General features: G+C 41.9%; 1 protein-coding gene across 1 annotated transcript; it reads right to left on the minus strand.

Annotated features, from left to right (window-relative positions):
- Nucleotides 1-3,445: 3,445 nt before the first annotated feature.
- On the minus strand, nucleotides 3,446-55,306 carry LOC126278270 (juvenile hormone esterase-like). Its single transcript, XM_049978273.1, has 11 exons — nucleotides 55,215-55,306; nucleotides 52,296-52,439; nucleotides 46,576-46,713; nucleotides 37,463-37,613; nucleotides 34,295-34,480; nucleotides 28,377-28,552; nucleotides 24,617-24,782; nucleotides 16,249-16,439; nucleotides 16,029-16,158; nucleotides 7,682-7,808; nucleotides 3,446-3,922 (listed from the first exon to the last, which is right to left on the minus strand). Exons 1-11 carry the CDS (start codon nucleotides 55,269-55,271, stop codon nucleotides 3,760-3,762), a joined length of 1,629 nt encoding a protein of 542 aa, XP_049834230.1. The 5' UTR covers nucleotides 55,272-55,306; the 3' UTR covers nucleotides 3,446-3,759.
- Nucleotides 55,307-72,089: the final 16,783 nt, after the last annotated feature.

Raw genomic sequence — 72,089 nt, forward strand, 5'->3', positions numbered from 1 at the left:
TTCCACCCAAGTTCTTGACTGTTTACTGGTATGGTATTGCCATACCGTCGATCATAATAGAAAACAGCCGCTCGCGGAAATCTGAACTTATTAATTTCTGATGAGCTATTAAGTTTACTTGTGTCTTTCTTGCATTTAGATTAAGCCCCAGACTGATGAGCGACCGAACCTTCTCCGCAACTGTGTCGACGTGAATGATCTTGAAGCTGCCATCTACATAAAGACCAGGCGAGGCATGTCCACGCAGCCTCCTAGACTCCTGGCCTACTCGTTAGCATCTGCTGCAGGGTTGGTTGATGCATAGAGGATGACCAGAACGTAGTCTTCAGCACAACCAACATCCTGGACAACAGTCAACAGTCTTCAACTGAGTCTCTTCGAGAGCGCTGAGGTGTGATTTGCACAAGATCAGTGTGAATATCAGTGCCTTCCTCACAACAACACCGTTGCAAGAACTGACGTGCAGCGGTGACATCACAATTTTCTGACGAGGCATCTGCATTCCCCCATGGCGTGTGCCCTTATGCCCAGTTGCCGACGCTTATTTTCCTGTACACTTTGCACGATAAATATATGTTATGATCGATACCACTGCATCACTGAAGCCTCCGCGCGTTCACTGAACCTCTCTGCTTGACCTCCAGATCACAAAGTTCCCCGAGCCCAAGTGTCGCAACAGTAGAATGGATGCTCTGTCTAAGCAAGTGTAGGTTTGTTTCAGAATAGTAAATCAGTCTGTGAGAAATCTTGATGTCTTTGCTAGTTCGTGTCTTCTGTAAGCTTTACTTTTTCTTTAGTTAGTACTGCCAAAAACTGGATTTACGCTGGAGGATGCAGCTGAAGTGTTCATCGCATCTCACTGTACATACATACATGCGTGTCACTGTTCTTTATTTCATCTTGCAGTGGCTGGTACGAATGTTGCAGTATGAGTAAATGCAGATGAGTCTAATAGTGACAGCAGGTTAAAATGAGCGTGAAAGACTTTCGAGTAGTCAAGTTCCGTTTCCGTAAAGTGCTACGTTCATGAATAGATGCATGAGCCTTTGTGGGACTCAGTAACTTGTTCATTATCTTATGCAGGCGGGTTCTTTCATTTTTACTGGATTAATAACGGCAGATGTCCTCTTCTTTAATTCTGTGGATTCGTCAGGTAGCAGTAGAATTGATTTCTTTTGTGCGCAATAATTTTATGTGTGTGTGTTTCTTGCTGTTCAATGAACTTGTAGAAAAGTACACCTTAATAGTCATATTATTAATATTCCGCTGACTAACTTTCATGTAGAGACACGTGCAACGCCTACATTTAGATTTCATATGCGTGCTTGATATTGACACAGCATTACAACAAAAGTCTCTGAGGAGATCTGCGAAAAAAATTGGCTCAAAATTATAAAACACTTGTCTTAATCACCATAATAATTTTATTATCTCGTGTGTAATTCAGGAGAAATTCATATTCAGAAATATTAAAATCAATGCATTGTAAACCGTCACTTCCATCTTCATACCTTAACCCTACTAGGGCCCAACATGCTAGTTATAAACTGCAGATTAAAACTGAATAAATTAGGAAAGTGTAGGAAATTAAGAAATAGAGCCTCAATGATTTTAAAGTATCAGAGGCAGGTGAGAATTTCAAAGCGAGCATCAGGCAGATATATCAGAAACAGAGGAAATGAACACAATAGAAAATTAGCGTTTGCGGTTGACAGATGAATTAATGAAGGCATCAGAGCAAGCAAGAAGACAAAGCTCAGTAGATAACCCTGGATGTTCTCAATTTAAAAAACAAAACGAGAGAATACGTAAATACAAAAGTAAGACAAGCAAAAGGCACACTTATATCTACAAAATGAAACTTACTGGAGGTACAAAATGGCAAAGCAGGAATGGATAAGGAGAAATGCAATGCTGTAGAATCGTGCATGACTACAGGAAAGACAGACATCATACACAGAAAAAATTAAAACCTCTTTTGGGAAAAGTGAAGTTCTTGCATGGATAGTGACAGCTCAGATGGTAAGCTTGTACTGAACAAAGAAGAGAAAGCTGAAAGGCAAAAGGAACGTGTAGAGTCTTAACAACAGGATCAAACATGAAGGCAAAAGGGACGTGTAGAGTCTTAACAACGGAATCAAACATGAAGACAGTGTTACAGAAACGGAAGTCGGAGGAAGTGACACTGGGAGAAGGATTTGACCGAGCGCTGATAAACGTAAGCCAAAACAAACAACTTGGGTCGATGATTCCTAAGAATTAACAAAATTTTTCAGATAACGAAATATGATCAAATTATTCAAAACAGGACACAAGAAACACAAGAGAGGTGAGATACAATCAGACTTCAAGAAGAATTCCTATTCGAAACACAACTTAGGCTGAAAGCTGTGACTACAACCGAGCCATTAATTTAATATTTATTGTCACCAAATACTAACACAAAGTAGTTAACAAATTGACTGCTAGAAAGTCATTTTAGGAGATACAGTGAAAAAAGTAAATCCTACATTTACAGCACCTATGTATTCAGAGAAAGTTTGTTGACGAAACGAGTACATTGATATTGTGAAGGTAGCAAGGATATAGTGTAGGGAGCGAAACCTTATCCACGGCTGGTATAGGTGCCAAACTGCCGTTGTAAGGTTTGAAGAACGTGAAAACAAGCTATAGTTAAGACGTTTGTGAAACAAAGGCGCTGCAGATCTGTCCATTGAGCATCCAGTAAAGGAAACCAAAGAGAAATTATGAAAGGGAGCTAAAGTTAAGTGGTAATAAATGAAAACTTCAAGATATGACTAAGGACACAGAACTGCTGTCAGAGAGAGGAAAGGACTTGGATGATCAGATGAACAGAATGAATAGTCTCTCGAAAATAGGATCTAAGACGAACGTCATCAAAAGTAAAACAACTATAATGGAGCGCAGCTGAATTAAATTACATGATGCTAAGGGAATTACACTAAAACCTAAGGCATTAATGTTAATGTATGAGTTCTGCTATTTGGCTAACATCTAACATAGATTAAGTTGTCTTGTTTGAAAGTGTTTGATTAGTGTAGCCATGTAAGGAAGTGAAAAGATAAAAAAATTACAGACAAGAGAACAACAATGTATGAAATCAGGTGCTACTGAAGAATGCTGAAGGTTGGATTAGTCTTGTTGCTATGGAGAGGGTAGTGGATCGAAATTAAAGCAAAACTTTGTAAAAAACATGGGATCGGTTGATATGACACCCCCTGCGGCACTAAGGTACCATAAATTCAGTCAAGTTTGGAAGAGTGAGGAGTAAAATTTGTAGAGGAAGAACGATACTCGTCAAAGATAATGAGGTTAGAAGGAGGTATGTGGTTCTTGTTGCGGCTAGCGTGAAGAGTTCCGTCAAAACAATCTTCGGACTGAATACTACAGCATTTATGCCAATTGATAGGATTTCCACAAAAAGTTTTCCTTCTTTGATTTGTATTTATATCACTTATGCACAAGATACAAAAGGATATAGTACTCGGTAGCATTCAATTGAAAAGTTGTTCATATTTAGTATTTAAATCTGCCTCTTACAATACACAAAAAGTCTCAGCTATATATTTTGAAGACACTAGAGGCCATCCAGTGAGTGACGAGTTGTCGATAAGTAAATAGGCAAAAACGTATGTTATGTAAATAAAAAGTGTCCAGTCTTTCATTACTCTATTGTTTTACATATAATATTTAAATAATATGACCAGTGATCAACAGTTTTTATAATCACAGCGAGTTTCAGTAGTACGCAGGAATCACTGAGTGCACGAAGTCCATCCGCTCAGCGTTCCTGTTTTGCTGGACGGTAGAGTTGACGTCAATGTTGAGGAAGTACTTGGTTTCCAGGCTGTAGGCAGGCCAGCCGCCCTCAATCACAGGATCGTCCTCAGGGGTGGGATTCCTGCAAGCATCAGAACTTATAAGTCAGAGCATGCGGCTTAACAGTGTTGAAGCATCGAGGTACACGAAGTATCCACCATATGATTGGTAGCCTTGAAACCAATCTAAAAAGTAAATGAGGTAACAAAGGAAAGTGAGAGAGAGTAATAGATTGATAAATACAAAATGTAAGCAGAAAGACATGTACAGATGTAGGCATTTCCTGCTAAATACACTTTTGTTTTCGGATTTTTACTTTGTCAAGAAAATCTAAAACGTGTAAGTTAGCATACATTACATTTCTATAATACTGCTACTCCGCATAAACATTATATGCTTCACCTAACAGCATATTTCGTAGTAATTTATTTAATCTGTCGTTCAACTTTGGTAAATGTTACTCTAGATATCTTAACTGACGATATGCAAGAAGATTCTTGTTGACAACATGTCCATAGACATTCGCACAGGGTACCGGAACATTCACAAGAATTATGAGGGATTAGCTGTGGAAACTAGAGAAGCATTGTTGTCGTACTTCTTATTTCTCCCTTCTCTTTGACTGCTGCAAGAAATGACAAATTTGTGCTTAACAGTGCTTGCTGTTTATCTAATAAGATCATCAGTTCAGCGCATTTAACTACATATTGTGTTGAATGGCCATACGCAAATTCGAAATGATTAGTATTGGCTAAAAAGGAAATATTGAAGCTGAAGGACACGAAACTGCAGCCGTTTTCCTTGTACATGTCAGATTCGATGTCGATATTGCGTTTCATCAGCTGCATTAGTGAAACTTGAAGGCAGAGTTTTTGAGTTACAGCTTAGTAGATTAGAGTTTTTTTCGTCTACGTAAGACTAATCAGACCTTTTAAATGTCAGATTAGTGCTTTGCTAAGAAATATGGGGATATTAACTGTGAATCAAAAAGTTGCACTTCCAATGATTTGAAGACAAATGGATTTTGTGGAGCGATATTAGTTCTGTTCTCTTATGACAGTAGTAGTCTACGTAGGCGACTTCAAAACCAGCGCAGGATTTTCTGACTTTCGCTTTTGTTGCTTGACAACGGGGGGCCGGGTTTAGAATGCCAGTCTACCGCACCATCTTTGTCAGCCAGCGACACAACGTTTCGTAACTTATTTTTGCCCTTTGACGCCAAACGCTACACGATATACTTTTAATATCGTGCCTTGTTAACTCTGTAACAACCTGGAAATTTTTTAGTTTGTCTACAATTTCTGCCTCTCCTTATCACATGCCCCAACGTGTATAATTAGAAGCTTCTAGTTTGTTGGCTGGATACTCTCTTTGAAATTCTGAAGTTAGCGTAGGTAAAATACAGTGAGGTAAAGGCTGTTTACAACTTGTACAGAAACTAGACTGCATTTCCAAAAGTCGAGTGGCATGAAAGGGAGAGAGTGATTGAAGAGTGAGTGAGACAGGGTTGTTATTCATTGAGAAAGCCGTAAAAGAAACAAAATTAAAATGGATCCGAGAAATTAAAGTTCAAGGAGAAGAAACAATAACTTTGAGATTTGTCAATAGCATTGTATATTTCTCAGAAGCAACAACTGACTTGGAAGAGCACGTGAACAGACTGGACAAGGTCTTGAATCGACGATATAAAATAAACATCAACAAAAGCAAAACAAGAAAAACATTTATGAAGAAGAGGAATTTGGTAATATCGAATATAGATGTTAAGTTTTAGGGCCGGCCGCTGTGCCAGAGCGGTTCTAGGCGCTTCAGTCTAGAACCGCGCGACCGCTACGGTTGTAGGTTCGAATCCTACCTCTGGAATTCATGTGTGATGTCCTTAGGTTAGTTACGCTTAAGTAGTTACAAGTTCTAGGGGACTGTTGACCTCAGATGTTAAATCCCATAGTGCTCAGAGCCATTTGAAACATAAGTTTTAGGATGTGTTTTTCTCAATGTAGGGTACTTGTATGAGGTGTAGCCGTGAATGAATGTGAAATATGGGCGATAAATAGCTCAGACAAGATGGAGAATAGAAGCTTTTGAATTGCAGTGGTAGAGAAGAAGGGGAAGATAAGATATCACGTAACTAATGAGGAGCCTCTGAATAGAGTTCAGTATTGTGAAGAAAAGAAATGTGTGGTACAACCTGATTAGAAGTGAGGGTTGGTTGATAGTACAGATTCTGAGACATCAAGGGACCATAAATTTAGCCCTAGAATGCGGGTGTGGGGATTGCAAAAATTGTACGAGAAGGCTAAGAGATGCATACTGCAATCACATTCAGAAGGATATAAGTTGCAGTAGTTTTCCGGAGATGAAGAGGCTTGCACAGGATATCTATGAGGTCTCCATTGAACCAATCTTCGCACTGAAGACACTTAACAGCAACGCACAAAGTAAACTTGCGACAACTTGTAAAATCACAGTAAAATACTGCTTACAATTCCTGAATGTACTACCTGTATGTCGCGTGTTCTTTACTCTCGCATACTTGTGTTCTACGCATCCAATACAATTCGGAAACCATCATTATTCTCAAAAATTCTTTACTGTTGGCTTGACATGATCATCTTTGGGGACAGGTGTGTGGAAAGCGTGCATATTATCCCAAATCGCTTGACAAGTTTCCCTCACTTTTCTCCCAACTTTAACATAAGATGTTCTAAGTGAATATACCAGTGTCATGAACGAAGAACCGCCTGCCAGGAATCTGTAATGTTTTCCCCGCATCCTTCCTCGTTCTTTCAAACAATCTTGTCATCATTAATTCTGTAACTACTCCTGCCATTGTCAAAACTTATTCTCTGGTTAATTTCACAAACCTTGCCAGAATCACCAGTTTAGTTACCTCGCGTTTATTCTCTGGTTAGTCGTTTTTATGTGTTCGTACAAAACGTTTTCCGCGCTGTTCTGAGAACAGAACCTGAAAGAATGATTACCGGGGACTATGCAACTAGCCCTTAGTGGAGTAGCGATCCAGTAAAAACTTCCTGTCAAAATTTCAGTGGATACATAGAGAAGGTAAACAGGTAATCTTTCTTTCCTGTTATTCCTGTTAGTCTTTTATTTCCACTCTGGAAGTGCGAATGTATCGATATCGCTAGACAATTATAACAACACTGATCATTCGCACAACCAATCAACTACATAAACAAACAGCGATTTCCATTCTCCTGTTCGGGTTTATTCGGCTCAGATCGAGTACCCCCGTCTCTTTTACTTCGCGGGAAACTTATTTGGCGGTGCGACGGCGATTCCCCTGGCAGAAACATCACGTAAACTTTGTACGCATTTAAAAATCAACATTTAATTCGTTAAGAAATTAACTTAGAATGTGTACAAAAATGTTGAAAACCCAACAGGGATGCGTTTCAGTATTATATAAATAATCGATAGGCCAACGTGCGCCGGATGCTAGGAGTTTTACGAAACAAGATTTTTTTTCTTCAAGGACATGGGTTAGGCGCCCGCTGAAATTGCCGCCCGGGGCAGATACCACGGTTACCCACCTCCCTCCCCCTATCCCAGATCCCGGCCAGCCTAAATTAATCGCGCCTAAATAACCGTGCTGTCCGTGGGCCGAAGCGGGGCAAAGACACAAGGAAAGGAAGAAGCTGATTAGGAAGTTTTCCGGCTTAATATTAAGACCATGTTCTGCCGGACACGGACGAAAAATTTAATTGAATCAGATGGACATAGTGCCTATGTAGCTTATAGTTCAAAGCTTTTTAGTCATAGATTTATGATGCTCTTACTCTAAAGTGTCGAAAAGTTGTGCAGTATGTCAGCGAATACTCACAGGTACTTGGCGAAGTTTGTCCAGAGCTTGACGACCATGGTTCGCACCTTCTGCTCGTCAGAGTCTGGGTCCAGCTTTAGATCGGGCGTATACCAGATGGATTTCAAGTCATAATTGTGCCAGGCACCTGTGGAATAAGAATATTCCTTTTTTGGGTTTCATTGCTTATTATAGTCTGGAGGAGGTAGGACTCTGCTGTATGAATACAGTTTCTTCAAACAACATCTTCTCCTAAGTTTAGCAGGGTTAACTTTTCATATTAAATGTTATCCAAGTGAACTGTTCTACTAGGTGTGCCTCGCACACCGTCGGCTGAAACATGCATATAGACTCTTATTGACTCTTCGGCTGAAACTACTGTCTAGATTTAAATATCGCCTCCTGTTCCGGAACGTTAATATCCCACCGGCGACATACATTGAAAGGTAAACACATCTAATTCATTACAAACCTGATCACTCCTTGCGGCCTGTCAAACAGATTACTGCTCTTGATTTATATGTACTGTGGTTTCTCAAAATATTCCAAGGGGATGCAAATTGATTTACAGTGATAATGGCTCACACCTTCTCCTATTCTTGTGCACAGTTAAGCCTCTTAAAATATACACTACTGGCCAATAAAACTGCTACACCAAGAAGAAATGTAGATGATAAACGGGTATTCATTGGACAAATGTATTACACTAGAAATGACATGTGATTACATTTTCACGCACTTTGGGTGCATAGATCCTGGGAAATCAGTAGCCAGAACAACTACCTCTCGCCGCAATAACGGCCTTGATATGCCTAGGCATTGAATCAAACAGAGCTTGAATGGGGTGTACAGGTACAGCTGCCCATGCAGCTTCAACACGATACCACAGTTCATCAAGAGTAGTGACTGGCGTACTGTGACGAGCCAGTTGCTCGGCCACCATTGACCAGACGTTTTCAGTTGGTGAGAGATCTGCAGAATGTGCTGCCCAAGTCAGCAGTTGAACATATTCTACATCCAGAAAGGCCCGTACGGGACCTGCAACATGCGTTCGTGCATTATCCTGTTAAAATGTAGGGTTTCGCAGGGATCGAATGAAGGGTAGAGCCACGGGTCGTAACACATCTGAAATGTAACGTCAAGGTTCAAACTACCGTCAATGCGAACAAAAGGTGACCGAGACGTGTAACCAATGGCACCCATACCATCACGCCGGGTGATACACCAGTATGGCGACGACGAATACACGCGTTCAATGTACGTTCACCGCGATGACGCCGAACACGGATGCGACCATCATGATGCTGTAAACAGAACCTGTATTCATCCGAAAAAATTACGTTTTGCCATTCGTGCATCCAGGTACGTCGTTGAGTACACCATCGCAGGCGTTCCTGCCTATGATGCAGCGCGAAGGGTAACCACAGCCATGGTCTCCGAGCTGATAGTCCATGCTGATGCAAACGTCGTCGAACTGCTAGTGGAGATGGTTGTTGTCTTGCAAGCGTCCCTATCTGTTGACTCAGGGATCGAGACATGGCTGCACGTTCCGTTACAGCCATGCGGATAAGATGCCTGTCATCTCGATTGCTAGTGATACGAGGCCTTTGGGATCTAGCACGGCGTTCCGTTTTACTCTCCTGAACCCACCGATTAAATATTCTGCTAACAGTCATTGGAGCTCGACCAACGAGAGTAGTAATGTTGCGATACGATAAACCGCAATCGCGATAGGCTACAACCCGACCATTCTCAAAGTCGGAAACGTAATGGTACGCATTTTCCCTCCTTCCACGAGGCCTCACAACAGCGTTGCTCCAGGCTAAGCCGGTCAACTGCTGTTTGTGTATGAGAAATCGGTTGGAAACCTTCCTCATGTCAGCACTTTGTAGGTGTCGCCACCGGCACTAACCTTGTGTGAAAGCTCTGAAAAGCTTATAATTTGCATATCACAGCATCTTCTTCCTGCCGGTTACATTTGGCGTTTGTAGCACGTCGTCTTCGTGGTGTAGCAATTTTAATGGCCAGTAGTGTATGTTGTAATGTTCAACGGGGGCTTCACAATGTGAGTTACTGTTTATTGTATGAGGTGGAATAACGTTTGTTGAAACTATACTTCAAAGCGAGACTGATACATAACAGTCCTCTTTCAACAAAGTCACCCAATCCCTGTAAGCAACGGTCGGAACATTCTACCAATCGTTCAGTTCTACTATGATAGAAATTTGACGTTGGTCACGGGTCCATTCTAGAACCGCACTGTGAACGTTCTCATCGTGTTAAAATCTCTTTCACCCCCTACTTATAGCTTGCTGGAAAGGTGCAAATCTTATTATGCATCTGTTCTTCTCTATCAGCATCACCGAACATCTGAGCGGCCTTGGCCACGCTGCATGATTTCGCCACCGCTGGACGGGGAAATGCATTATCTATATACCGCAAGAATATGATCGTGAATAAGTATTCGATTCGGACGTTTCACCCACGAGAATGGTAATGCCGCGTGTACAGAAACTTCCAGCTGCCTCCCCATTTAACGCGTACCACTGTGAGACAACTTCTCCCGGAAAGCAATGTCATACGCTCATTCCATTTTTTTTATTCTGCCCTTCATCTATGTTCCGTCGCTCAGCATTGTGATGGATGTTGTAGACTGTGGTTCGTAGTCTATGCCTAGAGGTGCAACTGACGGCGTGAAAAGGCTGCGAACTTCGTTGGTCGACGGAGCTCTGTTAATTTCTCCTTTAAATGCGTACTAGTCGTAATTGGTACACTGTGGTCATCGGGTGGTGTCGTTGACCGCTGGCAACCCCTACGACATCGGTTCAAAGTTTTTTTCCTCATGAGAGAGTTAACTGTTAATTGTTTTAATGACGACGCTCAGGTTTATGCCAACTCGACGGACAGTTTCCCACGTTGAAATTCGTTTTGCCTTAAATTGAAAACGCGCGGGAAGCCTAAGCCTGATATTACATTTCGAGGTATGTTGAGACACTGAACTCTGTACACAAGTTGCATTGTTCTTTTCACGAATGGAGGCAGATGACTCAATGGTTACTCACAGAAAAAGCTACTTGCACTTTCATTACACAAATGGAAGTACGTGTCGATATCGTGTGTCGTGAGAAGGGTATTGAGCCAAATTTTTATGATAAAAAAGCATGAACAATGCAAGTCATGAAGAACACACCATTTCCTGGCTGCAACTGTGCACGCGTCCTATTCGCTGCTGTGGCCACAATCTTTCTAAGCGTGTGTGATTAACGCTTACAGTGCAGGCTTATGTGTTAGTGATTTTCGCAGGGCAGTAGGTGTTTCCCAGCAACGCTCGGAAAGAAGCTTCTGGAAGTCGTAGTGGGAGGCAATACTTTAACAAAAGTGTTTGATTACTGGGTGCAACAAATAACTAACTGAAAATTACGTTGCTTGTTTCTGAGACTGACTGGCGAAAACGGCTAAATCCATAAATATTACAAAAATGTGTGTGTTTGTGTGTGTGTGAGTCTTAGGAATCTCCTCCTAAACTACTGGACCGATTTCAATGAAACTTGGTACACACACCCCTTAGTGTCAGGCAACCCTCGCTGTCGGGATAAGAGTCACCTACTTATCATAGTTCACAAGAAGTCACGTTATAGTCACTCATATAAGAAAAAACGGCTGCATCGTGCATGAAATATAAATTTATTACTTCTTTGCTACTAACTCTATTCGCAGCATATTTGCAAACAGTACCCACGTATGCCGCTAAATCTACCCACACAAATATATCATTGCAGCAGAGATAGTTCCAGAGATATGACCTCATATGCACTGAGATGCGTGAATAAATGCCATATCATACATGAACTTTTAATACATAAAGTCGAGCCATCTTAAGAACCTACTTAAGTGATTAACAATGCAAGATCACAGGGTCATGTACGTGCGTGTTAAACTTCTGCAAATGTGAAATTCTGGCACATTAATAACACCGGGAAACGCTTGTAGCAGCTTCCAACAGCGAAGCACAAATGGCTTTAGGGGGGGAAACAATAGCCATCTATAGAACTGTCAAGAGGCGCGGCCGTGGAGACGTTTAACAACATCGCGTTGTAGACACGCGTTGCAGATGCACCCAGCGTACAAACCATTTGGTTTCTAATAGAAAATTGTCAAAATAGATACCCATGCTGTGTCGGGTTTATCACCAAGTATTAAACAGTTTAGGGAAGTGGACTGAATCTCGCGAAACATAGCCGTCTGAGGCGCTGATAACTTACTGGGGAAATGCGTGACCTTAAACGCTCAGAAAAATGTGCATATATCGTAAATCGCTCATCCGAGAAACAGTGGTAATAACCCTTCACATGCTAAACTGCACCTCTTGCCTAGAGAGACATATGAATGATCACCTATTCAAGATCGACGAGAAGAACTTTGGTAACCTGAAGAAACAAAACATCGAGAGGAAAGGACCAAAAGCACACCGAAGACAACATAATGTTGACAATAGCTTGATGTGAATTTTTTAAAGTAATATGAGCTCTATGTGATCAGTTTCGTTGATTTTGTAGGATTAAGATGTCCCTCTGAGCTATGCAATCAACTTCCAGCACCGAAATACAGTCATCTGTTACAACATGCTTGAAAAAAAGCAAATTAAGACATTCACATAACAACATCTTCGCTTGAAAATGCATGAAGCTAGTAACTGATCTGAAAGAACAGATACCAATGATGACCAAGCAGCTTCTCTAGAAAGAAATGATAGTTAATCGAAACCCTCAACTGCCAACTGGTGTAGTTGATATACCTCAATGAGGACAGCTGAAAACGTGTGCTCCGACCGGGCCTCGAACCCGGGCTCTCTCGCTTACATGGCAGACACTCTACCCATCTGAGCCACAGAGGGCACAAATGATAGCGCGACTGCAGGGACTTATCCCTTGCACGCTCCCCGTGAGACCAACATTCCCAACTGTCCACAACCTACATACGTGGTGTTGCTAATAGATATTTGCACATTTATTCATTACTGGCGGCAAATAAGGTGACAATTTCCGCAAGAGTTCGGGCAAAGTGTGCGCCTTCGCATTGAAGAAGGTCAATAGGTGGGTAGCCTTGAACTATATGAAGATAGTAACTGTTCTGGAAGAACATATACCAAGGATGACCGTGCAGCTTCTCTAGAAAGAAGTGATAATTAATCGAAACACTCAGCTGCCAATAGGTGTTGTTGGTATACCTCATTGGGGATAGTTGAAAGTGTATGAACCGACCGGGACTCGAACTCTTGATCTCCTGCTTACATGGCAGACGCTCAATCCATCTGAGCCACCGAGGGCACAGAGCATAGCGCGACTGCAGGGACTTATACCGTGCACGCTTCCCCCGAGACCCACATTCCCAACTGTCCACAACCTACATCCGTAATGTTCCTAATATATATTTGCCCATTCACTCATTACTCGCGCCAGCTAAGGTAACGACTCCCGTAGGATTCGGGCAAAGGGTGATCATTCGTTTACGGGAATCGTCACCTTAGTTGGCGCGAGTAATGAGTGAATGGGCAAATATCTATTAAGAACATTGCAAATGTAGTTGTGGACTGTTGGGAATGTGGGTCTCACGGTAAGCGTGCAAGGGATAAGTCCTTGCAGTCGCGGTCTCCTCTGTGCCCTCGGTAGCTCAGCTGGATAGAGCTTCTGCCATGTAAGCAGAATATCCTCGGCTCGAGTCCCAGTCGGAGCACACATTTTCAGCCATCCCCATTGAGGTATATCAACAACACCTGTTGGCAGCTGAGGGTTTCGATTAATTATCATTGCTTGAAAAAGTAATTAGTATGACGTTTGATTATGGACTTATTGAATGCAGATGTTGAATGTGAAAAAGTTGCCTTTTGTCAGATGTGGTCATCGATGTATTCCCATTTTTTGCCCTTTCATTGATATCCCACACCTGCAATTAGAAGATTTGTATATACATAGCATTATATGGTCAGGACAAAAAGTATGTAGTTCAGGTAGTTCAATTGTTTTAAGCTCAGAAAAATGCATCAGTAAGTTACTACACTGAAGTACACTATGTGATCAAAAGTATCCGGATACCTATCTGAAAATAACTTAAACGTTCGTTGCACACTATATCGATTATGCTGGAATTCAGTATGGTGTTAGCCCACCATTAGCCTTGATGACAGCTTCCACTCGCGTAGGCATGCGTTCGATGTGCTGGAAGGTTTCTTGGCAGCCCATTCTTCACAGAGTGTTGCACTGAGGAGGGGTATCGATGAGGTCAGGCAAGACGTCGGCCTCCCAAAACATCCCAAAGGTGTTCTACAGGATTCAGGTCAGGATTCTGTGCAGGCCAGACCATTACAGGGATGTTACTGTCATGTAACCACTCCGCCACAGGCCGTACATTATGAGCAGGTGCTCAATCGTGGTGAATGATTCAGTCGCCATCACTCAATTGCTCTTCTACAGTGGGAAGCAAGAATATGCTTAAAACATCAATGTAGGCCTGTGCTGTGATAGTGCCACGCAGATCAACCCTCCATGCAAAACACGATAACACCATAACACCACTACCTACGAATTTTTCTGTTGGCACTAGACACGCTTGCGGATAACGTTCACCGGGCATTCGCCATACCCAAACCCTGCCATCGAATCTCCTCATTGTGTACAGTGATTCGTCACTACACACAACGTTTTTCCACTGTTTAATTGTCCAACTTCATACTCCTTACACCGAGGCGTCGTTTGGCATTTCCCGGCCTGATTTGTGGCTTGCGAGCAACTGCTCGACGAAGTTTTCTCACCACCCGCCCAGCTGTCACGATACTTGCAGTTGGTCCAGATGCAGTTTGGAATTCCTGTGTGAAGATCCGGATAGATGTCTGCCTATTACACATTACGACCCACTTCAACTGTCGGCGATCTCTGTCAGTCAAAAGATGAGGTCGGCCTGTACGCTTTTTGCTGTACGTGTCCCTTCACGTTTCCATTTCACTATCACATCGGTAACAGTGGACCTTGGGGTGTTTCGGAGTGTGGAAATCTCGCGTACAGACGTATGACACAAAAGACATCCAATCCCCTAACCACGTCCGAAGTCCGTGAGTCCCACGGAGCGCCCCACTCTGCTATCTCACCATGTCTAATGATTACTGAGGTCGCTGATATCTAGTATCTGGCAGTAGATGGCAGCACACTGCATCTAATATGAAAAACGTTTGTTTTTAGGCGTGTCCGGATACTTTTGATAACATAGTGTTCGTATGTTTAATGTCCTATTATTTCGATATTTTGTTTGTGCGCTACAAATACTCCTCTCTTACACCTTGAGTAGGTGATCATTGTGGTACGACGTGAAGTTCCGCATGCGATTGGGTCCACCTACTGTTTCTGGGACGAGTTAATTATGTTCTACGAAAATTTTCGTACGGTTATGCGTGTTCGATGCGATGTACTTCCCTTGTTAGATACTGAGGAGGACAGAGTGCTTGGGTAGTCATAGAGCTTTTATTGTTGATTAGTGAGAATTTAACGCCGTTTTGGAGGTTACAAAATGGTTCAAATGGCTCTGAGCACTATGGGACTTAACATCTCAGGTCATCAGTCCCATAGAACTTAGAACTACTTATACCTAACTAACCTATGGACATCCCACACATCCATGCCCGAGTCAGGATTCGAACCTGCGACCGTAGCGGTCGCACGGTTCCAGACTGAAGCGCCTAGAACAGCTCGGCCACCAGCGGACGGCTTGGAGATTACATACAGAGGACTCTTATTTAGACTGACTTGGTAATTTAAGACGACAGAGGATTAATGAGGATCTGCCACTAAACGTTTCTAAGAAAATTGTGAAATTTGTCTCGTGCATTTCGCACCGCTGTGTTCCTCCTTAACTGAGCGGTCGGTTCGGTATGATTGCCATGCGGAGGCCTCGGCTTTGATTCCTGACACAGAGGGATTTGTTCTTAGTTGCAGAAGTGGTACAGAATGCAGTCAACCTCGTTATGTCAACAGAAGACTGATAAGTAGCGGTGCGAAGGTTAAGAAAAAGGACAACTAGCGAAACAGCGGTGAGCTAACCACATGCACCTCCATGCAGCATCCAATGACACCTTTGGCAGAGGATGACACTGCGATCGTCGGGCCAGACTGGTTTATTTAGAGGTTTACCGTGCTTCGTTTGGAGTCCAGTAGCTCCGTGGAAAGACGAAAGACGAAAGCTGAAAGCAACAGTTCCTTATAACCGGTGTCAAACAATTTTTTGGGCAGTTTAGTTGTTGCAGATGCCAGAGTTTTGTGTTGTCTCGTATGCAAGCGGGAAACGTCCCCCTCAGCTTGTTTCTGCCTTGCCCCACACTCACCAGGAAGGCCGATGTCCGGACTCGTTCCCGTGTAGTCGTACTGGTAGTAGAAGACGGACTGAGTCATGGTGGTACTTAGCAGTCGCACCGTCGTGTCTGCCGGCTCTCCATTATTCAGGTCCGTCATCATCTGGGACAAGGCGAAACGAAAGCATTAATCATCCGACCGAGTGTAAGTCCGAAATTGTTGTGTAGTTGGCTGCGGAAAGTATCTACTCACAGCTGCGTACTGGACGGCGTCGTCAGCCGTGATGTTGGTGATGTTGCCGAAGTAGAACTGCCTGAGGACGGTCGCCGCCTGCCGCTTGGACTCAATGTCACCCAGGCGCAGTACGAAGTCGATGGCTCCCTCGAAGTCCGTGTTCAGCTGCTCCAGTACAGAATCGGCGATGATGGCCTCGCCTCCAGAATCTGTAAGGAAAAGAGACGAACTGTGGAAATCGCAATATTAACATCCAGCATTCGTACTCCATATACTTCTACACCTACGCTTAGCAGTCAACTACAAGGTACTTTTCATTGTCACACCGCCTTCTGTCATCGCGTGTCTAACAGTTATGATTTTTCTGCATTTCATATGTTACACCCTCGTCCAGTCAAACAATACTTACATCATTTGCACCCTGCTCCACTGCATGTACTCATTGCCACCACTTAGACCTAGTGTGGGGTCCCATACTCTTGAGCAGTATTCGAGTATTCACAGTTAAGCTAAAACAATATGACCACTGCAGACTTTGGGCCCGTGTCGTGTAACAAAAGTATGCAAGCGGGGCACACACTGATGAGGGATCACCTTAGCGAAGATATGGGCTGCAAATGGATAAATCCATTGAGACAAGTACCTTTCAGAAAGGGCTGATTATTATTACGCAAATTCTGTGAACGTGTATTTCGAAAACGGCGAAACTGGTCGAAAGTTCACATGCTAATGTCACGAGCATCTACGGTAAGATGTAGAAGGACCGTGAAACAACCATTAGGCTCTAAATGGTTGGACGTCCACGACACAAGGCGGTGAATGACTGTCTTATAAAATTCCCGGAGCTGCGATGTTAACCAGTTCCGCACATACAGCTGGACGCCGTCGTCCGAGGTGAATCGCTATGCTGACGTTCATCTTTGACCAAGATGTTACTCTTAAACATTGACCATCCTTCGCCAAGCGATCTAATCAAACCGACCAGGCAATCTCACCAGTGGGGTCATTCTGCTCCACGATAATGCAAAGTCTCATACGTCCAACACACTGGTGGAACTACTGCAGAAATTCAGATGGGAAGTTCTCGGCCACCCTCTATACAGCCCGGACCTCTCTCCCTGTGATTACGCCATTTCTGGTCTCCTTAAAAAGGCTCTGAGAGGCAAACGATTCACCTCGGACGGCGACGTCCAGCTGTATGCGCGGAACTGGTTAACACCGCAGCCCCAGGAACTTTATGAGACAGCCATTCACTGCCCTTTTTCCCAGTGGGACCAGTGTCTCAACAGCCAAGCTCAATTCTTCTAACATACAGGTAAGGTTTTCTGTAATTGTGCGTTCGGCTCGTTTCTTTCTTAACGCCCCTTATATATCAATCCCTCCAAAACTGTTGCAGCCGCAAGATAAGGCCACGACAAATTCAAAATTCATTGCACACTGCCTGACAAAGAAAGCGAAGCACTCTGGAGACACCGTCGGATATCAAAGTAGGTTCGTACACACTCACGCCATTGTTGGGTAAGGAAACTACACTCCTGGAAATGGAAAAAAGAACACATTGACACCGGTGTGTCAGACCCGCCATACTTGCTCCGGACACTGCGAGAGGGCTGTACAAGCAATGAACACACGCGTGGCACAGCAGACAGACCAGGAACCGCGGTGTTGGCCGTCGAATGGCGCTAGCTGCGCAGCATTTGTGCATCGCCGCCGTCAGTGTCAGCCAGTTTGCCGTGGCATACGGAGCTCCATCGAAGACTTTAACACTGGTGGACATGAACAGTATATGCAGTTGATGGACTTTGAGCGAGGGCGTATAGTGGGCATGCGGGAGGCCGGGTGGACGTACCGCCAAATTGCTCAAGACGTGGGGCGTGACAGCGTGTACGTGAACCGTATGTGCAGTTGACGGACTTTGAGCGAGGGCGTATAGTGGTCATGCGGGAGGCGTGGTGGACGTACCGCCGAATTGCTCAGCATGTGGGGCGTGAGGTCTCCACAGTACATCGATGTTGTCGCCAGTTGTCGGCGGAAGGTGCACGTGCCCGTCGACCTGGGACCGGACCGCAGCGACGCACGGATGCACGCCAAGACCGTAGGATCCTACGCAGTGCAGTAGGGAACCGCACCGCCACTTCCCAGCAAATTAGGGACACTGGTGCTCCTGGGGTATCGGCGAGGACCATTCGCAACCGTCTCCATGAAGCTGGGCCACGGTCCCGCACACCGTTAGGCCGTCTTCCGTTCACGCCCCAACATCGTGCAGCCCGCCTCGAGTGGTGTCGCGACAGGCGTGAATGGAGGGACGAATGGAGACGTGTCGTCTTCAGCGATGAGAGTCGCTTCTGTCTTGGTGCCAATGATGGTCGTATGCGTGTTAGGCGCCGTGCAGGTGAGCGCCACAATCAGGACTGCATACGACCGAGGCATACAGGGCCAACACCCGGCATCATGGTGTGGGGAGCGATCTCCTACACTGGCCGTACACCTCTGGTGATCGTCGAGGGGACACTGAATAGTGCACGGTACATCCAAACCGTCATCGAACCCATCATTCTACCATTCCTAGACCGGCAAGGGAACTTGCTGTTCCAACAGGACAATGCACGTCCGCATGTATCCCGTGCCACCCAACGTGCTCTAGAAGTTGTAAGTCAACTACCCTGGCCAGCAAGATCTCCGGATCTGTCCCCCATTGAGCATGTTTGGGACTGGATGAAGCGTCGTCTCACGCGGTCTGCACGTCCAGCACGAAAGCTGGTCCAACTGAGGCGCCAGGTGGAAATGGCATGGCAAGCCGTTCCACAGGACTACATCCAGCATCTCTACGATCGTCTCCATGGGAGAATAGCAGCCTGCATTGGTGCAAAAGGTGGATATACACTGTACTAGTGCCGACATTGTGCATGCTCTGTTGCCTGTGTCTATGTGCCTGTGGTTCTGTCAGTGTGATGTATCTGACCCCAGGAATGTGTCAATAAAGTTTCCCCTTCCTGGGACAATGAATTCACGGTGTTCTTATTTCAATTTCCTGAAGTGTATTAGAGCTGGAATTCTCTGACAAGTAGAGTGCATTGGTGCTGTTTGTCCAGAGCTTTGTTACCAGGCCTAGTACGATATATAAGGGTTGTGAACAGTCAGTTAGCTGAGTGGTAACGTGCTTGCCTCACCTGCAGTGGATCCGAGTTCGATTCCCGGCCGGGTTGGAAATTTTCTCTGCTCGTGGACTGGGTGTTGTGTCATCCTTATCATGGGAACGTAAATCGCCCATTGTGGCGTCACCTGAAATAAGTTTGGACCTAGTGGTCGAACCCGAATAGGGCTTCCCAGCCAACAATGCCATACGATCATTACATTTCATTCTCACTGTGATGGACACGGAGAAACCACATACTCAAGTGAGGCAACATTACTGGACCCTGGCAGTTTCAAGTGGGCATCATTGTAGGTCTCCATTTGACTGGCTGGTCGAATCAGCCAATATCCAGATTTGCGGTCCAATGTTGGAATTCTTGGGCAGTTATATTAATATTCGGGGTTCAGGCTGACCATCACAAGCAAGGATCGGCTTATTGTGAACTAAGACATCGTACCAGCCTCACATCTGTGCCTGCTATCCGGAAACAAGTAATGGACACCCTGCAACATGTGTCATCCTGTGCCATTGGTCGGAGTCCAGAAACCGTCGAACTATGGAGTTACCGACTCATGCGTAGGCTGCCATTAACACCCCTACAGAGACGGCGACGTTTAGGCTGTACTGTGACCAGAAAGAATGGTACTGAGGGAACTCTGATGGAACAATTGTACGTCACAGACATCCTGGGACCTCACGTGTTACTTCTCTTGTAATAGTATCGTGGTGCCATTTTTCAAGACGGCAATGCCCGTCCACATACAGCACGTGCCTATATGAACCGTCTGCGTGATACTGAGGTATTCTCGTGGGCTGCAGGATCCCCCGATCTGTTCTCGACAGAGCATGTGTGCAACCTGCTCGGACGTCAACTCCTTATTACTGCCTGTATCTAATGTATCAAGGACCGTTTACGAGAGTTGCGAGTAGCTTTGTCTCAGGAGAGGCTGCAACGTTCTTAGGTTGCACTTCCCAACCGTATCCGTATATGAAATCAGGCCAGAGGGTCTGTAACCTCATACTGATATGGGACCATACTACCATACTACCATTACAGAAGTGATTCGATCTATAATCACCACAGCAGTATCACTAACCCTCTACGTCAGTTAGTGTATGCACAACTAATGTTGTGTTTCTCTGAGGACAGTATGGGTGTATGGCGGTGGATAGTTATTGTTTTGGCATTGGATGTGTACTGGATGATGATGACAACCAATGACGAAATTAGATGTCCCTGTGCTCAACAATTATTTCTCTAATAACCTATTCTCATATCGAATACCACAACTACACATTTATAGAACAACAATTCTATTTTTTACTTTAACTGTATCACTAACAGTCTCTTATTTCACAAGGTCTAGCGAATTCACAGATGCGCCATTTTCAGGTGCTCACTCCTATTTTAATTAATTTACACTGTCACCTTCTTTTGACGTTTACAGTGTGTATATAAAGTCCAATTTTTACTGCACAAGAACAAAACATTGTACAGATGTCATACATATCGCATTTTGAGGAGAAATTGGAAGTCTTGTTTACAAATATTCGACTTGCGAAACATGAGTGATCCGGCAGATGTCAATACGGTAATACACTCCTGGAAATTGAAGTGAGAACACCGTGAATTCATTGTCCCAGGAAGGGGAAACTTTATTGACACATTCCTGGGGTCAGATACATCACATGATCACACTGACAGAACCAAAGGCACATAGAGGCAACAGAGCATGCACAATGTCGGCACTAGTACAGTGTATATCCACCTTTCGCAGCAATGCAGGCTGCTATTCTCCCATGGAGACGATCGTAGAGATGCTGGATGTAGTCCTGTGGAACGGCTTGCCATGCCATTTCCACCTGGCGCCTCAGTTGGACCAGCGTTCGTGCTGGACGTGCAGACCGCGTGAGACGACGCTTCATCCAGTCCCAAACATGCTCAATGGGGGACAGATCCGGAGATCTTGCCGGCCAGGGTAGTTGACTTACACCTTCTAGAGCACGTTGGGTGGCACGGGATACATGCGGACGTGCATTGTCCTGTTGGAACAGCAAGTTCCCTTGCCTGTCTAGGAATGGTAGAACGATGGGTTCGATGACGGTTTGGATGTACCGTGCACTATTCAGTGTCCCCTCGACGATCACCAGAGGTGTACGGCCAGTGTAGGAGATCGCTCCCTACACCATGATGCCGGGTGTTGGCCCTGTGTGCCTCGGTCGTATGCAGTCCTGATTGTGGCGCTCACCTGCACGGCGCCAAACACGCATACGACCATCATTGGCACCAAGGCAGAAGCGACTCTCATCGCTGAAGACGACACGTCTCCATTCGTCCCTCCATTCACGCCTGTCGCGACACCACTTGAGGCGGGCTGCACGATTTTGGGGCGTGAGCGGAAGACGGCTTAACGGTGTGCGGGACCGTAGCCCAGCTTCATGGAGACGGTTGCGAATGGTCCTCGCCGATACCCCAGGAGCAACAGTGTCCCTAATTTGCTGTGAAGTGGCGGCACTGCGTAGTATCCTACGGTCTAGGCGTGCATCCGTGCGTCGCTGCGGTCCGGTCCCAGGTCGACGGGCACGTGCACCTTGCGCCGACCACTGCCGACAACATCGATGTACTGTGGAGACTTCACGCCCCACGTGTTGAGCAATTCGGCGGTACGTCCACCCGGCCTCCCGCATGCCCACTATACGCCCTCGCTCAAAGTCCGTCAGCTGCACATACGGTTCACGTCCACGCTGTCGCGGCATGCTACCAGTGTTAAAGACTGCGATGGAGCTCCGTATGCCACGGCAAACTGGCTGACACTGACGGCGGCGGTGCACAAATGCTGCGCAGCTAGCGCCATTCGACGGCCAACACCGCGGTTCCTGGTGTGTCCGCTGTGCCGTGCGTGTGATCATTGCTTGTACAGCCCTCTCGCAGTGTCCGGAACAAGTATGGTGGGTCTGACACACCGGTGTCAATGTGTTCTTTTTTCCATTTCCAGGAGTGTAGAATTCTCGCCATACCCGTCCCAGCATGGCGTCGTCGACTGCCGCAGTCGCTTCTCGTATTCCCTCCCATAGCTCTGCTACATCACGTGGTAGAGGCGGTACAGACTCCAGATTTTAATGTGCTGTTTTTGTCGCACTCCAACACACAAAACGCCCGCTCCGACCATGAAGTCACCAAGTTTGTGACTAACGCTGGCTACCGGCCAATTACTAGACTACACTGTGGTGGTATACATGGAAAACAAAATACTCTCAGGGCTTCTCTTCAAAATGACAAATGTATGATATCTGTACAATGTTTGGTTCTTATGCCATAAATAACAAAGTGTTCCCGGACATTATGTACACCCTGTGTAACGTACCGCTGTCAAATTTAAATGTATGAAAAGATAGACTACACTATGTTCACCCACGAAAGTTGAGTGAGTAAATTTATCAGGATGGCAGTAATTACTGGAAAATGGTATATCACCGGCATCATTAGCTGGCGTAAAATAAATTTTTGTGATCGTTGCGCGGTTGGATGGTCTTGCAGCTTGATAATCTTCTTTTATCGTCTTCAGGAATAGTCAATGGGCAGAAGCAATACATATCGTGTCCCACAGTGGGTAGTGGGCTCTCATACTTCCGTGAGCCAAATTCTCAATGGATATGACGTTAAGTGACCAGGTCTGGTTCAAATGGCTCTGAGCACTATGGACTTAACATCTATTGTCATCAGTCCCCTAGAACTTGCAACTATTTAAACCTAACTAACCTAAGGACATCACACAACACCCAGCCGTCACGAGGCAGAGAAAATCCCTGACCCCGCGTTAAGTGACCTTAAACATTCATTGAGACCTACAGTAGTCTGAGCTTAGCAGTTGGTAAGTTCTTCACATTAGTTAGCTGTGTTTTCTCGAACAGCAGTCACAGTAACATAACTATTGAAGGGGATACATGATTCTACAAAACCAGTCCTACTAGGAGATATCTACTTTAATGTATCATACACGCATGTCATATGATTCAAATAACATATGTAAAGAAAGAGTTCCACTAGTTTGTTTATAAAACTGTACATTAAGCACTACATTTTCCGAGCTTAGCTCATTTTCAAGTAGTGATTAATAAAGTACAATTTTTAATACAAGCTGGTGGGACGGTGCCTCTCTCCAGCTTTGTCAACGCTGTGGTGTCCACCCAGAAGAAACTGGCCATAAGAAATTTAAATAACATATTTCTGGTTGATCAAGGCTTACTGATGTAAGAAAATTAGTTACAAAAGTGGAATTGTCGCACAAAGTACATATAGTTTCATACTCAAATTTAGGGATGTTGCGAAAATGGACAGTCCCTATTTGGTTCACACAGGGAAGGTTTTTATTTTTTTTTTTATACTCTTGTGGCAACTACGCGAATATTCCAAACAAATAACGTTTCTTCCTTCCCGGACTTCATTTTTACGTACTTTTAGTGTCATTAAAATTACTAAATGGAGTCATGTCAAATGCTTTAACTCGTAATTTTTATCGAATGAAAAATTCGCACAGGGGTCAACAGTCTTTTACGGATAAGTTAAAGAAACAGGAAACTATGAATATCTGCCTTCTGGAAGAAACAATACTGCAGGCAAAAGTAATACGGTCCAGCAGCCATCCACAGAACAACGTGCTATGAACGGACGCTACTCTCCCGTGTCATCGAAATCTGTAGCCAATGTGACGTGTATTATGGAGCAAACAAGGCATCAGCGAATAGCGTCAAGAACAACGTGATAGGAACGGACGCTACTCTCCTGAGCATCGAAATCTGTAGCCAATGTGACGTGTATTATGGAGCAGCCAATGCATCAGAGAATAGCATCAAACGGTGTGAACACTGTTGTTTATAATTCTTCCGGGTTATGTGGCCGTGGTCCATCGAATACACGGCCATATAACCCGGAAGAGTTACCAACAACTGTACCATCCGGTCGTCAAAGCCTTCACTCTATGGTGTGAACACTGTCTCTGACTGGTGGTGAGCGGCAGCGTTCTGAAGGTCTTCTCATCTGCATTTTGAATCTCTCTACTCTCGACTATCAGACGTGGTCGCAAGCAGAAAGTGTTACTTGAGTGAGAGCCATTGTTTACCGAGTGACAGTACGGAACTTCTTAATCTGCTACTGTCGGCAACAGGAATATCGGTTCATCTCCATTATAAAGCGTTCGTTTCGAAGTACACAGCAGTGAGTCACTCGAGGGACTGTTTGGTGCCACTTACCGCCCTGCATCTGCAAGTTGTACTCGCCAGTGGTTACACCGGTGAGGAGCGGCATGTGGGTGTAGTTGCCTGCGGTAGCCCACGCTCCGAGTCTGCTGTGGTCCGCCGTCATGAATGCCCCCTCCGCTTCAGGCTCTATGGCGATCATGAAGCCCACCCCACAGCTCTGAAACACACAAAAAGACATAAACATAAAATGGCTCGCCAGAGGGGACATCTAATATCTAGTCGTCTACCAAATGTTCTAGCTATAAAATCAGGTCAAAATACACTTCGATATTTTTTGATACTTTATCGACATTTTGTAGTAATAGCCAGATTTATAGTTAAAACTGCTGCGTGGATGCGGCGATGATCTTGTTAAAGCAGCCAACTGTTTGTACGAGAACACACGGACCTCGCACTGAAGGCCATGTAACGAGGACTACATGTTAGTCAACAGAATATTTCTGGATGTATTTTTATTTTTTATAGCTTTCTCTTCCTTTATTGTCTTTTCAAAAGAGATAAAGAGAGCAAATTCTTATTCATTTTGCAGATTGCAAGAGGGGTAACCTCTCCCCCCCCCCCTCCCCACGTCCTGTTTTTCCACCACTGTCATTACTGCATGTAACGTATATGCAATCTTAAGACTGTGAATAAAGATCTGTTAAATTTAAAAAAAAATTCGAACGATATTTAATACATTATTAAACAACTAAGAATTTATTCACTAGTCGTGTATAGAGTCACTTCAGTTGCACAAAATTTCGTATTGACCATGGTGTAGATATTCTACTGAAGATTTCCCTAGTGCAATTGAAACAACGGTCAACTGACAAAATATGCAACCGAAGTGGCTGAACACACGTCTCATAAGTAAATAGCGAACGATTGCTGGATCACAGCCAATAAAATGTTTATTTAAGAATTTATTTTTGCTGTGCGTGCAATATGTGATTCCATCCCGCCGGAGATTCGAGTCCTCCATCGGGATTGGGTGTGTGTGTCTTTGTTTTGTTCTTAGCATAACTTAATTTAAGTAGTGGGTAAGTCTTGGGACCGATGATCTCAGCAGATTGGTCCCTTAGTTATTCACACACATTTGAACATATGAACAACATGTGATTAGAAAAAGGACCTCTTACATTTGTCATAAGAATTGAACATCAGATGTGTGGTAATTAGCAAATATTTTTGAATTTGATATTTAAAAGGTGTAGATACTCGAACTGAGCTAAAAAGTGCATAGGGAGATCGGTAACAGCAATCCATGGATTATCCACATAACATTCTCGACCACCGTCGAAAGAGCCACGCGATAAATCGGGAAAGTCACCTAAATTTTAGTTAGTTAAAGTTCCTAGGAAATCTTCAATGTCGATTTTGTCCGAAATTTTTGAGGGCTGAGTTGATATTTGAGTCCTGAACTTCTCGTAATGACACTGTAAATACAAAAAAAACTACAAAAATCCCACTGACGAGCGGTCGACTTGTAAGAAAAATTACGTAAAAGTTATGTACCGATCGTGCAGTCAACGTAAAGGATCAACAGCACACAAAAATCATCTGAGAATTAGTAATTACTTTAACAGATGGACAGAAATACAAAGACCTACTAGTATATGTCGTTGTCTCATAGATGTTTAAGAACACCATCGTTTCGGATTTGTTGAAGTTTTCTGTGAAGGAATGGCTACATGCTGACCAGTTAAATAACTAGAGTTTTGTGAAAGGAATCGTATTCAAAAATCCTGATTGCTATTCGAGCACATACCGGTATTATCTGTCCACAAATGCTTATATAGGGTAAAAGATTTGGCCAAGCACAAACGAATTCAGTTTATCTCCTACGCTCTCATTATTTGCCATCATCTTTCATTCACATAGGGAGTGACCAAATGTTTTTATTGGTGCTCATGCGCAACAGTGATACTAAGTAATGAACAGCCAAGGCAAATTTTGGTCCTACCATTACATTTAACTCTGTTTGCTTAGTGTAAAATTGAGACTGCTTATTCTTGATCAAATTCATGACAGGGTAACAGCATTGTTAGGCTGTTCGCAATGTGCAGTGGCCTTTTTTACGGAGTTGCCTGCATTAGTCTTTAAGCATGTTTATGTTTATTCTCTCATCACTAGAGTCGACATTTATACGTACAGTGATGCTAATGATTTCAGGCACTCTGTGATATTTGCTTTCCAGTTGAAGTTATGGTCGACATCGACCCCCTAGGAAATTTGAATATTTACTCTTACATATTTCATTTAGTTCTTACTTTAGCAATGTTGATAATGATAAACACTGTGTCTTTTTGTCCTTATTTACTGAGAACCGGATCTATTGTTGTACCTCTGTCTCCTCCTTAGAACGCCATCTCATAACAGAGGTTGGTGACACACATAGTTAGCTCTGATCTTAACAGTGAAGGGTAGAAGGCTTTTTTTGGCGTAGGTGTTTGCATCTTCAAATATCTTTCAACCACTATTCTCTCCGATTGCTAACGGACTATCCGCCAATTGTTTTTCCTGCAATAAAGAATATTTTTTGTCCCTTGCTCTTAAAAATGTAACCCATGAATTGGGTCTATGTGTGTTTTGCAGTATGAAGTAGAATTTCTTTTTTAATCCTATAAAGGAGCCCGGTATTAGATATTTTCAATATTTCCTATGGGGCTTTATTATGATGCTTGCCTCATCACCAAAAAGCATCGCATGTAAGTATGAGGCTGAATGGCATTTATGTATACCAAGTGAAACAGTAGTCCCGATACTGAACCATACGTTCCACCTCAGGAGAAGATGCGTCATCAGAATTGCATGAGACATTAGGCGTTATCCTTTGATTATATTTAATGACGAACTACAGTTGCAAATATTCAAAATTTAATCCTGAAATTCAACTTAACTGTAATAAGTATAAATGTACTATCTAAACCGGCATATGAAATTTTTTCCCGGACTGGTCTACAACCCCAGGCTTCCCGCTTATGAGCGGCAGGCTTACCACTTACGCTTTAGATAGTAGACATACAACTATGAATGTTAAGTTGAATTTCAGGAATAAATTTCAAAATTTGGAACTGTAGTCCATCATCAAAGACAAATACAATATTAGGTGACGGCGGGCCTATGACAAAAGTGACAACGACGGCTCGTCTTGATTCTAAATCCTGCACGGGAAGCACGAGATGTGCGACTATGGGTAAATGGGTTAAAAATCTGTGAGAAGGAATAGATAGGTTTGTGATATATGTGGATGTTTGGATCGGTGCGGGGAGCATGCTTGGATAGCCTCAGTGGCGAGGCGACCGCTCACGGTAAGTGTTCCCGCCAAAACTTTCAATGTCACTTTAGGTAGTATATCTATAACTATTGTAGCTAAGCCTGAAGTTCAGGAATAAATTTCAATGACCGTTTGTTGCTTTGCGGAATAATATGAAAGGAAGTTCAAATTCAAATGGCTCCAAGCACTACGGGACTTAACATCTGAGGTTATGAGTCTCCTAGACTTAGAACTACTTAAACGTAACTAACCTAAGAACATCACACACATCCATGCCCGTGGCAGGATTGAAACCTACGACCGTAGCAGCAGCGAGGTTCCGAGCTGAAGCGCCTAGAACCGCTCGGCCACAGCGGCCTGCTGAAAGGAAGTATTTACATATTGTTACAGTAAATTAAGAATAAATGGTGTCTAATGGAACGCTCTGCGTGTTGTGCGGTTAGTTTCATTTGCCTGAGCTACACATAGCGGTGGGAATAGCTGTCAGAGGCGCACCGTGTTGTAGAGCGAGTTAGCCTCCACCGACTGCAGGAAGGTGAGCAGCTCCTGTGGATCCTCTGTCTGCAGGCCCAGCTCCGCACCGATGCAGAAGGCGATCTCACGGTTCGTGTCCGCGATATGGTCTCCGCCGAGGGCCGAACCACTCATCGAGATACCGGCCCGGAACAGCCCTGCAGCATACACGATAGAAGATCGGTATTTGCTAAAGGCAGGTGCCAAGTCGCGACAATGCAGACTGAAAAGTAAATCTGTTACCGGAGCCTTGCTGGACGCTGCCCCGAATTAGATGCAAATGAAAGTAATGTTGTTTCAGAACCTCTCACAATGAATTTCATTAATGATGCAATAATGCTCAACGATCTTCAGTCTGCTTTGCTCTTTAGCAGCGACGAATTGTTTGAATGAATTGATACTACATGCAGCAGTAATTTTTTTTTCAAGTTATTTGGGTACTATTGTACAGTTTCGGTCTTTGACCATCTACAAGTATTTTGAGAAGTGGAAGCAGCAAGCAGCAGCAGTTCACTACAATTCACAGACGTTAAGACATTAATTAACTTTTCGTAACTGGGATTCACACACATGTGAAATTTCTTGAAAGACATAATATTTACGCCAGTGACCGCTAAACTTTTTATTTCCACTGTTGCAATTTTGGCCTTAGGCCATTATCAAGTGCAGATGTTTTGGCTCTAAGCCATGTCTACTTTATACAAGCTGACACATTTATGTGTCGTTATCATTTGCTCTTATATACATTATAACATATATATACTTAGCAGCGTTACGAATGTAGATAACAGCAAATGGCAACGACATATAACCGTGTCAGCTTGTACAAAGCAGACATGGCTTAAAGCCAAAACATCTGCACTTGATAATGGCCTAAGGCCGAAACTGCATCAGTGGAAATAAGAAGTTTAACAGTCACTGGCGTAAACATGATGTCTTACAAGAAAGGTAAGACGTTAAATGCAGTAAAAAATCAGCTGATAAAGTTTCGTAAGGTTAAGAAAAACTTGCAGCACTGAATTTAGGAACAGCCAAGATTATAAAAGCAAAACAAATCTAGGATGAACTGTAAGAAACTTAAGGCAATAAAGGGAAAGTAACTTATTATGTGTTCCTTATCCATCACAATTTATGCAAGAAGCCTCGAAACAAGAAACCGCGAAAGAGAATAAAATTATTATTTCGTATTTGAGAATTTGTTTCCTTTATTACAGTCGTTCATCAAAAAGCTCTCCTCAGGCTTTCGATTTCGGTCAGTAGTGGCCATCTTCTACCTGTTTTAATTGTATTCTAGTGTAGTAAAGCCAGAGTTAAGGAAATAAAATCGATAGTCTGAGAACATGCTTTGTGGTCACAGACAGGAGTAAAAGAAACAAATCCTGCCCTTTGTGTATCAGCATTGCTGAATATCAATCGATACGAGATTAAATACACCTTTCTTCAGACGCGACCACGCTTCGTTAAGCATCCAAGCATTTGAAGTGTGACGACACAGATGAATGTTTAAAACTTGGCAGACTGATAAAATAAGGAATGATGATGTCCTGCGCAAATCAGAGAGGATAGGAATATGTGGAATACCCTGACAAGGAGAAGGGGCAAAATGATATGACATCTGTTAAGACGTCAGTATTTCCATGGCACTAGAGGTAACTGTAGAGTGCAGACAGTGTAGAGGAAGACAGAGATTGTAATACATCCAACAAATACTTGAGGACCTAGGTTTAAAAAATGGTTCAAATGGCTCTGAGCACTGTGGGACTTAACATCTGGAGTCATCAGTCCCCTAGAACTTAGAAGTACTTCAACCTAATCAACCTAAAGACATCACACATATCCATGCCCGAGGCAGGTTTCGAACCTGTAACCGTAGCGGTCGTGCGGTTCCAGACTGAAGCACCTAGAACAGCTCGTTCACGCCGGTCGGCCCTAGGATGCTACTGCTACTCTGAGATGAAGAGGTTAACACAGGAGAGGAATTCGTGGCGCACCGCATCGAACCAGTCAGAAGATTGAGGATTTAAAAAAAAAATCCATGGACTCAACAATGAGTTTTCGGTTGTTTGTTCTTCAGTGTCCTTCAGCGCTACTGCCGTGAAGGTGACCGACCGCGATCGCTTCGTCGATACTGAACTGTACGGTCACGTCTCCTAGCAATGTTGTTGTTGTTGTGGTCTTCAGTCCTGAGACTGGTTTGATGCCGCTTTCCATGCTGCTCTATCGTGTGCAAGCTTCTTCATCTCCCAGTACTTACTGAAACCTACATCCTTCCGAATCTGCTTAGTGTATTCATCTCTTGGCCTCCCTCTACGAGTCTTGCCCTCCACGCTCCAATGCTAAATTTGTGATCCCTTGGTGCCTCAAAACATGTCATACCCACCGGTCCCTTCTTTTTGTCATGTTGTGCAACAAACTCCTCTTCTCCCCAATTCTATTCAATACCTCCTCATTAGTTATGTGATCTATCCATCTAATCTTCAGCATTCTTCTGTAGCACCACATTTCGAAAGCTTCTATTCTCTTCTTGTATCATCCATGTTTCATTTCCATACACGGCTACACTCCATACAAATACTTTCAGAAATGACTTCCTGACACTTAAATCTATACTCGATGTTAACAAATTTCTCTTCCTCGTAAAAGATTTCCTTGCCATTGCCAGTCTACATTTTATACCCTATCTACTTCGACCATTATCAGTTATTTTACTCCCTAAATAGCAAACCTCCTTTAATACTTTAAGTGTCTCATTTCCTAATCTAACCCCCTCAGCATCACCTGATTTAATTTGACTACATTCCATTATACTCGTCTTGCTTTTGTTGATGTTCATCTTATATCCTCCCTTCAAGACACTGTCCATTCCGTTCAACTGCTCTTCCAAGTCATCTGCTGTGACAGCATTACGATGTCATCGGCGAACCTCAAAGTTTTTATTTCTTCTCCATCAATTTTATTACCTACTCCGAATTTTTCTTTTGTTTTCTTTACTGCTTGCTCAATATTCAGATTGAATAACATCGGGGAGAGGCTACAACACTGTCTCACTCCCTTCCCAACCACTGCTTCCCTTTCATGCCCCTCGACTCTTATAACTGCCATCTGGGTTCTGTACAAATTGTAAATAGCCTTACGCTCTCTGTATTTCACCCCTGCCACCTTCAGAATTTGAAAGAGAGTATTCCAGTTAACATTGTCAAAAGCTTTCTCTAAGTCTACAAATGCTAGAAACATAGGTTTGCCTTTTCTTAATCTTTCTTCTAAGATAAGTCGTAAGGTTAGTATTGCCTCACGTGTTCCAACATTTCTGCGGAATCCAAACTGATCTTCCCCAAGGTCCGCTTCTACCAGTTCTTCCATTCGTCTGTAAATAATTCGCGTTAGTATTTTGCAGCTGTGAGTTATTAAACTGATAGTTCGGTAATTTTCACATCTGTCAACACCTGCTTTCTTTGGGATTGGAATTAATATATTCTTCTTGAAGTCTGAGGGTATTTCGCCTGTCTCATACATCTTGCTCACCAGATGGTAGAGTTTTGTCAGGACTGGCTCTCCCAAGGCCGTCAGTAGTTCCAATGAAATGTTGTCTACTCCCGTTGCCTTGTTTCGACTCAGGTCTTTCAATGAACTGTCAAACTCTTCACGCAGTATCTTATCTCCCAGTTCTTCTTCATCTACATCCTCTTCCATTTCCATAATATTGTTCTCAAGCACATCGCCCTTGTATAAACCCTCTATAAACTCCTTCCACCTTTCCGCCTTCCCTTCTTTGCTAAGAACTGGGTTTCCATCTGAGCCCTTGATATTCATACAAGTGGCTCTCTTTTCTCCAAAGGTCTCCTTAATTTCCTGTTGGCAGTGTCTATCTGACCCCTAGTGAGATAAGCCTCTACATCCTTACATTTGTCCTCTAGCCATCCCTGCTTAGCCATTTTTCACCTCCTGTCAATCTCATTTTTGAGACGTTTGTATTCCTTTTTGCCTGCTTTATTTACTGCATTTTTATATTTTCTCCTTTCATCCATTAAATTCAATATCTCTTCTGTTACCCAAGGATTTCTACTAGCTCTCGTCTTTTTACCTACTTGATCTTCTGCTGCCTTCACTGCTTCATTCCTCAGATCTACCCATTCTTCTTCTACTGTATTTCTTTCCTCCATTTCTGTCAATTGTTCCCTTATGCTCTCCCTGAAACTCTCTACAACCTCTGGTTCTTTCAGTTTATCCAGGTCCCATCTCCTTAAATTAGCACCTTTTTATAGTTTCTTCAGTTTTAATCTACAGTTCATAACCAATAGATTGTGGTCATTGTCCACATCTGCGCCTGGAAATGTCTTACAATTTAAAACCTGATTCCTAAATCTCTGTCTTACCAATATATAATCTATCTGATACCTTTTAGTATCTCCAGGATTTTTCCATAACAGGAATTCCCATTTAGATAACTTTGGCCGCATTTGAAGAGCTTGTGAATATAGGACGTGTACTCAAAATTCCTGGCATGATTTTGCTTCTATACTTCTGTAATATCTTTTTGTAGGGAAGACAATAAACTAATAGTGGAATCTCAGTCCATTCTGCTTAGTGAATTCTGAAGCAGTTCATCAGCGATAAGGATAAGAGTAATTGGCGGTGGAGTGAAGAGGAACATCACAGCTTCCTGGATAATCACTAACTTTCAGCACGCTGGAGTAACTTGTGTCAGCAACTTCTGTTGATCAGTAGAACGAAAAACCAGTCGAAGTTTCAAATTTTCACTTTTTATTCATTTGATGACTAGTTTTGGGGCGAGAGCCATTTTCAGATCATAAAAACATAGTCGAAAATGGCACTTCCCAAGATGTCAGAAATGTGCAAATGGCATTTACAGTGCTCCAAATTATCTGTACGCACACTGTAAATGTTCATTGCACATTTTTGACGTGTTCGGAAATATCATTTTCGACTACGTTCTGATGATTTGAAAAAGGATCTCGGTCCGAATGAATCAAAAGAAAAAAATTGCAACTTGCCTGGTTTTTCCTTCTCCTGGATAATTGTTTTTATTGTCGACTATGTCACAGTTGCGACTCTGCTGTCTCTAATCCAAGAATCGCCTCATGCGACGACTCATGTTGTTCCCTTTTGTTTCAGGATGAGGTGAGTTGCATTTCAGTAGCGTTTCCCAGACAACGATAATCTTTGCAGTGGTTACTACGGTGATCAAATGAATATGAAAACACCATTCCTCTGTAAAAGCGTAAGAAAATTATGCCTCGAAGAAGAGCACGATGTACTGTTCCCAACGTTTGTTCGTTTCTGGCAAACCTTCCCTAATGTGAAAATTTTCCGGCACCCTATCTAAGACAGGATAATGTTGCTGACCGTCGTTTCATGGATCTGACGAAAAGCTCTGGTGGAAACACGTGTATTAAGTGCAGTATTGCAATATTTGCTTCGTCAGTAAAAGAAACGATGCATAGTTAGAATAAGATATTTAATCAAATGCGTTATGGTGATTGAGAAATTATAAACGTTTTCTCCGCCATATATGCCACCGAAAGATGTTCCTAATTCCGATTACAGTAAAAACAAATGACGTTACATAATACACTAATAAAACTTTAATGATTTGTTACTATGTATTATTGTAAATATTCGCGGAAGTAAACTTTTATTGGGGAGTGTAGCTTCGCAGATCCTCTTAAAAACAAACATGTTAAACGTGAGGTTTAAAGCGATTAATCTCTGGTGTTCAACAGGTGTCAAATAGATCATGAAATACGGCCGACACTCTCCTTGGAACATTTGTGAAGCAAGTAACGTGATTAGAATCTCTAAACCACTAGTCCGCGTTGACTGTCCACCAGATGCACCAACACAAAATTCGCGCAGGTTCTGAAACGACGACAGATGCGTACCTCTGGAGAGCGGTGAGTACATGTGCATCTCGACGCTGATACCGCCGGAACTCTGTCCGAAGAGCGTCACCTTGTCGGGGTCGCCACCGAATGCGCGGATGTTGTCCTGCACCCACTGTAAGCCAGCTGCCTGGTCTTTGAAAACGTTGTTGCCCATAGCGATCGGGTCGCTCAGGCTCAGCAGTCCTGCACAGCACACAAAACATCTCATATAAATTCAAGTCCCAATTTCACAACTTCTTTAAAGGTATAAAAGAAACTTTAAACAGTCGAACAAGAATAAGACAGATAAACGAATAATGAATTACACCAACATGAAATTTCACAGATTGCATGTGAGCTCTTACGAAAAATGTTACATGGAAAGGGAGACCTATCACGGAGCTTGGACTAAGCTGAACGTAACTAACGCAAAACTTACGAGGAGTAGTAAAAGGAAAAGAGACGATTCCTTAGCTTTCAAACTAAGTAAGAAACAGAAGTTTCAAGCAAGATTATATAGGATGGAAGAAATATTAAAGTTTAACGTCCCGTAGAAGTCGAGATGAATTTCGACTGAGCACAAGCTCGAGTTGGGAAAGAATGTAGAAGAAAACTAGGCAAAGTATTTTCAAAGAAGCCATCCCCTTTAGCGAATTACAAAAACGTGAGTAGCTGGACGCCGATTTCAATCGTTATCCACTCCAGTGGGAGTCCAGTGCCATATTGATGCGTAACTCGTTTAGATTACATAACACGGTCGTAGCAAGGAACGTTACACAAGTATAGAGACGCAGATAAAGAAGGAGTTCATCAACAGTATGTATACTGATACAAAATAGTTAAACGTTAGTAAGGAAGAAGTTACACTGTTATACAGTATACCGATTTGCGAGGAGACGTATTTATTTTAGATAAATTTAAGTCTTTGGGTGACAGTTCCTTAAACGGCTGTTTAATACGAAGAAAATTATGCAAACATAAAAAAACAAAGATGTAAATGTGAAACTCTCGAAACCTAAACTTGTCATTAGACATATCGAAGCATATATTGGAAATAAATGTCACTAGGTGAAAGTGAAATTCAACACAATGAATGCTGCCAGAAATAAAGGTAGCGGCTAGTTGGCTGCATAAGGAGGTAGATCAATAAACAAATGAAACTCAAATCGCCGTAGCTAGCAACGCCAATGTTGCGGTATTGAATCTACATAGGAAATATATCGACTGTTGCAAAGACTGCAACTTTATCCTAGAGAGATAGAACACTAAATGGAGGAATGAGAAGACTTAGGAATAAGAGAGGTGCCAGTGTTAAATACCAGTAGTTCGCCAACAACCAAACTAGGATAGATGTATGTTGAAAAAAAAGTCTTAGAATGACTATGTGTATTTACTAACAATAACGTTTTTATTCATTCATGATTCTCTTAAACCGCTCTTTACGATAAGCAAACTTACGGTAGAAGATAACTAAAGTGTATTGAGCATTGTGCTGGAGTGAACTAATGCGACACCCAACAAAAGTTATCGTAGATCAGAAATGAGCAATTGAGATTAAAGTACTGAAACTGGGCTACCAAGTACACTTACTTTAAAGAGATGGAGAATGGCAAATCCTCACACGGACTTTGTAAGAAATAAGAAACATATTTTTTGTGTTACACAGTGAGATAAGGTCGGCGGTGTAAAAGCGTGAATGTGCAGTGTCGTTCCCATGCATTTGGAGAGGGTTTTCCCAGAGTTCTCACATCAAAAGGCCTATGGTTTTTGATAGGTATTCAAAATTGCGGGTGCTGTGGTCTCTGTGACCATAGAATCGCTCTCTTTGAATCATTCGCTCACAGAAAGATCCGTATCTAAAGACTGGAAAATTGCTCAATTCACATCAATACCCTAAAATGGAAGAAAACGATTCATTGACATACAGTCAGCACGGATTCAGAAAATATCGTTCTTGTGAAACACAACTAGCTCTTTATACTCATGAAGTAATATGTGCTATCGACAGGGGATGTCAAATTAATTCCATATTTTTAGATTTCCACAAGGCTTTCGACACCGTTCCTCACAAGCGTCTTCTAATAAAACTGCGTGCCTACGGAGTATCGCCTCAGTTGTGCGACTGGATTCGTGATTTCCTGTCAGAAAGGTCACAGTTCGTAGTAACATACTAAAAGTCATCGAGTAAAACAGAAGCAATATCCAGCGGTTCCCCAAGGAAGTCTTATAGGCCCTCTATTGTTCCTGATCGATATTAACGATATAGGAGACAATCTGAGTAGCCGTCTTAGATTATTTGTAGATGATTCGGTCATTTACCGTCTTGTAAAGTCATCATGGCTGCATAATATTCTTTTTCCTCCTTAACAAAATATGAAATCGTTAACAATATTAAAGTGAGACTATAGTGCACGTAATTTATATCAAAGGCTCATCAGCTTTGTTATTATATACGGTACAAGGACACACCCCTCTTTGTGTCCAACTACCCTCCAGCTACGAGAAGTAGAGGGGATACATGTGCCTTTTCCTATACTCATTAATTTTACCGGAAATGAAAATCAGCAAACTGTAGAGATGGATATTTCTCAGAGGAGTGCCACTCATTTATAAAGGAATACTTAACGAATAAAAAAATATAGACATGAAAACAATATGTAATGTAAAGAGAAAAGAGTTATTCCCTAGTCAGGGGCGGAGTGTTATGTTATCCGATGCTGTCCCGACATTCAATAACGATTGCAATAATTACCGAATCTAATAGATGCAGATATCAATCTCATCTCTTGCGAACAGTACTGCATATACGCTATCCGTAGTCTAAATCGCCACAAGCAGAATCGCGAAAGATATCTTTTCAGCAAACTGCTTGGCTTCAAGCGAAGAGTAATCTTCTACAAAGGATAGGCTACTTTCCCACTAACGTCTACACGTACATTCCAGAAACACTTCACACATAATAGTAGTATGTGAACTGAGAAACTACAATTTTGTGTACACTTCTCGTTTCCTTGTTAACAGATCAATTAATTATGTGCTATTATGTGCCCGTTAACATAATTCTCTGAAGCATTACCATTAAACTGACACTATAAGGTTCGCGTCCAACGCATCGTGTCAATCATTTCCCCCACCCTCTCTAGTAATCACTTGACAGCGCAGCTATTTTTCGAAAGTGGGACTTACCCATAACCCCTACTCGGTAGTTGAGCAGAACGACAACGACGCCCTCATCGAGTAGGAAGTCGGGCCCCCACTGTTCCTTGGAGTTGCTGCCGAGGGTGAAGTGACCGCCGAATATCCACACCATGACCGGCAGCAGCGCATCCTCCGACACCTGTCGTATGTTGAAATACAGTAGGTAGTTCATACATACTTTCAGACATATGTTTGAATTTTTCAAGGGTAGACGGAAGGCAAAACCGGCTCGAATAATCGATTTCTAGTTTTATGGCCATTTGAAATGACCGCCATTTATTTCATAATAGTACGATAAGCTTTTCGTGAGTTATGATAGTTTTCCTGACGTTCTATGCTTTCTGTCATTTAAGTTCCTCGCCATCTGTTTTGCATCAAGCAGAGATAATGCACACGTCTCTTTCATTCCTTGCACGTTATTTCCTGCTTCTATTGTCCTATTGTCAAGGTTTCCTACCTGCATCTACTATCGATACTCATCGTTCCGATAGTTCTTGTTATTGCTTTCGAGCGTCGTAAAGGTAGTCTGACAAATGTTGAAATAGATTATAGAATTATTATGGCCTTGCCATAAAAAGAAATGTTGTTAATTTAGAAAACATGAAAAAACCGTATGGTCTATCTTTTTCCATAAGACATCTACAAATGCAAATCCTCAGCACTATTTTTTTCCGAATGATACTTACACTTGTTGCAAGTACAGGAGAAGTGCAGCATATGACAATAAACATTCCTTAACCGCAGCAGTAGTGAACGAAATTAAACCTAAGGTTAGAGATCTTTATAAAGAGACTTTCTTCAAGAAATGTCTTCACGCTAAAACGCAAGAATTAAATGAATGTGTGAATTCTGTTATTTGGACCCAGCTACCGAAAACTGTACTTGTTCAGATTACAGCCCTCAAATTAGATGTCTATGACGCTGTTTCATGTTTCAATGATGGTATAACAAGAAAACTAGATGTTTTGGAAGTATTGGGGATAAAATCTAGTGGGAAATTGGAAAATCATTGGTGCAAATAGGTAAAGCGAAAGTCTGTTAATCAGAAATTGCTAATATCAAATGCACAAAAGAAGCTAGACAGAAAATAACAGGGACAAAGAGAAGATTCGTATCATTCATATCATGCTCAGTATAGAGCAGGAAAATATTTGTCCAAAGTAATTCTCATCAAGATTTATACTGAAATTGCAATACTAAATTTTAAATTAATTTTCTCAATACTACGTTTTTATCTTCAGGTACCATTATTTTCCAACCTAATTTAGTTAGATATATGAAATTTGGTCAATTTATACTCAGGATGGTAGTAAGTTATTACAAGTAAATTGGGAAGCACAAACGCAACAGAAACTTTCACAATAATGAATTTACTTAAAAAGGTGAAATTTTTTTAGTGGAAGATTAAAAAAATTCCTCGAATCTGTAGTAGGTATTTTGTTCATTTTACGTGTAAATGCAGGCATATATGTTATATACGGTACATTAAGTAAAAATTTCATTTTCGTCTGAAAAGATTTCCTATAAATGGGTGAAATAGCATTGGCAGAATAGGGATAAAAATGCCTTCCGTCTCTCCTTGAAACAATCGTTTCTTACAACCATAATGTATGGTATACTGAAAACAATTATCAATACTGGTTAAAATGTTATTGGTTTTTAAGTCGTCACACCTGAAATAAAGTCTTCAAGCCTTCCACAACTCTCACCACCATCGACCTCAGTAGCGCAGACAACTGACCTCTATCACCTTGCCTACCTCACCACAGCAGTGTGGAGTTTTGACCACTGATAAGCATGGTGAAGACACTTGCAGCGAGCCTAAGAACTTTATCTGAATAGAGGCTGCTTCATTTTATCTAGCTATGCAGCCGTAGAACTCAAGAGAAAAAACTTTGATCATTATTATTATTTACTGGTATATTAAAAATAATCAATAATTACATCATTTCATACACACCATTCTTACACTACTATGAGCTTCCACCCTTCAAGCAAGTTGCGTAATTTTGTTTCAACAAATTACTTCACATTTATACGTGACTTAAACTTGTGTCCTAGTACGTGAGGAATCGTGAGCCTCACACCCATACTAGAAAATACATAGAAATTGTCCTTCCTCAAATAATGAGGGAACTGTCGATACGTGAGCAATACGTAAGGTGGCAGCGCGAAGGTAAAAAGATTTGTAATGTTAGTGCTTAATTATTTTATCACTTCATCGTTCATGCAAGTTCAGAAATCTCCGATTACAAAGAAATTTTTTTTTTGTCTTGAGTTTTCCCTGAACACAAGTGATCAGAGAACTTTTAAATACTGCCATAAGATCTCCTGGCTGCTGTTACGAACTTCAGTCCAAACGCCGGTCTGATGTAACTCCCCATGCTGGTCATTTATGAGTAACCACTGCTACGTCCATCTGAGCCTGCTAACTTTAGTAAACTCTTTGTCCTCTTTTAAAATACTGATTGCCTCCATTAGCAAATGGTTGATTAATTGATGCCTCAGTATGTGTCCCGTCAACCGTTCGCTTGTGCCAGTAATTCCATATTTCATTGCTCCAGGTTTAGATTCAGTATCTCCTCATTATTTATTCGATCTACCCATATACTATTCAGCATTCTCTTGTTGCACCACATTACAAAAGCTTCTTTTCATGCCTGAACTTGTTATCTTTCATGTTTTCCTTGCGTACGAGGTGACATACCAAACCAACACCTTCAATACAATATTCCATAACACTTAAACTTTCATTAAGTATTAACAAATTTGTCTTTTTCAGAAATGCGTTTCCTGCTATTACAAGTATGCATTTTATATCGTCTCTACTTCTGCGAACCTCAGTTATTTTGCTGCCCAACCAGCAAACCTCATCTACAACATTTAGTGTCTCATTTTTTAATTTCTATCCTTAGCGTCGCCTGATTTAATTCGACTATATTATGCACTGTTGTTGAGGCTCAACTGGTTGGTTACCTCTTTTCAAGTACTGATAATGATGTTGTTTGGTTTGTGGGGCGCTCAACTGCGCGGTCATCATACAAAGTCCCACTTTTTTCACACTTCAATTTTGTATTCAGTCCACAACCACTGTCACGAATGATGATGATGAAATGATGAGAACAACACAAACATCCAGTCCCTGGGCAGAGAAAATTCTCTACCCGGCCGGGAATTGTACCCGGGACCCCGTGATTCAGAGATAGCAGCGCTAGCCACTAGACCAAGAGCTGCGGGCTTTTCACGATCTGCTCACTTTGTATTCATTGTACAATTCTGTTCGACACCACTTTGTCCGCTGCCTAAAGACTCAGCCACAACAGAATAAGGAGACAATGACTTGGTTATTGGTTTCTCTTTCGGTCCTGAAAAAAATCGTTGGTGAATGTGAATACCTCCATATTCAGTCATTTTATTTATAGTCCGAGACTACTTTCTAGAGGCTAGCACGCTGATCCTCATTGTCGGCTAGTTCCCACGACATAGTTTATTAGACTAAATTGAATTCAAGTAAACACGGAAATTTTGTAGGCTCAAGGAAGGGAATAGTGACAATACATTTCAGTGATAGCAATGGCCCTACTGTAACGTTCTTACATCTACTATTGTCTTACTTTCCGGAGATGTATCCGTAACAGGAACAGAATGAAATCAGATATAACATAGGAAGATGATGAGATAGCATTGTCAACTCTGTTTAAGGATGCACCTGTAAGGATTGTTTAGGAAGAATAGTTCTGTTGATAGGCCAGTCAGTTGTCAGTGCGCGAAAGTTTGCAGAAAGACCAAGTGAACGGTGGGCCAAGGCGGTCTGTATCCTTCTTTCCGCGTCTTCAGTGTTATTCTGGGTATCTTGTTTCCGGAGTGCTTGGGTCAGCATTCATCGTGAGGTTGTTTCCTTTAATCACAAGATACCTGGTATGGTGTTTCGTTTTGATGGTCTTCTCTATGCCGCAAACCACAGTAAATGGTGCTGGCACCTTAAGCAGGCGCAGCTTGGTGTAATATATCGTTACAGTGTTTTGATTTTCACAGATGTACCTCCCTTTCTGTTCAAGACTAACTTTCGTTCTTCAGAGATACTGTGTCCCGTATTCAAGTATAAATATCAGTACATCATGTACTCAGCCATGCGAGTAGGACGCGGGATATAAAACCTTCTCACTGTCTTAATGTTACAACGGCAGTTTTATATTGTATGGCATTTTCTTTTGTTCTGATTCTAATGTTTATGGAACTGTACTCTATGTGGTCCGTTGGAGGACGAGTGTAATCTTGATCTTGCACTTTCTTACTGGATTATTCAATAACTATGTTACGTTAATTTGTATTAACTTTGATTCAGTTCTCACCCCACAATATTTGGAATATATATGTGAAGTATTTCAGGGGTGTTCCCGTGTGTTCTTTTACTCTTACTTCAATCGGTAATTGATTTGAGAACAAACTAAGAAGTTCATTTTGCCTTAAGCAAAAAACTAATTTTCATCATCAGAAATAACTTCCAATCCTTTTTGTGTATTTTACAGCCACTATAAGGTACTTCACCGTAGCCATGAACTTCGAGACTTCCTTCTGATCCTGAATACATCTACAGTGATTGCTCTAGTTCAGGTTCATTTGTAAATACATTCTAGGGCTTACAAATTGAGATATTATACCCTTATGGCACGTGCCCTTGATGACTCAAATACTACATATATATGGCCAAGAAATTATGGGTGATTGTGATGCTGCAATAGGTTAAACATAGTGTGAAGGAACTTACTGCTTCTGAATGTAACAATGCGATCGAAGTCAAATCGCCTTGAATGTTGATTCCTAGGTCAAAATTTTGCGTAAAAAGGAGAAATATTCAAGGTATTTTCACTTAGTTCGAAAGAGGAGTAGGAGGAATTAAAGTATCGCGAAATGAGCAACTGTCTGGTCTGCGCCTTTCTTTCAAGTTGTAGCTTAAGGTTCTTTTCTTCCGAGTACTATTCAATACCTCAGTTACCATAAATACCGATCTAACTTTCAGTAGCTTCTATTTTTTTCTTTTCTGTATTGTGTAATGACAGTGTATCATTTCCATATAACACTAACCAAATACTTCAAGAAAATATTTACTAACTGTTAAATTTAATATACTACGTTCGTGACACTTATTATTATTTTAGATTAATCCCTTTTGGGAGAGCGATTGTACTTGAGTAGTTATGATTCCTTCTTCTTTCTTCGTTCTTGCCAAATTCTCTTCATACGTTCACTGTGGTCTCTAGCGTTCTTCCGACCGTCTTTTCCTTTTCTTGTTTAAGTGTATGTTTCTGTATGATGTTTCTAAACTGTTCTCTGTCGTATATGTTGTTTTATGTGATCCCCATTACTTTAATTTCGTCTTCTGCTTCAGTGATCCACTTTGTCTTGTTTTTGCTCTTGCACACTATCGCAGAGATTTGTCTTGTGAGCCTGCTTTTAATCATCCTGCTGATATGACCATAAAATTTCATCCTTCTCTTCCTAATGGTGTCTGTTATTGTTTCTATGTCTTTGTAAATCTCTTTGGCCGCTTCATCCAAATTCCTTCCCGAAACACTGGTCCATATATTTTCAAAAAATGGTTCACATGGCTCTGTGCACTGTGGGACTTAACATCTGAGGTCATCAGTCCCCTAGAACATAGAGTCACTTAAACATAACTAACCTAAGGACATCACACACATCCATGCCCGAGGCAGGATTTTAACCTGCGATCGTAGCGGTCTCGTGGTTCCAGACTTAAGCGCCTAGAACCGCTCGGCCACACCGGCCGGCCATATATTTTCCTTCGAACTTTTCTTTCCTGCTTTTAAATCTCTCTGATCTTAGTACCACCATGCAGCGTAAAGTGCTTCTGGTAGGATTACTGTGTTGTAATGCCTTAGTTTCGCACTGAAAGAAATAGATTTCTTATAATAGTGATTCCAAGTGAACGTATATGCTTTTTTTTTTTAATCTGGAGATTGTATCTTTATTGGCTATTGAGTTCAGTCCGGGTGGGTGAATTATCTCCCCCAGGTATCTGAAGTGGGCAACTTACGCCATTTTCCCGTATTGAGTAGTAATGGGGAGATTATTTACAGGTTTGTTTTCCATATACTTTGTTTTCTCTTAGAAGATTTGTAGCCCAATTTTCTGTGAGATTTCGTGTAGTTTTTCCAATGCAAGTTTGGCTTCCTCTCTATTGTTCATTAGAATGGCAACATCGTCCGCGAAAGCCAGTCACTTCACCCTAATTCTGTGCTCTTTTTTTAATCCCAAGCTGAATTCCTTTTATTTCCTTTTCCCATGTCCTTTCGTGACACACACACACACACACACACACACACACACACACACATGTATATATATAAGCTACCTGCTGGAATATATAGATCTTTTGTACATTTAATGGAAGGGATATACAGAGCTAAAGGCCTCTGCCCCCTTTCTCAGTTACCATAAATACATCTTTACAACCTGGTAGGAAATGCGCCTCAATGTCCAAAATCGCTTGGGCACCTACTCTATTCTTCGTACTGGTAGCTATATTATCAATACCTTTATACATTGTAAGGCGCGAACGCCTTCTCCTCCTATAATAACGCGGCATCAATATTCTGTGCCAATGCTGCTTTAAATGCGGCTGCTCGACGACCCACGCCGTCTGAAGAGAAACGTCTCTTATGTGGCACTTCCTTATCTAACGGCAGCGCGGCTTACCATTTCCACCGGAAGTGAATTTTAGCCCGGCAGAGCTCAAGGAATATGAGATCAAATGTGGTGATTGTAGAAAAATATACATTGACCAAACAGGACGGAGCTTTACTACACGATACAAAGAACATACATCAGGTGCCGTACGAGCAAAATCAGTCTTTGGCCTTCACGTAACTTTTAATAAGCATGCCGAAGGGACGGTCAACAGAATTTTCAAGTGCTTCATTACGCTAATAAAGAGTTATTATTAAATATTTAGGAGGAGATCGAGATATATGCCCATTATAGAGATGAACCGCCAGTGCTTCTCAATGAACAGTTAGATTTTCATGAAAAACATTCTTATGATCCCTTTGACGAAATTCTATGAACACATATGTACTCCTTTGTTCAGAAAATCACAGGACCCAGTTGTATCCATGGCATAAATGTATCTTAGGACAGTACGTAAATATTTACATCAAAATTGTAAACTTCCAACTAGAAATATTACAAAATATGACTCCATTTTTAATAAATCAGTTTTATGATATTTTAATAAAAACAAAAACAATCTATGTAATATCATACCTCCCTGCAGCTGATCATTCCAACATTACATACATCTCCAGTGCCAAATAAAGTTAATATAAGACAGACAGACTGAATCTAGCATGGATGTATACTTGCAGTCGAGTCACAACTCACATATCGATAGGATTCCGCAAACCCAAAGACCTCCACAACATCATTGACTTTGAAACCATTGTGGTAGCACCACCTTATCCCATATGGGGCACACTGACTATACATCGTCTGTACAGTTATGTTAAACCTTTAAATTGATATTTTATACAACATTTAAGTAATTCCATGGTTGTACAGAGCTATTATACATAACAATTTTATGTTATTATTGTACTTTGTTTTTTTTTTACGTTTTGACGATTATGTGAGCCCATTTTTATACTGACTGGTTGATGTGAGGTGAAGGGAGAAGACGTAGGCGGAGCATCTTCGTACTTAAGCGTATGGTCGTCACTTGCTGGCACCAGCTGACATCACAGCAGCTGAGAAGAGTGCTCCATCTACCATCTTCGAAAGATGCCATGGGTATAAAAAGTCTTATTATATTTTGACTTTATAAGGATTTTGTCTTATTTTGTTGTAAATATAGTAAGGTTTCTATTGCTTTCTAAATTAAATTTCAGGTCTGATGATGGTCATGTGATATGACCGAAACCGGTCACCTCTGTTCTTGTAAGATCCGTGGTGTGATTAAGAATGAATTTTAAAAACAAACAATTTTAGTGAGTCAGCTTTGCCAGACGCGCTGGCTCCTTCAATCTATATTCCTTAGTATCGCAGATAAGCATAGTATACTATTATATATATCAAGAGTGTTGCAGGGCAGCGGTCATATGGCAGGTTGACACAGACTAGTGATTCCGCGTTATTATAGGAGGAGAAGGCGTTCGCGCTTTACAGTACATAAAGCTATTGATAATATAGCTATTAGTATGAAGACTGGAGTAGGTGCACAAGTGATTTAGGATGGCGTTTCAGTCTTTTGTGGATGCATATTGAATATCACGTTTACGGACGCAGTCGCTAATGGACATGGTAGTGAGTGGGTTGTAGTACATGGTCCAAAAGTAGACACTGTAGCTGGGTCGGAGGCTCTTAACAGTAGAGAACTTATCGGACATTTCAGGTATATCAAGTCTATAACAAAGATAGTGGTACATCTTACTGTATGTCTACAATGCTTTTGGTTCTCAGGACGAGGAATCATCGTAAAATAAATGAATCAGTGTCTGTGTCCTTATGGCTTAAAGGAGCTCTTAATTGTACCAATACTGAAGTTGTTGGTGATGCCACACATTATTGTAGAAATTAAAGTAAACTCTTATCCTTTCCTTATCTCCGGAGACCGTGAGCAAAATTGCGTGCCCCAGTCGCACGTACCTTGTATACTTGTACTGTACAGTTTCCTATACTCAGAAAACATTTTATCGACTATAATCTATTTATACTAGATAAGTAAATTACTATTGAAGTTAATATTCCGATCGAAAAACAATTTTTTACCATCGTACATGTATAAATTATTGTAAGCTAAGAAACCACCAACATTATAACCTTCTAGACTGTCCGTCCGCATCTAATTATTCTTCCGATTCCTTCTTCGCAATCGACAGCTTAAGATTTTGAAGAATATGCCATCAGAGGGGTCGAAACGTCGACTGTGAAGAAGCAGTTTGAGGAGGAATATGATGCAGCCTAACAAAGTACAAGATTTTACTTCAATGACAATGTGACACTAAGCGAGCAAACCCCTGCCTCACCACAGGAATTTGCAGGGTACACGAATACAGTGAAAATTCAGCAGTTGGCGGACGTACCGTGGGTGTGTAGACGTTGAGATAGAGGCAGTCTTCCTCTCCGGAGATGCGGCCATCATTACTGACCTGGTGGCAGGTAGTACCAACCTCCTCCAAAGCTTCCCTCACTCCGTCCCAGGGAGCAGGCGGCTGCGGTGGCTGTGAAAACACTTTATTTGTAGAGGCGTGCTTGCTTCATATATAGTGAACAGCCACTTGAAAGCTGAGGACTTAACCTAACATCACTTCCAGAGAAATCTCAAGGATGTCTTTCATTGTTACTGCAATGGATTTTATCACAGTAAAAGTTGATTTTTCCTTCTACGAAAGCTGAAGTCTGAATTTCGTTTTCTGATAAAACGTGGAGATACAGAACTACCACTGTAGTAACTGCACAAAACAACTGAGATATGGACTTTATTATTCGTACCGATCACCGACAGATATCGTTTCCGTTTTTGGTAAAGGAAGACGTAAGTTCTGAATATTCCGTACAGCAGGAAACGTAGCGTTCACTGTACGTATATCTACCTTATAAAGTCCCAGGTATTTCATATACCTTATAATTGTGTTTTTGGCTTTTCGCTATTAATTTAATCTAATTATCGTTAATGGTTACTGGAATATTCGGCAGATTACTCATGTAGGACACTGGAAATGGTGACCGACCAAGTAAAGTAATAACAACAACAGTCTCCAACCTCTTGCACCAGCCATAGTGGAAGGTTGGGGGACTAGACGTCAGTCAGCTGCTTTCTGCCTGACTTGACAAAGTCAGATGTTGGTGTTTTGAAATACAGCTGACGAAAATACTATGCAGTGCGCAGGAAACTAACGGTGATTTTCTTTTGTTGGCTGAGGTTGAAATGGTCTTGGTGGTTTTCGGTTCTTTTTTTTAAAAAAAACATTAGTAATCAATCTGTGCAACATAATAGTCCTCTGACAAAATTTAAATACCTCTTCGTCTAGTTTATCAAAACATCTTGTCCTGTTGCGTGACAGTGGAGAACCACAGAAATTTGAAATCATCGAGGGCAGGTCTTGACTTATCCCTAAATATAGACAGGACTCTGAATCTTCAGATTACTAAGAAGAAGAACTTTACAAACCAAATACATAGACGGGAAAAGAAATCGCAACACGAAGAAAAGCTTGTGCGGCACGAACGAAAGTGGGTAGGTGTATTTATACTTTTTACAAATGATGTCTATTCAGATTTCGCGGCAATCGCATTAGAGTGGAACAAGTTGCATTACTATGAGGATGCAAATCAGGTTAGCTTTAAGAACACTCTCTGTCGGTCGCGAGCGACAAAGATGCCATTATCAACACGTAGCTGAGTTTGAACCAGATCGTGTAAAATGGCTACGAGAAGATGGATGTTCCTTCTGCGCTAACGCACAAAGACTTGGAGGGCATGTAACCACTGTACAAGATTGCTGATAGCGGTGATTAAAAAAATGTACGGTCGTGTTCGGCGTATGGTTCTAGCGCATCGTATTGCATCTGCAGCAATACTTTTAAAAGCAGTTGATACCACAGCAAGACAAATCGGTTATTTCAACGACACCTTCGATCCAGACGCCCTGTAGCATGCATTCCACTGACTCCAAACCACCGCCATTTTCGACTTTTGTTGTGCCAAGCAAGAGCTCAATGGAAGGCAAGATGGAGGTCTGTTGTGTTTTCTCATAAAATATGGGCAGAGATGGTCGTGTGTTGGTTAGAAGGAGGCCAGTTGAGGGCCTGCAATCAAACTGCCTTCGTTGTATACGCGTTGGATTCACTTTCGTAGTTATCCCTCGCACCCTGACTGCAAATGTGTACGTCAGTCAAGTGATTTATGAACAGCATTCCACTAGATAACGCTCTCCCACGTAAGACTTTTGTAACAAAACGTGCTCTACAGGCGTGGTCATGTTGCCAGGGCCCGCTCTGTCGCCAGGACTTCCTCGAATCGAACACATATTTGACATCATTGAACGACAACTCCAGTGTCATACACATACAGCATTAGCTGCCCCTGTAATGACCGATCAATTTCATTCCACAAACTGACATTTGGAACTTATACAACACGATTTATGGACGTTTGTATGTTTCCAATCAACATACTGGCGGTTACAAGTGTTATTAGTGTACTAGCATTTTACATTTGTAGTAGCTTATTTCGTGCTTACAGTAAGCAGTGATCCTGCAATCTTAATCACATAAGGACGTTACACAGTCAAATGTGGTCCCGAAATTTCATTATTCTTCACAAATTGTTTTCTGGGTTAGCATTTTTTCCGACAATTTATTTAGGATGACTTGAGAATCATGACGTCATAGCTCCTGGACTATGTGTCGTAGAACGATATAACGTTGCAGTTACATTCAGTGGTGCCTGTGCATATTATGTGAAAAAAGGACTTGAGTACAGTTAGTAATAAATTATAATGTCAGGCCTGATGTGGTACTTTTACTATATGATCAGCGGGAAAGTAGTAAGCGCTAAACACATTACCTTTCATTCTTTTAGATGGACTGTCAGTGAGAAAAGTTTCGTAAACTTTTTAACTTATGTGTAACGTTCCTAGCAAGTCGCTTAGTGCTATCATTCTCAAATACTGGATTAATGAGGTCTGCGTAATGCATCGAGGGCTGCGCTTCTTGATAACCCCCATCAATATGATAGTTAGGTGGTTCTCACCCCCCCCCCCCACCCCCACCGCCACCAACACCACAGCGCCACCACAGCGATTATCGGCTGACAGTAAGGTATATGTCTATTAAGTCTGGTTGAAGTCGGTCGTGATTTAGGAATGATTTGTAAAACACACACACAAACACACACACACACACACACACACACACAGAGAGAGAGAGAGAGAGAGAGAGAGAGAGAGAGAGAGAGAGAGGGAGAGAGAGACACAAAGATACATAAACAGTTTTTATAATGTTTATGGATTCATAGATGTAAACGAAGTGAATTGAAAATGAGTACAACATCATGTGTGTCTTCAAAACAGCAATAAATTATACAGGTTGGTTCCGTGATGACTTGACAATCTTTCAAGAATTATGTAGAAGAGCAAATGCATCAATTTGAGGGCAGAGTCCGAGTCGAAAGCTATAATTAAAAATTGACGGTGAACCTCTTCTATTACAAGCCCTTCGCTTTCCAAATTTTGGGCCGGCCGTGGTGACCGAGTGGTTCTAGGCGCTTTAGTCTAGAACCACGCGACCGCTACGATCGCAGTTTCGAATCCTGCCTCGGACATGGATGTGTGTGGTGTCCTTAGGTTAGTTAGGTTTAAGTAGTTCTAAGTTCTAGGGGACGGATGGCCTCACATGTTAAGTCCCCTAGTACTCAGAGCCATTTGAACCATTTGAACCATGTTTTGGGAGAAGGTAGTATGGACCAAAACAAGAAAAATTCAAAGTAAACATGGGCTCTGAAGTGCATACCTTACGAGCTATAAACACATGTTAATCCTTATCACTGTGAAGCACATCTATTCAACAGAACAAGCGGTTTTGTCTTTTAAATGGTTCAAATGGCTCTGAGCACTATGCGACTTAACTTCTGAGGTCATCAGTACCCTAGAACGTAGAACTAATTAAACCTAACTAACGTAAGGACATCACACACATCCACACCCGAGGCAGGATTCGAACCTGTGACCGTACCGGTCGCTCGGTTTCAGACTGTAGCGCTTAGAACCGCACGGCCACTCCGGCTGGCATTTAGCTTTTAAATTATGAATTTAGAGGTCATGTCGGCTAGATAGTTTTTTCTTGCTTTGGCCATACTACCTCCTCCAAAATGTGGAATGCAAAGAGACTGCAGCTGAAGAGGTACACATTCTCCTATAACTTTCGATTCGGCAGTTTCCTGACCAGGGTCAAATTGGTACGTTTGTCCTTCTCCCTAATTCCTAAAAGTTTGTATCATCATCGCGGAATCACCCGGTATGTTGTCAAACTAAATACACTGTCTAGTCTTTCCTGGAAACAAATTAGGGAGAGAATCGAGAATTATGATTTCGCTATGCAGAAAGCAATGCAGTGATTCCAATATCTGCCTCTAGTAATCCTAGAACTATCGTGAAACTTGTGTCCTACAAACATGACGTGGAGTTCGAGATTACAACACTATCCAAATCTAACAGCAAGTAGCAAAGAAGAGTTCAGTAATAGAAGACTCAGCCCGCCCAGCTAGCCACGCGGTTTAACGCGCTGCTTGCAGAGCGGGAAGGTGTGCCGGCCAGCCTATGGATGGTTTTTAAAGCGGTTTCCCATCTGCCTCGGAGAATGCGGGCTTCTTTCCCTTATTCCGCCTCAGTTACACTATGTCGGCAATTGCTGCGCAAACACTGTCTTCACGTACTCGTACACCATAATTACTCTATCAGGCAAACATTTGGGGTTACATTCGTCAGGTATGAGACATTCCTGGGGGTTCCACTGGAGGCCGAACTGCACAAAAGCCCTGGGTTCGGTGTCGGGCGGCGGAGGGGTGGGTGGACTGCTGTGGCCTGTTGTGAACCACGGAGGTCTACGGGTAGACGAAGCCTCTCCGCCGTTTCTAGGTCCCCGCTTCAATACACAGTACACAATACACAATGCGAGACTTAGTGCTTCACCACTAGTGATCGGCACGTCATTCCTGTATGCAGCGTGTAGTCCTCTTAATATAAGCCTTGCCATATTGAAAAGTAGTACTATTCACAAGTTACCTATTCCTTTTCACAAAAGCAAGATAGGTCTTAATTGTGACTTCAGGGTTTTCCCCCTCAATGGATTCTAATTTGAAACATTTACGACGAACTTAGAAAGGGCACTGGGTTGAGATAACTCTACGTAGACTTTTAGTTGTCGTAGCTGCAGGGGTTGCTAGCAGGTGTACGAGCACGTGATGAAAGGTAACGCCTTCCTATTTTTTATGTGAGAACTCTTAATACTTTTCAAAAACAAAATGTACTAAACATTCTACATCTTTATTTTTCAAGTCACATATTGCATGCCTTTGACACGAAAGGTCTGCGAACTGAAACACGTAACTCGGTGGTGTGTAATGTAATTATGTGATTCGTGAGAAACAATGTGCTGTAGTCTAGTTTTGGAATTCGAAGAGTTCTCCCACACGTGGAGTATCCTCTCCTTCAGCATGCAATGTCAGACCGCACACAACCTCTGCGACACCTGCAACAATCCGTCTACCCAGATTCACAGTACTCTATCATCCTCCACAGGTTATCGACTTGGTCCCTTCCTATTTTCATCTGTCTCTGAAAATTACAAAATACTTTCGTGGACTTCACTTTCATAGTGATGCAGCAGTGCAAGCCGTGATGAGGCTGGGGCTCCATGATCAAAGTATTATACAGTTGAACAAAGTGGGAGAATCGTGTTCGTCACCCGGGTTACTGTGTTCACAAATATTATGTAGAAATGAGGAATAAGGATGCAGACTGTTAACGAAATTGGTTTCCCTCTTATTAGTGAAAAAACATTTTGTATGTGCTCCGGTCCTGAAGTATCTTTGATTTTTTAAGTACAATGGAAGAATCTAAAATGGATATAACCTTGGTGCGTTTTGTACAAAAACTGATTTATCAAAAGAGCCGTGGTATGTAGGCACATAACTATTCGCTTCCCCTTCTAAATTTTGATGTGAGTCACAGGCGGTCTTGTTCTTTGCAAGACCGCGATTTTTAGTGTGTCACTTCGTATTTTCAAAGATTCATAGCACTCACCTTGAAGCGCAGTTCACCGACAGGTGGGGCCGCAAATGGAACGCCGGAGAACTGGTAGTACGACGTTCCGTTGACTGTGATGTTAGCCTCTCCACGCAGAACTCCGTACGTCGTCTGAACATCGACGTACAAGAATTGCCCCACCTACGACAAGCGAACACTGCGGGAGGCATCGATACGGAACACACAACAGTGCTGCACAGTAAGTAAATACGATGTTCGCCTGGTGCACAATTAGCCCTTAAAAAACGAAATAAGTGAATATACATAAATTTAAAATCAGGTTGGATAAACAGCACTTTAAACACAAGTTGCACGTAATAGGACATGGGGAAAAGCTTGTGAGGCTATGTTGCCAACATGGTGGCCATTTTGGAAGCCGCCATTTTTTATGCAATTCGTAATTTCCATTCAGAATGGGAATCATGTTACATACTTAACAGATATACAAATATATGGAGAAAACGATGGTGACTTTGTTTGAGTATAGCTTTATTCATTCTCGAAGTTCGATATGCTTCTTCCTTACAGGTGACGTAAAGCTGATGGTGTTAACAGAATCTGAGTATACTGAAATCGTAAGAGAGGAGCATCCATGTTATAGCAGAGGATTTCAGCAACGCCACCCAGAGAGACCTTCCGGTTACCCAAAATACGATGGTGGAATATCTCGTGAAACGGTGTAAACTTGCTGAGTCGCAACCTACTGAAAGCCGTACGATCGGAAACGGTTACATTTGAAGCCACATGAGCTGCTGTTCTTATATCGTTCAGTAAGAGTTTAGAGCGCGAATTGCCGTCTCGTGTTTGAGGACACGTAGATCAGCCGTACTTCAATAATGAGAATTTTGACCTCACTGGGCTACGCTCCCCAGATTTAAGATCATTATATTCCTGCCTTTGGGGACATGCCAATGTAGCTGTGTTTATAGCAAAGATGTTAAACACTGAAAAACTCAGGGAGTGGTTTGTCGGAACCTGTGGTCGCATTACGGTACTTCGGTTGGTTGAAGTGGAAAAAGCTGATAATAACCACATTATAATATTATTGACAACAGTAAAGGTACATCATGTAGCTTTTATATGTCATATGCAGCATTAGGCTTGTTCTGTACAAAATGCTGCGTAACCCGAGAATTAAGAAAGCTATGCTCCGATGATTGACGCCGTGGTTTTTCTCTGATATTATCTATGTCATGTTTCACAATGACCCCCTTTACCACCTTTCCAATGGAAAATTATTAGTTGCAACCATGATACCGTTTTTTCAAAGCGGTCAACATATTGGCCACAAAGATTCACAGTTTATCCCCCATCTCGTTCTACGTCACTCCATTTCTTTTGTTTATCCATTTGGATTTAGAAGTGTGTTCCCATACCCAATGGCTCCCCAGAACAATGTTCGTAAGAATGTTTCAGCTTTATCTGCAAAACAAACCAGCTATAGCTTATGGTGTTGACACCTGTGTCATTAATGTGATAACTATTAGACAACTGAGGGTGTCTCGATGTACAACAGGAAAATGGTTCTGTACATTCCTAGCAGAACAGGAATAGGGTAACAAACAAATAGGTAAGGAAAGACATTGAGGTTGAAGACATTAATAGGAACTGCATATGAGTGGAGCTGTTGTATGTCCCATCCTCGTCGCCAGTCTGTTATGACTTCCTATGCACGATGTACGGTTCTCTAGTAGATGCAGGAGGGAGTAACAATGTCGTTCATGAACAAAGGATTCACATACTATTTCCCTAGTAAACATGTATTGTTGCTGTAGATGCAACGTACGTTGAGAAAAGTAGGTTCGAATGTCGAAACATATGCAGACACAAAAGATTTATAAATCTTTCAGTCTTCAGTGAATGTGTATTCAGAAGAAGTCGAGCCTTTAGCAGTACGAAAGTCTGTCAGTGTTATTCAGCTGGCAGACAAAATAATGGGGTGAGTGTATGGGTGTTCGAACTTAGATACACCCGCCTCTGGAGCTCCGGAGAAGGGGTGCTTACATCTCATTGGCTGCGGCGTAATTGTTCGTGGCTGCCCTCTTGTGCCGCGGTAGCGGCTGTAAGAAGCACGGTGGTGACACTGGCGGCGCGTTAATTTCAAAGTGCGTTCAACCGCAACGCATTCGTTACTGCAGGAGCATGTAGTCAAATGAATGGTTGGTAGACGGATCATTAAGTTATTTGCTCAACGAGAATATAAGGAAGATCATGGTCGAAACTCCCTCCGATAACCAGGCTATTGGAGAAGGAAGACAAATTGGTATTGGTGAAAGATAACAAAAGAAAATTGGCCGTGCCTTTTCGAAGTAAAACCTTACCTTACGTCACTTACGTGACTCACGAATGACTTAAATCAGAACTGGGATTTGAATGCGAGTCAAGTGTTTTATCGTTGCTGCGTTTCGCTCGGTTTTTGTTCAGAGAGGTAAATCGAGACGATGGTCAAATGGAAGTTGATTTCATGAGATAGGAAAGCATTCAGTAGGAAAGAAAATGTGCATACATGTAGACAGAAACTTACAGTGGAAAAAAAAAAAAACGGGACGAACAAGATGAATAAAGAAAGGGGAAGAGACACTTGCATGAAAGTGACTAGTAGAAAGTGAGCATACCTGACATTCTGATAGATTTAAACTGAAAATTTCTAAAATATCGAAAACAAATACGAAAATTAAAATGGTCAAGAATGACGAAGTTTAAAATGGAAAGCCTTTGGAACGTTTGGATTACAGATGATGCATAAGCAAATCCTTAAGGTTAAACGATATCTGACTCGACATTAGATTTTATTTTGTGATTTTTAAAGTAGAAAATACTATAATTTTGACAGCAATACATAAATAATATTTTATTAATGCGAGACAAAGATCAACGTATCCCTTAGTGGAACTATGGTACATGTTGTGAACATACCGTGTAGTCTGTCAGGGCGATGGCTAACAGGAATACTGAGGAAAATAATGACGTCATACTTGTACCGAGTGGAGAACAAGAGATTGCTCGTGACTGCTGCACAAGCTAGCGTTAATGCCTCTATATACCTGTGAGTGGAGATACTATCAGTCCATGACTCAGTACGCTTAGTGAAAGATAGAAAAATTAATGTTGCACTCGAAATAATGAAGGATTATCAGTAAGAAGTGCTCATCTTTTATCTCTGTAGATAGTAACTGTTTTTCCCAGCGCTCTTTTTCTTCTGACTCCATTACTTTCGTAGCATAATGGAAACTTGCTTCTCCTAATATTTACGATGCCATTAAACCGTATAGACGGTTTAGGTTTTATTATCCGCATGAACTCAATTTTTAATCAGGTCAACTTGTCTGAAAAGCGTCAGTGGATTTTCTCCGCTATTGCTCATAAGAAACTGGTCCTCGTGCAAGTACAAATTTCTCGTTTGATTGATAGTAAGTTACTAGTAATTTGTCAAGGATGTTTGGGTATGCTACAGAATAGAAACTTAAGAAAATAGATTACAATTGATCCGAATGTTGGCGTCAAGTTACAATACAGGCTACTAGAAAGTGAACGGTGATCAGAGAATAGAAATGATATCCGTTCTTTGACAAAGTGGTGCATATTATTTCCACACGTCGGGCACGAATGTTTCACCTGTTTCCGCCTCTATCGTCGAGCTGCGAGAGCCTCCTTGTTTGTCCTCAGTGTCGTGTGAGTCGTTGTTTGTCTCTGGGCGTTTCGTGTTTGCTCCCTGATGTCATCCACGGCTCCCAAGAACATTCTACGCACAGGTACCATCAGTTTTCGTTTTGACAAGACAACATGTCACGTGCCTCCAGGTTCGACAGAAACTCATGATTGGCTTGTAGATACGATCAAGGTCACTTCACAACAGGTTCACACGGCATACTTCGATTCTGAAACGTATATGTTATACGTCAGGTTTATATACCCGCTCCAGGTTGACAGGCTCGTTTTCTGACACGTCCAACAAGTCCCTTTCTTTCGTAGCAAAGGCTCCAATAGTATGGTTATTCTGGCGAACGACGAGGTTGAATATAAGAATGTTAGAGTGTTTGATCTTTCGACCGAAGTTGATGAGGTCCCGGCGGAGGTTCGAGTCCTCCCTCGGGCATGGGTGTGTGTGTGTGTGAATGTCCTTAGGATAATTTAGGTTAAGTAGTGTGTAAGCTTAGGGACTGATGACCTTAGCAGTTAAGTCCCATAAGATTTCACACACATGAACATTTTTGAAGTTGATGACAGTTTCCTCAAGACAGTCCTCCTTCCGTTTGGGGATACACGTAATACATGGCGGAAAAGCTAGTCTGCTCAACATCGTTTACAAGTTTTAGCGGAGTTCGATCAGTGGACATAGTGATAGAATAGGAATATTCCTTCTCATTTGCAGTTTGTGGATACTGGGTACATGTAATCTACACATTACAAGAAGGCACCTGTTTTAACTGTAATGAGAGTGGACATCGTACAATATTGCTCGCGTCGTGTCTCGATCTTAAAATCTACTTATGAATAAGAGTAAAAGGTTAACTTCAGAGGATTTAGTTTTCCAAGTGACAGCCATTGTCCTAACGACGATTCTAAGGGGCAAGGCGAGCCATTGACTGATGGTCCTAGCGCATTCCCGCCATTAGCCTCTCGTAGGGACTTCGGCACTGTAGCTTCCGCGCTGCCATCACCTTCACTTCAAAACAACCGAAGACGAATGCAAGATGTGAGGAGTCAGAATATTTCCCTCCGCTTCTCCGCTCTACTGAAAATATTCCCTGAGTTCAGACAGGATGATATCATATCGGTTGCTGTTCAAGATTCGACAGCGACCAGCAATCCCTCTGATCTGACCCCCAAGACCAAGACAGCCTCTCCGGAATTACATGACGGTAGACCTGTTCCGGAGATCCGTACTATAGCCAAGGACTGGCCAGACAGCGCTGAGCCTGTAACCTATTCTCAACCTCCTTCTGCGCCAACGGATGGGGAAAGAATACTACAAACCGCTGCCGATCAGAACCAGATAGACCCAAGTGTGCCAGCGGCACGTGTGGTGACGGTAAAAGACCTCAAACATCAGTTTTTGTTTCCGTTGATTCCCAGGAGCCGCACCGCCCACCTTGCGGAAGAATGGGCTATATCCTCTTTACCTGAAACTGAATTTCCGCAGGACGCCTCCCCCTCCCCCCCCCCCCCCCCACAAGGAGGCAACGTTGCACCTTCTTCCCGTCAAGCTGCAACAACATGAGCGCGCGGTATCGCGAAGAAAGAAAAACCGGAAAGAGTGTGGAAGAGAGGGATCCACTTCTTTACATTCAGATTCGTCTGTTGACTCTGCCAGGGACCGTTAACGGGCATTTGCAAGCAATCAACTGCATAGGTTTGATAATCAATAGATGCAGACCCATACCTTTCTTACCTTAAAGGTGAACAGAATCAGTTCCGAGCTGCAACAATTTATTTACGATTCACTGTGCAGACGTGATATTTTTGCAAGAAGTGTTATTTGACAATTTTTTCTTTTCCTTGGTTTTCTAGTTTTTTTAATGTAGCTCCTGAACTATCAACTATTACTTTGCTATTTTACAGAGAGGGCATACCACTGATTGATTTCGAAGTTGTTGATAACGGCCGAGGATTAGGCTGCACCTTTTGTGACCCCACTTTCACTCTTCTTTGTGCCCCTTCGTTGCATAGATCGTGCGCGTTTTTATACAGAGGATATAGTTTATCTATTTCATAAAACTCCGCAGAAACCTGTGTTAGGCAGAGATTTTACTTGTGTTTTGCGTCATGTGAATCACACCCCTAATTTTAATTTCAGTAAGGAACAAGACGAATTACTGCGTTCATAGGAAATACTAGCTGCGTGGATCTGTAAATATCCCTCTCTCATCAGGTACGTGCATTTCACAGCTACTTCCAGCAGCAGACTCTATCTGTTTTACCTTTCTGACTCTTTATGCGGACACCTGTTAGCGACAGATGTGATACCCGCTTGTTCTACTGGTAAGTGTGCCGTAGCTGTAACTTTAAGTCCTTTGCCGCAACCATTAAAACTCTCTGGATGTTGAACACATCCCTCTTAAAGGACCTATCCCTCGAGACTATCGTTCGACAAGTTCGGGCACGTATCTTGCATCGCAGGACCGTTATCCTTCTCTTATGGAATGGTCGTCAGCGCATGTCAAACGTTTGCTCCGGAAAGCATTAGTGCGTTACGGTGCTGAGAGGGCAACGCGTCTCCGTCGGACCCAGGAATTTTATTAATTCGTCTTGCGTCAACTTTATGGCGGTGCGAAACAAGCTCCCTTACGGATTATGAATGTCTGCCATGTTAAGGCGAAACTTCTTCAGCTAAAGAAGCAACAAATGGAAACACGCAGGGTGCGGTCAAAACCCTGCTCCTTCCTAAGAGATGAACTGACCTCCTTATATCCCTTATTCGGTTGAGGACGTGCAGCAAACGAGCATGTATCACACCGATGATTGTCACACACTGACACCCCGACGTGACATTTCTCAGCGATCTGTAATTACTCTACCGATCTCTATGCTGACTCTGCTCTTCATACGGTTGTCCCCATTGGGTTTACTAATCTCACAGATTGCACTGTTACTCACACAGTAAATTATGACTTTCTATGTGAGTTTACATGCGATAATATATATCGCCTTTTGTTGATTTACAATCTCAAAAATTACCGGGACTCAGCGGTATTTCTAAGGAATTGTATCTAAATTTTTGGCCTTTTATAGGTGACACCATTACGTCATTGTTAAATGAGGAGATCGGGGTGGTGGTGGTGCAAAGGTGGGGGTGGAAGCTCCGTTTATTTGAAGAACTGTGATGGCGCACTGAGACGGCTCAGTTAGCGGGAGCTCTGCAGCTTTGCTGCGTTCCCCTCAGGCAGAAGACAACTATACCAAGTGTAGAGGTATGAAACCTGAACATCCCTATAGATGGTCTTGGCCGTCAGTGTAGGGCCCGCGAGATCCTGTCTGCAGCGCCATCTACTTCCTGTAATGGCTGATGACGAAAGTCAACAAATGGAAACTCAAGTTCCATGCATAGTATGTGTTTCAAACCCGTAAACTTGTCGAGTTTTGTGCCTACAAACTGCGATTTGCGGACAGCATTGGTTTTTTTTTGTTATCATTTGAAGAAAACTGTTGCAAAATCGCATCGAATGCTTGTCGAAGATTTCGGCGAACATGCTGTTGGGAAACCGCAGTGCTTCGAGTGGTTCAAAAAATTCTGAAGTTGTGATTTTGATGTGAGAAACGAGTGCGGGAAACCACCGATAAAGTTCGACGAATACGGATTGCAGGCCTTATTGTATGAAGATGGTACTCAAACACAACATGAACTCGCGGAACAATTGAATGTGACTCAGAAAGCCGTTTATCTTCAGTTGAAAGCTGTGGGAAAGGTGCAGAAAGTAGGACAATTGGCTCCGCAAGAACTGACAGACAGACAGCAAGACCTCTTGTGAAATTCTGCTCGCCAGCTACAAAAGAAAGTCGTTTCTCCATCGAATAGTGACGTGATAAAAATAGATGTACTTTGAAAATCCTAAGCGTCGTAAATGATGGGTGAAGCCAGGGAAACCGTCTACATCAACTGCGAGACCAAATCGCTTTGGAAAGAAGACAGTGCTCTGGGTTTGATGGGATCAGGAAGGTGCCACCTTTTATGAGCTGCTAAAACCTGGTGATACTGTTAGCTTCGATCGCTACCAGCAGCAGATGATCTATTTAACTCAAGCATTAGGTGAAAAACGACCGGAATATGGAAAAAGGCAACACAAAGTCATATTGCTCCATGTTAACGGCGCGTCACACGCAGCAAAACGAATCAGGGAAACGATCGAGGATTTCAGTTGGGGAATACTGGGGCCTGCGGTTTATTTTCCAGACTTGGCTCCGTCCGGTTATCTACTATTTGCATCACTGGTTCACGCTCTCAATGAACAACGCTTCAATTCGTATGACAATCAACGAAAATTATTTTGAATAAGATATTGTTTATAAGTTTCAAACAACAGACGTGTAATTATTGCATCTGAAGTCCTGTTTCATACTTTTACTTCTGGTAGCTGTTATCCGCGCTTGCTGCCAGTAGGGATGAGTCGCGGTGTGGTTACAGGAAGACCGAGCTTACGTACACAGGGGTAAACCCATGCTCCATGTGCTCTCTGGTAAAACAGCGTACATTAAATGGTTCAAATGAATACTTTAATTTGTGTATGAATTTTAACACGACGTTTCATGAGTGTGATTCCATAATTTATGGCAACTATAGGACTTCGTGCAAACGTAGGGCATCACTTTATAATCTCAGTAAATACGTTCGAAAGCCCGCGGCAAACGTTACTGAAATCAACCGAGAATTTCTACCACACGCGAGGATTGCTCGATATCAGTGGCTCAAACATTCAGTGTGAGACTGGCCGTGCAACAAGATGGATCCTCTCCCCGCACCCCTCCCCCCACCCATCCACACACACACACACTACAACCAGACCTCAGTCCATGCGACTTAGACCTCATTCCACAACTGAGGCAACCATTACGTGCGATGCGCTTTGCAAAGACGAATGTCCTCAAGACATTTCGGAGGCAGGTGGCACACATTCATGGCAATACCAATGGCATTCAGCTTCTTCCCCTTGGTAACGCTGTGTGTATGCACTGATGGGCTATTCTCAAGCACGGTACTTGAGTTTGATTCATTTTTGTTCTACATGCGCTCGTGCACAATAAATTTACACAGAGTTGAAATGGGTGTGTTTCATTTCAACCTCTACCGTGGAATCCTATGCCGAAACATTAATTTATTGTAAGTGGGTTTAGTAAAATGCATGCTACCACGGAATATTGTCACAAGTGTATCGTTCCACTGTTCGGTTTATACAGGGTGACACAGAAAAACGGGAACATTTCCACAATCAAGTAGAACTAGAAGTGATGAACGAAAGAAATTGCATTTATAGTAATTGACACCTACAACTTTGCCATTTACGAAATATTGGTAGCATTTATAATGTTTAAAAATTACGTCCTTTAGACGGTGTCCTCCTGTACGAATTCAATAGGGAAATCTGCTGTTGAGATTACAAATTGACGGCTGCACCATCTCAGCTAGGATAGTGTGAATTGCATCCCGAAATGTCTGTTTTAACTCATCCAGGGTTGTTGATCGGGTCGTGCTGATTTTGCTTTTGAGGTAGCCCCACAACAAAAGTCACAAACGGATGTGGCAATCTAGGGGCCAGGGAATGTTACCGAATCCTGAGATCACACGGTTGCCAAACAATTCTCGCACATACGCCATTGACTGTCTTGAAGTGTGTATGTCGCTCCGTCCTGTTGAAACCAGGCTTGTTGGACGTTTGTAATATTGTTCAATGCAGGTGTAACGCAAATTCGTAACATCTCCACGTATCGGTCGGCATTGACAGTTATTATGTTTCCCTGTTCATTTGCGAAAAAAATACGGTCCGATAATCCGATGTGATGAAACACCACACCATAAGACCATACTGTCGCTTTACTAGCATGTAAGGAGCACTCATGAACGACATTAAGATTTGTGTTTGCCGAGTAACGGTAGTTCTGTTTATTCACAGAATCTGTGAGGTGAAAATGAGCCTCATCTGACGTTCACGACTTGTTTAGAAATTCGTCGTCATTGTTTTCCTCTGTTATCATTTGTTGACAGAGTTCTAATCGTAACCGTTAATCGTTATCCTTCAGTGGTTGCACCATCTGTAGTTTGTACGGATGAAGTTTTAAATCAGGATGAAGAATTCTGCGAATACTCTCACGGGACATTCCAACCAATGCTGCTTGCTTACGAATCGAACGCCGTGGGCTCCATAAGACAGACTTGCGTACAACATCAGTGTCCGCTGGCGAACGCACACTTCTTGGTCGTCCTGTTGGTTTCTTCTTGAGGGCAGATCCAGTCTCTTCAAAGTTATTAATCCAACATTTTATCGCGTGTTTCGACGGAACGGCACCATGAGGTTCTAAAACACAAAAACGTTGAAACTCCCTCCGTGCCGCCACCAAACTATCACTGTTTTTATGAAACATTTTTATGGCTAACTCACGCTCTTGTCTGTTCCACTGATCCATGTTTACTGAAGTGGCAAACTGTTTACTCGCTGTCACGAACTCGCAGTGCTGGCACCTGCCCGTGGCTGCACTACTCATTTCAAACATTACCGTTATTCTGTGTTATCCTGTGCGTCTGTGTCTGTTATTTCCGAGGTCCGAAATAACAGGCGCCATTTTGAAACTGCAACCACTATGAATCAAGATTCAAAAGACTTTATAGCATTAGCTGCCAGTGGGTATTGATTAAATCAATGGGGAAAGTTTAAAATTTGCCCTGTACTGGGATTCAAAGCTGGGTTTCAGACTTACAAAGGCAGATGCTCTGACCACTGCGCCATCTGGACGCAGTGGTTATTGCAACTGCACGAACCACCCTAACACGTTTCTTCAGTAATAGTGGTCGGAAGATCAAGAGGGTGAGTTCTTTCAGACATGTCCGAAAGAACAGACACCACATATTTAATTAATTAACGGGAGGACAGTCATGGTCACTTCACTGCGGATGCACACCACGCTCGAGCCCTTACGGGAAATGCCAAGAAAATGAAGATAATCGGTAAGGGCCACTCCATCAGTAGTAGGTGGAAAAGTTGAGAATTTAAATCTGGCTGTAGGCGTGGTATGGTAGTCTGTGCAGCTGCGATAACCGCTGTCTCCACATGGTGCAGTGGTCAGAGCAACTGCCTAGTAAGTAGGAGGCCCATGTTCGAATCCCCGTCTGATATAAATTTTCTTTGATGCAAGTCGAAGTCCACTGTCAGTAATGGCTTTCGGCCTTGTTCCTTTTATGGTACAACTTATGATTGTGTGGTTTTTGGGTAACATTTTAAGAATTTTTAATGTTTAAGTGAATTCTATATGCGTTATCTGCCAAAATAGTTACTTTCTAATATCCTGAAGATGTGCATTAGATGTGATCGAAACAAGTAATGAAGTGTCACTTATTTCGACTGAGATTGTTACGAGGCTTATTCAATAATTAAAGAGAAAAATTGGTATGGGGAAAAAAACTGTTAGTAGGACAAGTTTGGTACTCTTATGGCTTTAAGTTGGCATCACTGGGATGAGCCCTGATCACCTGTTCATCAAGGTTGTTTTGTTTATATCCTCAAAAATACATTTCAAGATGGTGTGTCCGCCTGAAACGTCCACATTAGTTGAACAAGGTACTGTTATTAGTTTTTTACTTGCTGAAGGCGAGAAACCAGTCAATATATACTGTAGAATGTCTAAAGTTTGTGGTGAAAGTTGTGCAAATAGTGCAAATTTTTGCAAGTGGCCAGAGCAGTTCACAAATGGTGACGACTCATTGACTGACCAACACCGTTCTGTCCGACCATTTGCAGTTTCAACTCCCTCACTTGAAAGTCGAAATGATAAAATTATTCGTACCAAGCGCCGTGTGACTGTGGAAATAATAGTTGATAACCTTCAAGTTAGTACTGGTACACTTCATAGCATTATCTGTAACAAGCTGAAGTACCGCAAAACATGTGCAAGATGTGTCCCAAAGGAGCTGACGCGGCTACACAAATAAACAAGGTTGATAGTGTGCACAGAGCTAAAGGGACGTTATGAAAGAAAAGGTGAGCACTTCCTCAACAAAATTTTAACTCGTGATGAAACTTGGGTTCACTATTATGACCCAGAAAAGACAAAGCATGGAGTGGAGGCACACCAACTCACATGTCAACAAACAATTGAAAACCCAAGCATCAGTAGAAAAAGTCATTTTGACGGTGTCTTGGGATGCTGAAGGTCCAGTTTCTTGTGATTATTTCGGAGAGCAGCGTACAATGAACAAGCAAGATTATTCTGGTTTGCCTTTAAACGAGGTGAAGGGAGACATGAGAGATAGAGAGACGTCATGGATCTCAGAGAATAGCTGTGATTCTCCAGCAAGATAACCCACGTCCTCATATTGCTCAACTAACCTGTTAAACCATCGACGAAATGGGCTGCGAAGTACTGCCTCATCCCCCTTACAGTCCTGATTCAGAGCCTGGTGATTTCCATTCGTTTGGTTCACTGAAGGAGGCATTACGTGCGAAGCAGTTCCAACACAACGAGGACGTGAAGAAGTTTGTGGGAAATTGGTTCAAACATCAAGATAAAGATTTTATTTTTTTTGCAGCCGGAATAGGAAAGTGTATAGTCCGTTATAAAAATTTCATCAAGGGGATTATTTTGAAAAGCAGAAAAAGTATTGATTTGTAAAAATAAACGCTTTTCTCTTCTTACCGATTTGTCTCTTTAATTATTGAATGATCCTTGTACAGTAAAAGCGCTAAAAAGGTGTTCATGGAATTGCGTGTTTTAGATATTACAAGGTACGGTGGACCCATTGCAGTTGCCTCAGTTTGCATCAGTAAGATGCATCTCCTTAGCAAACACAGTTGTAATGAGCAATAATAGCAATTTTATTTCTTAAAGAAAATTTGTAAAATAGATTTCCCCTTACTAGTCCTCTTACATCTGATGACCTCATTTAGGTTTTTTCAGTGCGTACATTATTTTTGAATTGCAGGCAACGGTTCATTAGTTATGGAGTATCCTGATAACATATACTGGTAAGTCCCAAGGTTCAGTAAGAACTCACTCACTTTATGAACGGCTTGTGTTGCGGAAGAAAGCTATCGTGGAATCGTCAAGTTGGAAACAGAGATACCCACGGCGCAGCAGAGCACGATAAAACTTTCTGGTAATTACCGTGGTTTCCAGACAAAACTCCATTACCATGGTCAGTTATCATATTTCATAATCAGATGACTAGTAAGATAACACGGAGGGTGAAGTCATAGACTGTTCAGTGAACAGTGCGTGTATGAATCAAGTGAGTGTGTCTTCACTTGACAACTTAATCTAATATTCCAGAACGTGGTAAAGGAACGCTCCATTTTGCGTCTCTCGTTTTGCGAGCCATACAAAGGTCTGTTTCCTCTGTAAATGGATCAGCGTGCACACACGTACAGTAAATATACTCTTGTTTGGTGGGTAAATTGGGGCGGGTTGTTTTCACATTTGTTCAAGTCTTTTGCTTTTCTGTAACCAGTGTAAAACGTCAAAGCGTAATTTGCTGAGTGTTTCAACAGTCAATAATCAAATTGAATTGATAACTTGCTTTGTTATTTGAAATTTTCGTCATGAACTGGACGTCGTACCATTTGATGGTTTAATGACCAACACATTAATGACTGCTTCACGTTTATGCAAAGGACATATTCTCACACCGTGTGTGTGTCAAGATTCACAACACACTGTGCAATTCACATGCTTCTATTTTCCTCTTCTTATGTATTATTCAATTTTCCGACTCAGAGATCTTTTAAAATTCTGTATTTCAACCAGTAAAAACGGAACTCTGACAGGATCACTTAGTCGTCCATTCTCCGGTCCCATTGTTAAAAGTCATTTTTGTAAGAAAAGGATTGACATATTAAGTCAAAATTTGTGTCACATACTTTGCTCTGTGGTCCCTCGGTTGTGTAAGAAACTGAAGCTTTTGATTCAGTGCTGTCAAACGATTCAGCCATTTATGTCACATGTTTTGAAATCCACAAACTCACTAATTAAAACGTGTGACGTATTCCCGTTGACCCGAAACCGTGAAATTTGGCAACAAACAAGATTTCCCAGTACAAGTAAAGGATTTGTAACTACGGCACATGAAAAAACATTTTCGTCACTTTTTATCCGTTTGTCGAGTCCATACGTCTGTTTAGACCCCTTTTTCTTATGAACGGATAGCCGAAATACGTTGAACTTTATGTCAAATGTTAAGGTCAATGGTCCCTGCGGGGTGTAAAAAGTCAAGTTTCTAACTTAATGCAGTCAAAAAGAATGGCCATTTAAGTGACTTATTTAGATACTGGTAATCTCACTCATCGAAAGCTGTAGGGTGCTTTCCATTGTGGTAGAATCTTGATATTTGGCAGGGATCAAGGATACACATTAAAAATACAGGAAAAAAATCCGAGAATTGCGAATTTTTTGTTATATCAAACGAAAAATCTTTTTCCATTTGTTATCTGACTTCAAACTTAAAATTAAAACTCCTCAGGGTATTTTCCTTCGTTACAACTACAAGAAAATGCGTAGGCGTTTCGTTTTATTAAGGTAAAGCATGATGAATGGTCTGTAATTAAAGATATTTATTATCTGATTCGTTTTTAAGAGTGACAAACAGTTCTTTGACAATGTATAGGTTTTACTTTCGGTGATTATTGCTTGGTATCTCGCCTACATCAAGAAATGCCGTCTGCTAGCACCTCTTCAATGCCTTTCTTCATTAAATACTGATACATGAGGTGTAATTTTTGGATACTCAGCAGAACTATGGATTTCTTACGTTTCACACCCTACCGTTTTCCGTACAGAACGACACTGCCACTAGTTTATCTATGGCGTAAATTGTTTTTAGTTAATTATATGTGTTATTCTATTTAATTATGTTGCTTTGTATTTATACACTGTATAAGAGTAATGGAGCAATAGCGATTGAATGGCGTTTTATTTTGGGAGTGGACGTAAATGCATAACAGTGTGATGGAGAGTGAGATGGAGGGAGCAAACATTAAACACTGGTGTACGCAAGAGTGGGCTGTTTAAAACGTAAGAAATGCATAGTTCTGCAGATCGACGAAAATTTCCACTACAGATACCAGTGTCTAATGAAGAGAGACATAAAAGACGTGCTAGCAGACGGCATTTCGTGATGTAGGCTAGAAACTAAGCAGAAATCATCGGTAGTAAAAGTCAACAGATTGTCAAGGAACTGTTTTGTGATCTTAAAGACAAATCAAATTGTAAATATATTTAATTACTGAGAACCGATGATGCTTTATCTCAATCACCCGAATCATTTGCGTTTAGTACGAGTAAGTGCGAAAGCGTTACAGATAAGCTCCACAAACTGTACTTTCTGGCATTACAAAACAGGCATTAGTGAGATGACCAACTAGATTTACAGAGTAGTAGTTTCTACTACATATCTGCTCTCAATATTTCGCACGTAGCTTGTATCTCCCAATCATCTTCTGACTGCAACCGATGCGAATGCGGCCTGTGCTGCCGCTTAAGCAGCCACAGAATATAATTACAGATCCTTATTTGCTGGGCAGCAAAGAAGTTAATATGAACTTGTTGAATTTAGTAGATTAACTAAACCAAGTGCTCGAAACATTCTTTAATATCGGTGCATCAAGGAAAGCGGCAGTGTAGCAAACGTTCTGAGAAATAATCCAAGCACGATTTGCATCCCACAATTCTCCAGGCTGAAACTGCTATCGGGATTTATGAAATGCTTCGCCAGGCAGATTGATTCAGCTTATTTCAAAACCACATATCAGAAAGGTGAAGCTGATGCCAGAATTTTGACGCTATCATATACTATAAAATAGACAAGAGCAACGTGTAAATTAGTCTTCTTGTCAATGAAATTCTTCAGGGTATGTGACTGCATTGTCAGTGTGATGTCAATAAGAAGATATGTGCATCTTTCATCAGTTGCCAGCGTCGTCTGTCTGATACATTAAATCATACACACTCGCACTGGACGTCGTGAGTTCCTGCCTTGCCGCGGATCACATTATTCTTCCTGGAAGAAAAACAGCTACTATTTTCAACTGAGAGCGAAAGTTTAATGAAACAATATCTTGATATAAACATCTGTATCTCATTATGTGTACTGATGCGGTAAAAATGAAAATCTCCAGAAAATGGATGAGGAAAGGAACATAACTAAAGGAAAGGGTGGTAAGGCGTATTTTAAGGCATCAGGGAATAACTTCCCTTGGTACTACAGGGAAGCTTAGAAGGAAACAGCTGTAGAAGAATACCGACTAGAATATCTGCGGCAAATATTACTGACGATGTTGTGTGCAAGTGCTGCTCTAAGATGGAAAGATTACGTAGGAGAAGAAGTTGAATCGGAATACGGTAAAAATATGTTACCAAAAGATTTGGTATTTATAAACAAAAAAACTAACACTTTTCAAATGGGAAACTATGGACATCTGAAGACATTTCCTTAACTCAGAATGTCGATGTACATTGCCTTTCGTTACGAAGGAACTAAACTGTTAGGAACTTAAATGTTCGAAGTGGGGAAGTGGGGATTGGGGGTGGTGGATGGGAGAATCCAAGTCCTCGCTCGTGTTGCGAATTATAATAACAACAAGGAAAACTGAGTGTGATTCAAACCTAATTACATAAATATTAATTACAAGTGCTGTTTTCTCCTAAGAAGTACACAACTTCTCAAAATCAGACCGAACTTCCAACGGTTGAAGGCAGGTTGATCGTTAATCATGTATTTTCAGCGGTGTGACTTCCTGGAATAGTGGTCTGAGAAAGAAAAACGAACTTCTACATCCGTTATGAGTAACAGGGGAAATTCAGCTGTCATAAAAGTGTCTACATTCTCTAGTGTCTGTGTTGCGCTATCTGACTAATTTAATCTGGTGCGTGAGTTGATAAACCCGCTATCTCACAGTACGCTATCATCTTATAACTTTATCGCTCATTCTGAAGGGCAACTCTCGGATTCTGATTTTCATTCACCTAACATAGTTGCTGTCCTCTTTAGTGGAACTGGGGAATCGCAAGACTGAGGACTAAATGACACGAATTATTGTGCAATCTAAATTAACAGAGTTGTGTAACTCATAAGCAAACACTACTATCTGTAAATCAGGTAACCAGTTTCATCTTCGTCACCAAGAACTACTGCTCTGAAACACTGTTCTTGAAACCACACAAGCGTTGCTCAAAAACGTTAAGGGTAACGCGAAGAAATTAAAGCGTTGTTCAAAATCATTTTCGTTAATCTTTTTGTATGCCCTCTGCTTAAATAATGTACGGATTACGCAAGTTACAGCGAATCACCGAGACAGATACTATTGCCAATTTGAATAAAAACGTTATAATTGAACTTCTTTGCTGTGATAAATCCCATTTGCAGTAGTTACAAGAAATAATATGCTCACGTAATTCAGAATTCAATTTTTGGAATGCAATGCAGATTGACAAAGGTGAACGCTCATAACTACAATATGCAGAAAGGTCCATGTAAGACGGGTATTGGACATCAGCCTCAGAAAAATAAAATAGATGACATTCTGGAGAGAGTCACAGGGCTGAAATGCAATCTGGCCTGGTAGACAGGCAGAGTACCAATATTTGGATGAATGAGATGGGACACAAAAGAAGCCCTGGAAGAGAGCGCTCAGAGAATACAAAAAGGCTGCAGGAACACGTTGGTACGATACAGAATGAACTGCAGCAGAGTAATATGAGGGAGACATTCAGTCAGCAATAAACAGTAGCTAAAGGAGAGGAAGATCATGAAGAAGAATACAGCATTCATACTTGTCGGCTCCGATGCGTATACGATGTGCGGTCAACAGTTTTATAGCTTAGAAAAATAGCTGTGGCTATGAAACGTGGCGATGGTTTTAGTGCTTCTTTAAATATTCTCCCTGCAATGTGACACATTTTTACCAATGATGGATGACTTGACAGAGACCTTGGTTTGGCTACTTAATATGCGTTACAATTCGAATATCACCTCATCGTAATCCTGGAGATGATTGACTCACAATGGTTTCTTGATCCGATGGAAGAGGAGGGGATGATTGGGTGACATTGTGGAGATTGCGTAGAGTGAGGCTAAATTTGACAACCCAGGAAAGCAGCAAGAGTCAGAGTCCCGTGCGGAATGAATTGGGGCGCACTCGTGGAAAAGACAGGTTTCAACGACACCCTGTGACTTAGGAGGTTTCGTTAGTGTGATTCTATGATGGTTCGTCCATTAAGAGCACAATTAGATAGTATCAATCCATGACAATCGCGGCTATACTGGAAGCGTTTGCGCCGCTTCACCACTTTGTTGTTTAATGGTAAATTGTTTCCATACACTTCACCAAACTCAACGTAGAAGATTCCCTTTCAAAGGCAAGGAACGGATTACTTTATGATATTTCACTGTGTCAGGGGGCTGCCATTTTCTTTTGGCACTGCTGTGGTGGTGCTACGATTCTGTGAACGGGATTACAATGTGTGAGGGGGACGCAGACGTATACGCACAAACAAATAAAAAAAATAAAATTTATGTAACATTACTTTTTTGGAACTAACAACAAAAACTTTATAACTAGGGGATGTTGTATCAGGGAAAGACAGGAGGTGTGAGTGGAAAAACAAGCTTAACATGTCAACTGAAGTTTACGCGAGACATGAATACAAACACTGTTAGCCTGCATTGCACCCTGAGTCCCTATCCCTATCATTCAACACTGTCTCTTCAAATCTGCGAAGTCCGTGTTAACAAGCGGTCAGTCCAAAACCTTCGTGAGACGGTAGCCTGACTTTTCTCACTATCGTCCGCGCCTTTGACTCGTCCGGGCGCGCATGTGTACACAGGAGCCCGCAGTGGCGTGACATGGCGTGATTGGCCCATTGTCGGAAGGTTGCTACTGTCCATATCTACACTAGCTGGCGCTGCTGGGGCTAACGCACAAACGACTTAATTACAGAAGTCATCAGTCCCATAGAACTTAGAACTGGTTTCCAATGGCACAAAATGAAAATATATTTAATTGAGATTCATCTTGTGATACTCGGCTATTTTCATCAACTTCCGACCCATACTCTTAACACTATGGGAATAAACTGCTAATGTAGTGCCGCACAGAGATAAGACAAACAGGCAAGCAAGGCTTCTATAGCCTGCTTTGGTTGGTAATAACTTGACTTGGATGGGAATAGAGCAGCCTACCAGTTCTGCTCATCACGTGCCGCAGGTTGCCTCCGTCAGGCTTGTTACAAATGGAATGAGTACACCTGTGGACCTTAATGGCCCGCTAAGGTATAACTGAAACAATTCTTACAAAATTATGGTGGTAGCAATCGGTAACTAAATTCATAATTCTATATTTGCTGTAAATGTATGTCAACTAACACGCAAAGTAATTGAATAATGGAAGTTGCAAATAAAAAGGCCAACTTTCAGATTTTAAGAGATGTTCCATAATGTGGTGGTTCCCAGTGATACTCAACTTTTTGCCTTAGAAATGTCACCATACGGCTGCCGATAGCCAAATTCTACGCAGTTAAATGCAGATGAAATTATCCGCTAGTCGCAACTTTGTAGACATTAAGTTGGGATCTTTCCGTGACAATAAGTTCTAGGTCTTGCATTATTAACTGATTATATTCCGTCATCAGCCACAAATTTTTGCTATCTAATTTCGGTCCAATTCGTTTCGGGGTTACACCTTCAGTTTCAAGGACTATATGGATATCCTGGGAGTTAACACTTGGTTCAGTTTTTTCACCTGTCGTATAGTAGCGCAATAAAAATGTTAAACAGTTTCAAAACGTAACTGCTAATGAGGTCAGTGCAGAGGATGAAAGTCATCTCGTAAGACGTAGGTAAAAATTGAAGCAGATATAACTCCTAGTATATCCATACAGTCCTTGAAAATAGAGTTGTAAATCCGAAAAGCGCTGGACAGCAGTTATAATATATAATTTGTGACTGATAACATAGTGTTACAGTTAATAATTCCTAGCCATTATTCGACTTTTTTACACCGTAGACCTGAGAATAAACTTTTTTGTAATACAAAGCTATAAGACAATATTTCCCAGACAATGCAGATGCAATTGGAAAAGTTTTGGACGTCACTTAAG

Source organism: Schistocerca gregaria, chromosome 6 (genome assembly GCF_023897955.1).
Source record: "Schistocerca gregaria isolate iqSchGreg1 chromosome 6, iqSchGreg1.2, whole genome shotgun sequence".
Lineage (NCBI taxonomy): Eukaryota > Metazoa > Arthropoda > Insecta > Orthoptera > Acrididae > Schistocerca > Schistocerca gregaria.

Excerpts from the sequence above, each read along its gene's own strand:
- LOC126278270 (XM_049978273.1), bottom strand. The coding sequence starts at position 55,271 with ATGACGTCATTATTTTCCTCAGTATTCCTGTTAGCCATCGCCCTGACA. Across the intron at positions 16,159-16,248 it reads ACGCCGTCCAGTACGCAGCT|ATGATGACGGACCTGAATAA; the intron begins GTGAGTAGATAC and ends GCCTTGTCCCAG. Across the intron at positions 7,809-16,028 it reads TCCGGACATCGGCCTTCCTG|GTGCCTGGCACAATTATGAC; the intron begins GTGAGTGTGGGG and ends CTTATTCCACAG.